Here is a 72,089-nt window from a genome sequence, read left to right on the forward strand (position 1 = left end):
TGCAGTGGCTCATGCCTGTAATCCAAGCACTTTGGGAGGCCAAGGTAGGTAGATCACGAAGTCAGAAGTTTGAGACCAGCCTGACCAACATGGTAAAACTCCGTCTCTACTAAAAAATACAAAAATTATCCAGGTGTGGTGGCAGGGTGTAATCCCAGCTACTTGGGAGGCTGAGGTAAGAGAATTACTGGAACCCAGGAGGAGGAGGTTGCAGTGAGCTGAGATGGCGCCACTGCATTCCAGCCTGGATAACAGAGTGACACTCCATCTCAAAAACAAAAACAAAACAACAAAAAAACACCTCAATCTATGGTACATGTCAAGCAATGCAGCTTTTGTTGGCAATGCCATGACTTCTCTGCTTCTTGGAAGCACTTCTAGCATCACTAGCGGAACTTTGTATGTGTTCAATGTTGTTATGCAAGGTTTAAAGTATTGCACTAAACAAAATAAAAAATACACGAGAAACAAGAGATTACTTTTTACTGCAATTTATTAGAGGAATGAACTGCTCATGCAGAAATGATTAGTGTCACAAAGTGTTTTAAATGGATACTTGCAACACTTGAGCTCACTGTAATAACAACAGGAAGTGGCTATGAATTGATTGTTGTTGTATGGTGTGTATTATAGTTAATTTTATGCAGTCATGATTTAATACTACATCTTTACATTTGTTTACATTTCTCTCCACCATGGATGGTGCCAGGTACAGTTTGTATTTGGGTGCATGTTTCAATATATTTTGACTTTTTATAGTGGATTCATGTGTATTTTATGATAGTAGATGATAAAATAGAGTAATATCTACATAGATTTTATGCGTTAATGCATACTTACCTTTATCTTTTTTTTTTATTTCTAGGCTAATGTGGTTTGTCTGCAAGTTCTTTCAAATTGTTGCAAATCTCCAAAAAAAATCCATATATCTTATATTACATAAAACATATAAAATATAAAACATATTATATACAATATATTTACATTTATGTATTAAATTTATGTATATAAATTTATATATTTACTGAAAAAAACTCATGTGCAAGTTGACCTGCACAGTTCAAAACCAAGTTGTTCAGGAATCAACTGTACAATACTATCAGAATTCTGAGATATATTACATACATTTGTAGCTATGAAAATATTGATCAAATACAAAATTGCTGATTTACCCTACTTAAAAAATCTGTATTTATACTAGCGTAATTATTAAATAATTGACAATATGGCAGGTACTCAGAGGCATAAGAAAAAGATAAAACTAAAGGAAGAGAAGGGACAGAAAAGAATCTCATATATATATATATTTTGGTGGCTTATTAAAAATGAGTAGTGAAAATGATAATAGTGATAGAAAATATTTATCAAGTGCTTATTGTATTACAGTCATTGTGTTGTGCTTTAAATATAGTCTCATTTAATCCCTACAACACCTCAATGAAATAAGTATTTTTATTTTTTCCATTTACATATGAAGAAAAATATTTGCAATTATAAAGAGATAAGCATTTCAAAAGAAACTAACAGAACATATAAAGAAATAGTGTATTGCTTTCAAAGTTGTCACTTTGGAAAGAATGTATTGAATTTTGTATTTAATATTTCAATAATATTGTCAGTCTTATGAACATTTTCAGATTGCATTCAGGGTCATTTTTTCAGTCAAATATTTGCTGTGTGCACCTGAATATGCATCTAACCAAACTGTTAAGCATGTGACTCATTGATGGAGAATTTCATTCTTCAGTTGCTATATGGTTTATAGAAACACATTTCTGCTCTCTTTTATCTGACAAAGACTTCCATTTTATTGTCAGTACAAGGACAAATTCAAAATACCCATGAAGTTTCCCAAAACATCTTAAAAATAGTACAGAAACTTGTATCTATGAGATTATATTCAAATTATATTCAGCATTCATTTTAAATTTTCATTAACATTCTTACCTGTGGCCAGACCTTAAAACCAAAGTATCTTGGGGTTAGGAAGTATCTATATGGAGAAGGAGTCAGTTCTGTGAGAGTACTGCCACACACTCTCTGGAGCAAACACGAATGCAATGGAGGCTTTTTGTTTGTTTGTTTCACTTGGAGAAGACTAAACAATATTGGAGAGGAACTATCGGAAAGACAATAGTGTTCCATTCTGGAAAGCCATATATTAATTAGTGATACTTTGCGTTCAGTTAAGGAGAGGACAAGAGGGTTAAATTCAAGCAGGAGGGTTTATGTTGCACATTTTGAAGATGAAGGACATCTTGACTATAAAGGCTAAGAGAGGTTAAAATACATTTTCAAGGGAATTGGAGTGTGAAAAGTTACTTTTCTTTAATATGTCAATGTATTGGCATTTATTTCTGATTATCATTGTGTCTTTGCTACTGAAGTTATTTTTGAATGAAAATCATTAATTCGTGCCATGTCCCTTCCACATAGAATTTTTAGGTGTAAAAATTAATTTAAAATTTATAGTATTTAACCAAGGATAAATAAAACTCAATTCTACAATATTTATTAATATAAAGACCATGATCCTAATTATCTATGGAAGTCAGAGAAGGCCTAAAGAGACCCTTGTGGATATTATAGATTTATTTTGGGAACTCAGGTGTCTGCCTTTTCTCCTCACGTTTTAAGTAGAGTTGTCAGATTTAGTAAATATAAATATAGGATTCCCAGTTAAATATGAATTTCAGATAAGCAATGAATAGTATTTTAGTATAAATCTGTCCCAAAGACTATATTCTTATAATAAAAAAGTTACTTGTTGTTTACCTAAAGTTCAAATTTAACTCTACCGAGTTAAATCTGTATTTAATCTGGCAACATCAGTTATAAGGACAGCATAGGTGGATGAATCCTGAAACTAATGAAGCTTAAGTTTTCAGGGCTCCTCACTGGCAGGCTTTTGTTTAAATCTAATGTTGCCTTTGTAATTTTCCCAGTCTTTTCTTTAAGAGCCTTCTTCCCAATTATACAAACCTGAGGCTCCACGAAATTTAGATGTGGCCCTGCAGGGAAAGTAATATGAGAAGACAATCGACAAGGTGACTGAAGAAGTAAATTTAACAGGCTCCAGGAGATTGTTGATGCCCTTGTCACATTCAGAAATTATTTTCCAGGAGATAATTAAATAATCACTGGGCCTCGAGGCATCTTTGTAGTTGAAACTTGACTGCCATTCTATAGGTAAGAGACAGGCATAAGATTTCCACTGTGCTGCTATAGCCTAAGAGTGAAAAATTCAGTACTCTAAGAAATTCAGTAATTTTTTTTCTCATGTATCCAATTGTATCCCATTGTATCCAATTAGCAAATGAAGACTCAACAATTTTGTTTCTACTTACCAAATTCAACTCTTCAACAAATTTAAATGCCTAGAGGAAGTTATAAAACAAAAAATGAGAATGGCAAAGAAGTGTCCCCCAGAAAAGCAGATCTGGCTTTATTCTAAGGGTCATTCACAAAAAGGCAAAGCTAAATGTTTGTCTCCCTTCTTGATGCAGTGCCCTGCTTTGTGTACAGAAGTGAGACAGCTCTTAGGCATTTAATAGAGACTATGAGGGTGACAATCTCTTTTTAATCACTCGAGACACTGCCTGATTCTTAGAGCCTACAGTTTTGGGAGTGCTATTGATGGGAGTGCTATTGAAGTGCTATTGATTAGGTTTTCAGATTAAATCTTTTGTGGCTTCAAAAAGCACAAAAACGATGTTGAGAAGTTCCACCTAGGTGCCTGATAGGGATTAGGGGAACTTCTCTTCATTCAAGAAATTAATTCAGCAAATTATTTGCTGTGCATCACCTAAGTGCCAGACATTTTGCTAGGGATTGCTTTGGGTTTTCAATATTTAACTGTAAATTAATTGTTTGAGCAAATGCTTTTAAAGCACATAGCTGTTTAGATTCTACAAATGAGCAATACATATTTGGCATAATAGAGCCTGCCTTATATGGTACGCAATATGATACTGGATAATTTTTCTCAAGTTTTTACACCTTTTCCCCATTGACAAGGCTTCTACTAGTGTATGTGAAATATGTGCCACTGCCCAGTGGACATTGGGTTTGACCACATGACTTCCCTTGACCCCTGGAATGGCAGTGTGCATGGTGTAGTAGAGACTTGGGTGTTTGTGTGCTTTGGCTTATCTTCTGGTACTACCGTGACACACCATGGAAAGAACATGCACCTGACAGTCACCAGCCATAGGAAAATGATAAACACAGTAAAAGAAGAAAAATCAGTGGTTCTGGTTGTAAGCCATTTATATTTGGGGTGGCGTTCCATGCAGCATTATGATGGCAATAGCTGGTTAGCATAGGCAGCATGACAAGTATACAAATAAATGTAAGTTACGGTAAATTGAGATGTGTTTGTAGATGCAAAATGCAATACAATTTTCAGTGGTAGGAAAGCATACATTTGATATGGGAAAATATTGGAGAGAAACAAAATTTGAGGTAAGCCTTGAACAATTTCAGCAGGCATGGGAATTAATGAACAGTCCAAGTAATCTGAAGCTTTCTGGGTGATACAGAATTGGTTCATCTTTCAAAAGCCTTTCTATGTTGGGAAACTGAATATGGTATTGACTTCCAACAGGGGCATTAAATTGTACCTGAGTGTGTTGTGAGTGTCCTAATTGACTCAGTCCAGTACCCTCTGGACTTTCTGAAACCATCTCAGAATCTTTCCATGATCTTCCCATCCATGGATGGGGACTGGTGGTAGACGCCCAATGGCCTGATGCTATTTGCGGATACTCTCCAGCATTCTGTTGTTAACTAATACAGCAGCCAAAGGCTTTCATCTGCTCTACCTGGAGAATCTTAGATCCTTTTAGATCCCTTTTATATTTAACAGTTATTTATTACAAGCTTCTTATATGCAGTTTCTTTTCCATATATTTTCTCTCTTAATCTCCACAGAAACCTTTTGATGTAGTGTTACCATCCCCATTTTATTTACAATAGATCTGAGGACCAGAGAGGTTAAAAGAAATGCTCAGGTCATGTAACTCCCTACTAAATGCCTAGGCCAGGACCTTGACTTGAACATCAGGCACCTGATCTACAATAGGAACCTGGTCTTATTAAAATTCTTTATGGAACTTTTCTATAAGCAATTCCAATCTATACAGAATGTTATTGAACACTTTTATGTATAAAGTAATAATTATAAACATCTAGGTTTCTTCGGTAAACCTAACTTTTCTGGAGGAGGCTCCAGAAAGTTGCAGAGTAAGACTATCCAGAGCCAATCTGTTCTCGCTGGCTTTACTTCAAGCTATTTTAGAGTACACACATCCCTCAATCCATGTATGAAGTTATTGAAACTGGGCTTGAGATTTGAAGCTTGGCTTTGAGAGTCTCAAAGCATTTTTACAATTAGAGAGTAGAGAAAATTATTCAATGATTGACCTGATGAATCATTTTCTTCCTGGGGTTTTCAGTCCTCTCTTACTTGCTTCTAGGAGTTTTATTCATTTTATTCATTATATTCAAAAAGCTTTCACTTTTCTTTGCATCACAAATAATGTCTTTCCCTATGCAGACTGTTATAAGTGTTATCTGTTAAAGCATACCTGGTAGGAACCTAAAATTGGAATTCAGTGCCTGGAAGCAGGGGGTCCTTTATAGATAGCTGAGGACTTTGAAATTAGATTTTCCTTGAGATTCAACAGGTCTTGAATGTTGTGACCTTGATTTAATATTTATTGAGCTTCCACAAAGTGCTAAGCCTTCAAGATACAGAACAAATCCCATTTTTTCGATTAAGTTTTTACCTGATTTAATTTGTCTTATTTATATTTATTAAAGTCCCAGCAATGTTGTTACAGATGTACTCATATATATGTTGTTACATGTGTACTCATGCACATATAGCATGGTCAAATAATGAGGAAAAAAAGAAAACAAACACATACTCTTTCACACAAATTATGAATGTTTTGTAGAAACAATAACTCATTCATTGATTTCATGAAACCTATGGCTTGCCTTTTTCCTTGCACTAGTGAGATTATAGAGACTGACACTGCTTTGGTTTCCAATTTTCTTTTAGAAGGTTAATAATGATATTTGAGACTATACCATCTTATTATGCTAATCAACAAAGCCAAGTCTATTTTGAAAATGAACCTTCTTTTCCATTACAAAAAAAGTAATAATAGTCTCAATTTTCCCACTCAGATTTATCATCTTAATGTTGAGTCATAACAACTTTTAATTTGAGGACAAATTATAGAGAGATTTATAAACAGCAGTTATTGTCTTCTTAAAGGTCTTTCTCTTTATAAATAAGTTACAGCTAACTACCATCAGTAGCTCTTCTGAGGAAATGTCTTGAGGGTCCCAGGGCTGCATTTAATGTCAGAGGAACAACAGGCCATATTTAAAGTCAGTAGAACTGAGCATATCCTGTTCAACAATGTGGAACTGAAGATCATTAATGGATTGAAAAATTACAAAACAAAGTTTCTAAAGATATTTGGAACACTGAGAATTCTGCATAATAATCCATAATGGGACTAGCAGTCAGTGTTCCATAGAATATCTGTTTTAAAATTAACTGGTGGTACTTTATTTTTAGAACCTGATTCTTTATTCAGTGTGGTTTGGGACAGGCCAGATGTTAGTTCAATATCTAGCTCTTTCTCATTAAAGCTATAGATGCCATAAAAAGAGAACTCCATAGCCTGAAAAGAAGGAAAAAGAAAAAAAGTACTCATTGAAATGGTGCTATGTACCTTAGAAAATACAAAGAAGGTAGAAGCATTAATAGGAAAAGGATAAAAGTTAAAGTTCTATTATTTTTCTCAACTGTTAGAATTCTTCTCAGTATCCCAGTATATCATCTTGAAAACCCCTTACATCAATATATCCTATTTTAGAGGCTACTGCTTTAAATCTACTAGCTCGACTTTTTAGTATTTTAGATAATCTGGAGAGATACCAGAACTTGTATTTGATATAACTATATAGCTAAGTACAGGTGTGTAATAATTCTTTTTGTTCCTAGAAGATGACTGTGACAGAAACTTAAATGTAACACTTACATGTAAAAAGAAAATAAGTAACTGTCTCTTCTTAGGGTACAATTATTGTTAATTTTGCCAAATTTTTGGCTTTGACTTTATTCACATGATCAGGATTACTGTGATCCATTAATAATAGATGTTTCCAAAATTGAGCAAAAGACTTGAAACCGTCTTGGACCATTAAAAGATGCTGAAGGCAAACTAGATTTCAGTTTATCTTTACTTTCTTTACCTTCTAGTTGCACAATGTTTTACATGAATAGTCAGCCACAGAGATGGAGAGCCAAGGGTGCAGTGGGCCTGAGAGTGGAAATTTATGGACACATGATTTCTTCCCCGTCTGACTGGGTTGATAACTGGGAAAGGCCTAGGTATTATGTAACTATGAAAGGAGATCATGCATTGGGGAATGTGAATGATGTTTTCCTTGAGCTCTGCAGTCTTGCATCTGGCTCTCCAGATGTGATTTTGATGAGATATTTTCCTCTTTAAGAACACTACATTAAGAGGAATGTTTCCCTATTAATATGCCTTTAGTTACAAGTAATGTTAATAGGTGTTAAGTGAGCAAGTATTTCTGTAGCCACGTGCATTTGGAAAAGAACTTGTTATTCAAAGTTTAACAGTCCTTCATAGGCTATTCTACACAGTGCTCTCTGATGAAGGAATGTGCATTAATTTCTCTTACAAAGTCAACTCTTACTGGGTTTCAGAATTGCTATCTGCTTAGATCTTACCAGAATAATGTTCCATGAAACATACTTTGAGAAATGCTGGTCCACAGGGATCATGTTTCCAGGACAGGCCTCCTGAGGATGAGGCTCTCACAGAACCATTCTCAGTTTTGGTATTTCAGTTTTATGCAGCAGTTAGAAGGTATATTAAAACAAAACAACAAAACAACTGAGTTGAGATCAGGCACTTAACACCCACAGATTTTATTTCTTCATCAAGCATTTACTTAGTGCTCACTTGGTTTGTTTATCTCTATCTCACTGGATTCAAAGATGATTGAGGCATAAGATCTTTCCTGCATAAACATTCAAAAATGACAGGAGAAAGTGAGAAAGTGAGACACAGGAGAAAGTGAGAGAGAAAGATAGTCTTCTATCTACTTCTAAATGGAACAAAATGATATCTCAGTACCCTTAACTTTGAAACTGAAACAGAGCTTCTAAATCATCTCAAGATTTTGCAGCTTTGAAGAAAGCAAGCTGTAGGACTTACGGCGTAGTGAGCAGCATTTTTGCCTTGAACATCTGCACTAGGAAAAAATGGAGACTGACCTCTCAAATGGCTCCTTGGGCCATGAATCATGGCTCAGGGGATGGGAGGAGTCACTTCTAGGAGGGCCTATCTGTGAGCTCAAGTGAGATGCCCTTGAAGGCACTATGGAGAAGGTGGGCCAGAGTCAGCGATGGGATTTGAATAGTGAAGGGAGTAATAAGCCAATGAAATCTGGATTGCTCAACTTAATATGAGAACATAAGTACTGTGTGAGGAAAAACAAACTGCAGAGAAAACAGATTTTCCTCTGCTCTCATCCCACAATAATGAACACAGAAGACTTCTGTGACCAAATGTAGGTCTTCCCCTGCCACCCCACACACCAAGTAAGCAATCAGTTCTGCAGAGGATATCAGCATTGGGTGTCTTCCACTTTAATCCTGACACCATCTACCTGGAGATAACATTAAATACCGCAGGTTGGGGGCTCAGTCCCACGAGACTGCCCTTGATTTCTGATGTTAATCACAAGCCCCAGATTGTTTTATTTGTGCTTCTGATTGACTGGCTGTAAATTGAGATTCCCACAGTTCCCTTCTCCTGTTCAATTAATTTGCTAGAGTGACTCACAGAACTTGTTACAGGTAGATAGACAGGCATGAGTGGGGCAGGAGAGGGTTCTCTCCCACCTACTAGCAATGTTGGGTAATGGTTTGGAAATTATCACATTGCCTCTCTAAAAGTGATAAGTTGGCAGCTGGTGCCAAGGGAAGGCCATTTCCTCATGGTATACACCTGTTGCACTAAAGTGTTAATTGAATGCAGATACCAAGGGGAAGCAAATCTCTGGCCATACACATTAAAAGACAAAATGGCTGAGTATGACCTTCCGGGGTCACTCCACCAGAAAAGGGAAGAAAAGCCTCAGATGGGCATGTGTATAACTTCCTAAACATACTGCATGTGCTCACCTCTCAAGCATAAGGAGGGCCCTGTGCCCACCCTAAGGGAAGAATCACTGGAAAGGGGCCAGCCTATAAAGTACTAGGATCAAGGTTAAAGGCCACACTTGTTCTTCAAGTTACCTGCTTGGGTATTTTTCTTTCTTTTCTGTTCTAAAGCCTTTTAAAATAACTCCTGGTCTGCAACTTGCCTTGGTCTCTTTTTCTGCCTTTGCCCCTCAGTTGAATTCTTCCGTCTGAGGAGGCAAGAATCGAAGTTCCTATAGACCGGTATGAAGTCACTGCTGGTAACTCGGATACCTTCCCCTGGTAACAAAGTCAGGGAAACACTTAAGTTTACAGGTTTATTGTAAAGAATGTAATAAAGGTTACAGATAAAGACACGGGGAGGGCGAGGTATAGGGGAAGGTGAATGGAGCTTCCGTGCCTTCTCTGGGCATGCCACCTTTCAGGGTCCTCCATGTGTTCATTTGTCCAGAAGCTCTGTGAACCCTGTCCCTTTGGGTTGTTATGTAGGCTTCATTACAGAATGATTGATCAAACCATTGGCCATTGGTGATCAACTCAACCTTTAACCCTTCTCCATTCCCTGGAGGTTGAGAGGTGGGACTGAAAGTCCCAACCCTCTAATCCTGCCATAGACTTTCCAGCGACCAGGCCCCATACTGAAGCTACTTAGGAGCTGCCAGCCATCAGTCAATTCATTAGCATATAAAAAGATATCACTTTGGATATTCTAAGGATTTTAGGAGTTATATGTGAGAAACTGGGGAAGAAGACTAAATATTTATTTTTTAATATCACAAGTACTCATCTGGTACGATATAGAAAAACCAAATCTCTTAGACCAGTAATCTCAAGGAAAGATTATAAAGGGTCCTTATATTTTTTAAAAATTAATTTTACCATAGCTAAAAAAATTTGGGGGACAAGAACAAATTTCTGAATTTCACAGAGAGGCTTAGCCTTGACACATGCTGGCCGTGTTACTCAACATGTTACACTAAGTTCTCTATGTATGAACGCTTTTTTAAAAAAATTTGTTATAAAGGTCTAAGACCTATCCTCATATCTGTTGTGGAGATTAAATGAGATACTGCACATAAAAGTAACAAACATATAGTAGATATTCAGTGACCTTTGGTTTCCTTCTTCAGACACTGATTAAAGTGATCATAAGTGATTGCTTGATGTGAGAGAAATAGTAGGCTTTCTTTTAAAGATGAGAGAAACTTTAGAAGGATCAGCCGGTATGTAGCAAGGGGCCACATTAAGGTTGGAGGAGAATTACAAGGGCAGGGGAGGTGGGATGGGGCTGTGAATTACACCCACCCACCAAGGGTCAAAGCATAGTCATTTCTTTCTTAGGAATTTGTAATCAGAACTGAGAGAGATCAGTCTCTGACATGGTAGCAGAAAATACAATATCTAAACTTAGAACTATTTGGGTCATTTTCTCTACCTGGGTGACTAGATAAACAAAGGAGGCCATTCTAAAGAAAGAGAGGGAAGAATTAGATAGGCAAAAAAAGAGTCCAGATATGGGAAGCCAGCCTAAGTCCCTGCTTCTATTTGTTTCTGGGGATCAGATGTGTTCTCTCTTTAGGTTGTGTAATCAAATCTCATACTTTTATACCAAATTTCAACTTTAAAGCATAAGCTATTTTGAATGGACTTCTAGTACTTCCTACCTAAAGGCCACAGAAGAGGAAATTAATCAGCTTCCATAGTTTATGGCACTTTGAAGATGGTAGGAGGTAACTCATACTCTGGATCCTGACCTTGTGAAGAAGGTGATATGGTTTGGATGTGTTTCCCTTCCAAATCTCATGTTGAAATATGATCCCGAATGTTGGAGGTGGGGCCTACTGGGAGATGTTTGGGTCATGGGGGCGGATCCCTCGTGGCTCAGTGCTGTCCTCGAAATAATGAGTGAGTTCTTGCTCTGAGTTCATGTGAGATCTGATTGTTCAAAACACTGTGGCACTTTCCCCGGCCCCCTGCTCCCTCTGTCCTGCTCCCACTCTCACCATGTGACATGCCTGCTCCCCCTTCACATTCTGCCATGATTGGAAGCTTGCTGAGGCCCTCACCAGCAGCAGATGCCAGTGCCATGCTTCCTGTACAGCCTAGAGAACCATGAGCCAAAATACACCACTCTTCTTTATAAATTTCCCAGCCTCAGGTAGTTCATTATAGCAAAGCAAAAATAGACTAACAGAGGGGAGAATTTTAACACGGGCAGAATTTTAACAAGATGTATAATGGACTTCCCAGCACAGTCAATAATTTTAGCTCTTAAGTTCTGTGAGTAAAGAATTGGTTATACCTTAATGTATGAATGATTCTTTAGATTCCTGCTTCTAATGGAGGAGATTCAGTTTAATCAGAGATTTTCTGGACTTGAAATCACTGGAACAGAATTGTAATTGTCATAATAGCTCTATTATTCCTGCTGTTGAAAATCCTTAAGGCGTTCTTCCTTACCAAAACACAGTGACGTCGGAGGTGACCTTCCTTAATAAAACACCCTGCTTACTTTCTTTTCCATCTGGCAATGGTTGTTTTGGGGACAGGACTCAACAGGGCCAGTGAGAATATGCAGCAGCTTTTGCTTAGTCATAATTTACTTGATTGGATCTAAAATGTAGAATAAAAAGTTTGTACAATCAATTTCAGTTGACTCTTAACCTTTACTCACTTCTTGGTTTTCTTGAAACTTCCCTTTCAAAGGAAGGGAAAAGCAAAAACTTTCAGTGGTCACAGAGGTCAGGCCTCTCCTCTTCCCACTGCCCAGCACTGCAAGTGGCCAGTTCACCCTGGGTAGTCTGATCAAAGGCAGTTTAGAGAGCTCCTCTAAGCCTCACCTGCTGCCCTGTGCTTTAGGGTCAAACCTGGTGTCATGGCACTTTCACCGCCTAGCCAACTCAGGGCAGAAGTCGCCTGCCATCTGGTCTAGATGCTCCTGATGCCCCCACATTTCCCTGTGCAAGCACTAGCTTTAACCTTTTAGCAAAATAAAATCAGCCATTGAACAGTGTCATCAGAGGATGAGAGAAAAAGTCGAATTAGAGCAAAACCAAAAGGATTTTAAAAGAGAAAGAGAAAAAAATTAACTTCCTTGGCTAAGCCATTTTCAACTGAATCTAGAAAGACAGCTTAAATATTCTTACTTACCTGCTTTAAAAGAATTGATGGAGGAGGTAAGGGATACTTTTTGATATTTCCTGATGAGGACTGAGCCCACCTCTTAGTTCAAGGTCTTCTCTTTAATTGCCTGTGGCAGTTCTTTCGGAAATGTGGTTACTACAAGATGATTTTGTCAGAGGCCATATGTTTTCATTTTGTGATTTCTTCTTTAAGCCTTCAAACCATTCTGGAATTAACAGAATATTAATCTAGTAGTTCCTCTGAGCTACTTTAGGGAATAGTCTTAATGTTTTCTATATTTTGTTTTTGGGATACATTTTTAAAAATTCATTTATTAAGTTCATATCTTGTGAGAGGCGCTTTTCTAGAATCTGGGGATAAAGCAGTGAACAAATATAGGCATTATATTTGTTCTCTAATGCTTAAATTCTGGAACAGGCAAACAAGCATATAATAAAAAAGTAGATGTTAAATGTTTTTTGCAGAATTATGATTAATCAGTGTGATAAAGTGATTGCATGGCTGAATTAGATTATTATCCTTCTCAGAATAGGTGACATAAATAAAGATCTGAAAGACGAGATGGAACTAGCCACACAAAGACCTTGAATGAAGGCATTCCAGGCAGAGGGAGCAGCTAGTGCAAGGCACTGAAACAGGAATAAACTGGCTGGAGCCAGAAGAAGGTGGAGCACAGTGGGTGAGAGAGAAGCTCGAGCAAGATGAGACAGACTGGTAGGCAGGGAGCAGGTTGTACAGAGTTTACCAACCAGATTAAGAAACTTGGATTTTATTCAGGTGCAATGGGAATGACTTGGAAGGTTTTAAATAGAATAATACTATTTGAATTATGTAATTTTATTTTTAAAATAATTCTGCTTCTTTGGTGGATGGATTATAGGAAAGCAAGCAGGGAAACATAGAAACCAGTTAGGAGGTCTTTTAATGGTTCACCCTATAGGTAATAATGGCCTGAATGTGATGTTTATGGGAAATGTGGAGTTTGTATATAGGCTGCGAATATGCTTTTGAGGTTGAATTGATAGCATTTGACAATGTATTACACGGCATGTGTGTGTGTGAATGTGCATATGTGATAACATACACATTTTGGGATGGATAGAGTTAAGAGATGAACAAAGATACTTTCTGGACATTTTGCTTGAACACTTGGGAGACTTTTGGCACTATTTACTGAAATGGAAAAGTTGAGAAAAAAAATAAGCTTGGTGGATGCAGATGGTAAGAAATCAAGATTTTGTTTCTGAGACATGCCTATTACCTATCTAATTTAGAATAAAATGAGTATGGAATTATAGGAGAGAAAAATGTAGGACTCATTAGGATCAAGATGGTGTTCCAAACCATGAGACTAAAAAAGAAAACAGAAATAATGGGTCTAGGAAAGAGTATTGGGCACTGACATACATACATACATACATACATACATACATACATACATGTATTTAATTTTCTTGAAACCAAAGGTTTCCAATCAGGTTGCCTGACTGGTCTTCATTTATATGTAATGCCAGATTTATTTTTTCCTCATTTGTACAAATTTGAGGACAAGTGCAATTGTGTTACATGCATGTATTGCATACTGGTGAACTTTGGGCTTTCAATGTATTCATGACTCAAATGTGCATGTACATTGCACCCTTTAGGTAATTTCTCATTACTCATCTTCCTTCCATCCGCCCACCCTCCTGAGTCTCCAATGTCTGTTATTCCATACTTGATGTCTATGTGTTTACACTATTTAGCTCCCACTTATTAGTGAAAATATGCATTTTTAACTTTCTGTTTCTGAGTTATTTCACCTAGGGTAATGGCTTCTATTTCCATCCAAGCTGCTACAAAAGACAGGAGTTCATTCTTTCATATGGCCAAGTAGTATTTCATAGTATACAGATATACAACATTTGGTTTACTCAATCATCCACTGATGAAACTTGGATGCTTAGGTTGATTCCATGTCTTTGTGATTGTGAAAAGGGCACTGACATTTAGAAGTCAGTCAGAAGTGAACTGAGACTCAGCAAAGGAGACAGAAAAGGCATAGTCAGTGAAGTCAGCAGAAAGCCAGGAAAAACCAGCCTTACACAATCCAAAAAGAAAAGTGTACCAAAAAAGGGAGTCAAATATATCCAAATCCATAAAGGTCAAAAAACTACAAAGAAAAATTAGTATTGGATTTATACTAAACAGTGGATTGCTGGATCATCTGGTAGTTCTATTTGTAGTTTTCTGAGGAAGCTCCATGCTGTTTTCCATAGTGGCTATACTACTTTACATTCCTATCAGCTGTGGATGAATTTTCCCCATTCTCCACATCCTCACCAGCATTTGTTATTTTTATTAAAGCCACTGTAACTGGGGTCAGATGATGTCTTACTGTGGTTTCGATTTGCATTTCCTTAATGATTAGTGATTAATTGTATATTTGAATATGAGATGCAAACAGAGGCTACCACAAGGTATATTGAAATTTACCCAAAAAGCACTCCAAAAAACAAGACAGGAAATAATGGCACAACACCAACTAAAACAATAGTAGGTACTGAGTCAATGGAGATGGAAATAGAGTTCTTGGTTAGTGGAGCTGTTGTTTTCAAAACCAAGAAAGGTAGTGCAGCTTGACATGAGCCATTCAAGGCTTGGTGAGTGTCTCTGGAGAGGATCAACTCATGAAGACTTCGCTTTTCTTAAAATTATTCAGAGAGGGTTCTTGATTCCAGTAGAGTAGCTAATCTGAAGACTTTCTCCCCACTTTCTTGCTGATTATATCAAATTCATTAAGATGCCTTGATTGTAGGACAAAGCACTCAATTTATCAGTTAATAAGAAAGAGTGATGCATGCTAATTAAGCAATGACACAATGTTTTATTTTCAAAGTGAAAATTATGTTGTTTACTCATTAAAGAGTTCTTTTAGACTAATTTGTTCATGGAATTAAAAACAAATCACTCTTGTGTATTCCTAAAACCAACAATTACATATAAAGAGAATTGGTTAAATATTTTTAAAACATCTTTACACTTGGAAACTAACTCTTTTTATTACTTTTCAACTCAGCAAAGTCATCCATATTGTTGCACATGATATTATAACCTATGCCATTAAGAGCATTATAGCATTTTTAAAAGCATTTTGAAGTTTTCTTCCAAGTTACTAACTTAACGAATTTTGAAGCTGATGTTTTTATATTTGACTAATTTATAGCTTTATTTAACCTCACTGAATCATGCATCACTGAATATTAAACAGCTTCTGTTCAAAATCAGCATTAAATTTCTGACGAACTGATGTTTTCTGTCTTAATGATAGTTTTACATGATTAATAGATATATCAGTCAGCCCCTTGTTGTTATGAAATTTCTTTCATTGACTTTGAGGAATTTTTCACTTTCTCTTGCCTTCAGGTGCATTGCTTGGCATGCAGTACCAACAGTGAATAATTCATTTGAATGCATGATGATATATACTACTGTGACCAAGTTTGCATATGCATGCACAGGCAATGACAATTTATAATGACTTACATCTGGCCTGCAACAATTATAAACTCCATTGGTTTCAGAAGTGTTAAAATGTGGAAATAAATGTATATTTTAAAATCAATATAGCATGCATTTACTACTGGTATTCTGGGTCCTTTTGTATAAGAAAGTTACACAGGAAATAACATATTGTTTTATAATGAATTTTTGCCTTATTTATCAATAATGTACTAGCTAATTTATATAACAGAAACACACATTGACATTTTTTAAAAAATAAAAACTAAATCAAAAAGAAAAAAGAAACACAAATAGAAAATAAGAATGTACGGAATTTCTGGCTTATCTTATACCTAGGGAATAGCTACATGACAGTTTTGTCCACTGACATGTAAATTGATTTCTCCTGGATTTCTTCGGAAAGGTTTTACATTCCAAAGGGACATATGAAGCTGATACAACCACTCACCCCACTATCTGACTTTGAACATAGACATGTTTTCTGGAGATGTAGAGTCATCTTGCAACCATTGGGCAACACCCATGTGAATGGGAGCCAACATGAGATGGCAGAACAGAATGATAATACACTAGGTTAAGAGTAGTTTAACTGGGAGGCGAGCAGATCACCTGAGGTCAGGAGTTCAAGATCAGCCTGGCCAACATGGTGAAACCCTATCTCTACTTAAAAAAAAAAAAAATATATATATATATATATATATATATATATATATAAATTAGCTGGGCATGATGATGTCCACCTGTAATCTCAGCTAGTCTAGAGGCTGAGGCAGGAGAATGAGAATTGCTTGAACTCAGGAGGTGGAGGCTGCAGTGAACAGAGTAGTTTCAATGAACAGATAAAGTAGTTCCAGCAACTGCCTATCTCTAGACTTTTTATATGAGGAAAAGAAACTCTTATTTGTTTAAGCCTCTGTTAGTTGGAATATGTGTAATCTGCAGCCAAATGTTTTGCTAATACAACTTATATTGGCATCCTTCAAAGGTTAGGTTTCTGCATTGGGTTTTCACTCTTAAATATAACCAGGTACTGTGTTTACTTCATTCTTTGTTCTGGGAACTTCTGAGTTACTCTTATTGGTTCTCTTTTTAGGGATGTTTTCCTATACCAACTTACTGTTATCAGACTCTCCAGGTTTTGTCTGCCCCTGTCATCCAATTAAGAATTGGCTACCAATTCAATTTTCTGTCATACTGATCCACACACCTAATTGAAAGCAGTCAAGTTAATAATTTCCAGAGTCGTTTTTTTATACCTCTTAAATTCATTACATATTGTTTCACTTACAAGTAATAATCTTCCATAAAGGTGACCTCAGTCTGAATACCAGTTTATATAAGAATCTGACTGAAACCATTTGCCTTTTCTGGAATACTGAGTGCTGTGGTGTGAATGTGTCCTCCAAATTCCATGTGTTAGAAATCTAATCCTAAAATTCACATGTTGATTGGAGATAGGACTTTTGAGAGATAATTAGGATCAGATAAGGCTCTCACCAGATGCTGGTGCCATGCTCTTGGACTTCTCTGCCTCCAGAACAGTAAGATAAATAGATCTCTATTCTTTATATTTATTAATAAATTACCCAGTCTGTGGTATTCACTTATAGCTAGGACACTGAATGATCAAAATGCCTCCAAATGTGATTTTAATGGTGAGTCTGAGGTTCAATACAGAAAAGAACTATTACAGATAGAGTCAAGATGAGAATCTACAAAGTAGAAAAAGTGGATAGCTATTTTCAGGTGAAGAATCATAAAGTAGAGTTCAAGTTTCTACTGATAAGCAAAATAAATGTCATTGCCTTTAGGTTAGAACAAATCAATATTCATGGAAGCTTTCATTGCTGATCTATAACCCAGGAACAAATTATTGGTGTGTAACTCTTCTAACTATAGTTCTCAAGAAATAGATAAAGGCATAATGATATCTGCTTAAATCTGTTGACTAAAATTAGAATTTTGCAGGTTTCCATTCATTTTCACATAACTTAGATTGAAATACTTCAGTTTGTTAAGAAAACATCAGCAACAAGTTTATTTGACATTTTTCTAAATTTTTTTATTGATAAAGATAAAAAATTGGGAGATAATCTAACTCCTAGAGTCTTAAATTATTCACCTCTCTGATTGGATCTAGATAATAGACTACATTAATAATAATAAAGTTTTAAGAAATTTAAATTTCAGTAAAAAATTTAAAGAACACAATAAATGGAAAAATAGTGCTATGTTTGGGTATAAACTGAACTTGCCAATGTGGAAATGCTCTGGGCTGCTAGAATATGTGAGCAAAGTGAACATATGTAAAATACTAAGAGTCTTAGGGTTTCTTAATTTGCATAGCAACTTGAGAAACTTTGGAGTTCTAGAATGACCAGGGATAATCCTATTTGGTCTGAGACCTCTTTGGTAAGAGAATGCACATAACTGTGGGATTCCTTGTTGGGTTTGGGGACACAGATTAAAATACTTGAATCATGAGTTTAAATAATGACTGCCTAATGATACAGACAGGGGGTACTCATAGAGCTGTCCCAAATGAGGACTTGACATGTCCAGGCTCCATTCAAAATTTGTAAGTAGCAGTGTGAGAACCTGATAAGGACTAATCAACTCCATTCTAAACCGGCTCCAGATGATTCCCATCATAAGTGGCTACAAAAAAAAATGAAAAGATAAACAGTATCCTTTGAATATCTAAAGACTATCTTGGGTCTGTGGTGGAAGGAACATGTCTCAATCTTAATTAGTAGAAAGAAATGAATGTTAGTACTGATAGAGCAGCAAAAAAAAAAAAAAAAGGTTACTAGAATATAGTAGATTAGCCAACAGGCTCCTTCCTGAGGAAGGAAAAGTCCTTGCAAAGTTTGAAAAGATCCGCTTGAATTTGGGCAAGAAATCAAAACGTTTCAAATTAAGGACATTATAGCTCCATTTCTACATTATCTGATGAATTGTTAACAGCTTTTAACTTTTTATTGCAATAAAGTATATCTGTATATCTATCTATCTATCTATCTATCTATCTATCTATCTATCTATCTATCTATATTTTTGAGACAGAGTCTCACTTTATCACCCAGGCTGGAATGCAGTGGTGTGATTTCAACTCACTGAACACTCCCTCCTCCCAGGTTCAAGCAATTCTCTGCCTCAGCCTCCCAAGCAGCTGAGATTATAGGCGCTGCCACTACACCTGGCTAATTTTTGTATTTTTAGTGGAGACAGGGTTTCACCATCTTGGCCAGGCTGGTCTTGATCTCCTTATGATCCACCCACTTACGCCTCCGAAAGTGCTGGGATTTTTCTAAATTTTTTAGATGAGCCACCATGCCTGTTCACAATAAAGTATATTTCTAAGAGAGTGTTTCTCTCTCTTTAAAAATATTTCTATTATATATATATATTTTATATTACTATTTTAATAATATTGGTCAATAATTTATTAACTTTTTTTGTTTTTAAAAGGAGAAAAAGAATCCTTAGTGTATGAAAGATAGTCCATTTAAGAGCTTGCCTTTTAAAATACCTTCTGCCTCCTGAAGAGATCCTTTTAGCCTTTGAAGCACATTACCTCTGATGGTATTGAATTTCTCCAAGAGAAGGAGTAAAGGGGGATCGTATGGAAAAGTAAATACAAAAATCCCCAACTCAACTTACTGTCTGAGGTTACTGACATATTATTAAAAAGGAGTTGAATTTTAAGAAGTAAATTCTTTATTTTCCAAGGGTTTAAACATTTTCCATATTTAGTTTTCCAGCAAAACAATTTTGATAAAGGCAAAGATAGAATAACCTCATTAATACATTAATATCACAGGCTGAACTTCTGATCTTTCTGAAATGCATAATAGTTTTTTTTTCTGTTAATACTTCTTGTCAATGTAAAAAATATATATATATATATATATATATATATCTTTTTTCCCCCACCTCTCTCTTAGAAAGGTTAATTTTGGTCCTTCAGCCCTATGGCACCTGTGAAGGTAGTTTCACAGCATTCAGCAGCTTTCGTTTTAGTAGCTACCTTAATAATAGCTAACAATAAGGAACTTGGATTTTCATAGTGCACTTTTTACAAAGTACATTAGTAACTTTGAGCTCAAACATTATTTCCATATGGATTATTTCTCTGGAACACTATTTGAACTAAAAGAAAAAAATGTATACTCTCTGACTCTATCATCACCACCTATTAGTGTGAAATTAAAAGCTACAAATTAAGCCAAGGGAAAATACTCTTAAATAGTCAACTAGAACATTATAAGATAAATATTTCAGACTAGGTGGCAAGCGTTCATTCCACTCTTCAATTTAATTTTCCACTCAATATTAATTTGCTAGAGTTTGGTCATACATATAACTGAAAAAAATGAAATTATATGAATATAAAGGTTAAAATTGGAGCAAATATCTCTTCAGTTCTGTAAGTAACTTCATGATGTGTACATTTTATTGTACTTCAATTATTGCATATTTTATAAAATGATGAATATTAAGAGATTTTGCCTTTACCTCCTCTCCACTTAAAGGGACTAGGAGGCTAGATATCCTATCTCTCATTTTTGTAAAGATGATCAGAAAAGAAAAGTAGTGTGAAAATTACTTAGACACCTCTCCACCCTCCTCTTTTTTTTAAAATCAGAAATTCTAATAAATCTATCAAAAGGCTATAGAATGAATGATCACAGTTAATGAAGATTAAAGGTGTAAGGACATTGTTCTTACTGTGGAGTTTGTACGACAGATATCAAATTAGTCCATATTGATTCCTGGCAAGTTGCTTGCACATCTTTGTAAGTCCTTAACAATTTCCCTAAATTTTGTAGATATTAAGTTTTTCCATCCTATTTTTTGCAATGCTGTCTTTTTTAAATGCTGTAATGCTGTCTTTTTTAAACTCTTGAAAAATCGTGCCAAACTTCAAAGTGCTATGAAATCTTAATATTGATGTGAGAAGTGAGCACAAATACTTGCAAACTCTCATAGTTAATTCCACAAAAATTTCTTTAGATAAGCTCTAGGCAAAAGTCGTCATGTATTTTTAAATGGAAAATCTGTTTCTCCAAATTTCAACTTAACACTTTTGAGTTGATTTTTCTCAAACTTTCTTTGTGCACCTCTTATATGATTTTGAAAAACTGTGTATTTTCACATACAATATTAAACTTTCATTTAAGATGCAATATCATGTTGTGTATGTTTACATTTTTAAACAAAACTGTCAAATTACCTTTTTAAAAGTTTTCAATGGAAAATAAATGCCAGAGCAATTTGATACTCATCATCAGCTGTTTAAAAAATACACATGAATATTCTTCAACAGTTAAAAATTTTACTTCATTTTTCCCTGTTATCTTACTTTTATTCTTCTAACTCCACAGAATGTTACATTAATGAAAAATATGTTTTTGCTTGACAGATCAGAGTAATATATTTTATTCAACAAAACTATATATATAAATTAAAATGTTATTTCTTGTGATCAGTAAGGGTCTAAGTGGTTAACATCTTCATTGAGTTATCATTATAATTATTATCAGATCAAAATGACCATAAGAACAGAAACCTAAGATTTTTCATAATTAAATAATCAACATTTATATGTATATGATTTTAAAAATTAATTGATGTATCTAAATATTACCTTACTCTGAGAACGAGAGAATTCAGCACTACTTCTATGCTATTTTTCCTTTTTATTAAGTGCTGAAAACCACTTAATAAAAAAGAAAAATAGATACAAGTAAGTTACTTTGAAATCCTACCTTATTTGTTAAAAATCACAGACTGAACTGTCATCAAAAATTATGTTTGATCTCTAGCAGTTGATTGCTTTAGGCCATTTTTGTTTTAAGCAAATAATTGGTAATTACCTGTCTTGGAAATGGATTTGTTTCCCAGTTACTAATGCCTTTTGCCTTTTCAGCATCCTCTATTGAAATTACCCTTTGCTGCTTTGGTGGTTTTCAGAGCTTGGGGCAATTCACCACAACAAATTTCTGGATTTAGGAAATACTTGTCTTTTTTTTTTTTTTTTTTTTGTAAAGTGGGAGAAGAACAACTGGGACAGAAGAACCAGCGTGATAAGTTATTTAGCTTATCAAATGTTTGAAAAATAAAAATAAAAAAAGATACTTGATACTCCGGAAATTGATACTCATAACTTTTCTGTATTACATGCCTCTTCAAAAGTTTCTAACTATAGACCAAGAACCCCCATTCAATATTCATTGCTTTGGAAACTGTCAAAAGTCTGTGACTTCTTTATTATAGAGTCACTTAGGTTTAATTTTCTTAAAAAAAGGAGTATATTATCTCATTTAGCCAGAACTCTTTGCTATGAGATTTTAAGCCAAAAATACTTCGAGATCATGTAAATATACTCTTCCTCACTAAACTCCTACCTATTAGCTTTGAAAACCATAGGTGATTTTCTAATTTCTACAATCGTTCTATGTTTATTAGTTAGCATTTTACTTTCTGTCTATGTATTTAAATATCTATGGACTTGCAGATTCTTATTTTATTCCATAAATTATAACCCATTATATCATTATCTCTCTGCTGAAATTTTCCTAGATTTGCCCTATAGTTGAAAATAATTGAGAGTGTAGAGATAGATAAGGGAGTGGTTATGGCAATTTAAAAAGATTCATCATTATGAGAATGCAAAAAGGAACATAGAGATTAAATATGAGAAAAGCAATCAAAATGAATGAAAATAAATATAACTTAAAATGATTAGAGATATAATATCTAGGGAGAGAGACAAAGGAGGTCTAACATACACTTAGTGGAAACTCCTATACAGTAAATCAGAACAAATATTCTAGAGGATACTGGAGAAATGCCTCTAAAATTTTCAAGAAAAGAAAGTATGACCCAAGTATCTTATATCATCTAAATTTTCATTCAAATATTAAAACAATCAATAATTTTTAATGTTCATGAACTCTGAAGATACTAGGAAAATATTTTCAGTTCATATCACAAAATGCCAACTTTTATGTATCTATAAGGATCAGATATTTAAGATATTTTAATATGAAGAATCTTATATAAAAAACTCTAGATAGGCCAGTAATCCAAAGGATAAATGAGCAAAGATGATGACTAGTTTACATAAAAGGAAATATAAATGGCTCTAAAATATATATGGAAAGGTAAAAATATCATTCATAATGAGAAATACAAATGAAAGCTATAATGAAATATGGTTGACCCATCAAATTGGAAAAGATTATAAAGTTTGGTAACATTGTGCATTAGTGAGTGTGTGTGAAAGAGGCATTTTTAAAGATTAGTAAATCTCTATGTAAGGTAATTTAGCAACATTTATCAAAGTCACAAACACACAGACTCTTAGAATTAATACCTCTAGGAATTTATCTTAGAGATTGCTTACCTATGTACAAAATGACATATGTATAATACAAATCATTGCAGCATTATTTGAAATAGCAAAAGACTGAAAACAAATTAAATGTCTGTCAACATAGAGCTAGTCAAATAAATTATGATGCATTCATTAAGTAGAATACTATCTACTGAGAAAAGAAAGTACATTTATTACTTTTAGGGGATAAGTTCCAAGGAATAGTTTAGTGGAAAAAATAAGCTTCCAAGTAAATAGAATATTATTATTTGTGTAAAAGGAAGAACAACTTACATGTATATATTTGCTCATATATGCCTTTAGCATTGTATATGACATGGTTATTAGTTGCCTCTGAAGAGGAGGATAGGAATTAAAGAGAATAATTACTGTATTCTCTTGTACTTTTGGAATTTTGAAGCATGTGAATGCACTACCTTTTTTTTTTTTTTTTTTGAGACGGAGTTTCGCTCTTGATACCCAGGCTGGAGTGCAATGGCGCGATCTCGGCTCACCGCAACCTCCGCCTCCTGGGTTCAGGCAATTCTCCTGCCTCAGCCTCCTGAGTAGCTGGGATTACAGGCACGTGCCACTGTGCCCAGCTAATTTTTTGTATTAGTAGAGACGGGGTTTCACCATGTTGACCAGGATGGTCTCGATCTCTTGACCTCGTGATCCACCCACCTCGGCCTCCCAGTGCACTACCTTTTAATCAATCAGTCAATAAGCAAGCAAAACAAGTGTCATGGTTAAAGAGGTGGACTTTTTTGTAATACTAGAATTTCTAATATTTCCTAAGTCTAAAAACCAGTGGTTAAGAGCACTTGATTATGTAAGGCAAAGTCAATGCAGATCATCCTTATTTAGGCCTCAGTATTTCATATATTCATAGTCATTATCACTTAACACTTAAGAATGACATTTTCTTTTACACATTTTTCTTTCTTTCTTTCTTTCTTTCTTTTTTTTTTTTTTTTACTTTAGGTGAATACTGTATCTGGCATTTCTCCCCATGTTATCCATCCCTCCCCACCCTCCCCTCCCTCCCCATCCCTCATTGTCTCTCCCCTACCCCTCTCCAACTGTCCCCTGTGTGTGATGCTCCTCTCCCTGAGTCCACGTGTTCTCGTTGTTCAACACCCACCTATGAGTGAGAACATACGGTGCTTGGCTTTTTGTTCTTGGGTCAGTTTGCTGAGAATGATGGTTTCCAGAATCATCCAAGTCCCTACAAAGGACACAAACTCATCGTTTTTTATGGCTGCTTAGTATTCCATGGTGTATATGTACCACATTTTCTTTGTCCAGTCTATCATTGATGGGCATTTGGGTTGGTTCCAGGTCTTTGCTATTGTACACAGGGCTGCAATGAACATACGTGTGCATGTGTCTGTTTGTAGTAATCTCTGATGGTAGTTTGTATTCCTGTGGGATCATGGTGATATCCCCTTTATCATTTTTTTATTGCATTTATTTGATTCTTCTCCCTTTTCTTTTTTATTAATCTGGCTAGCGGTCTGTCTATTTTGTTGATCTTTTCAAAAAACCAACTCTGGATTTATTGATTTTTTGAAGGGTTTTTTGTGTCTCTATCTCCTTCAGTTCTGCTATGATCTTAGTTATCTCTTGTCTTCTGCTAGTTTTTGAGTTTTTTTGATCTTGCTCCTCTAGTTCTTTCAATTTTGATGATAGGGTGTTGATTTTAGATCTTTCCTTTCTTCTCTGGTGGGCATTTATTGCTATAAATTTCCCTCTTGATACTGCTTTAAAGGTGTCCCAGAGATTCTAGTAAATTGTGTCTTAATTCTGGTTGGTTTCAAAGAACATCTTTATTTCTGCCTTCATTTCATTGTTTATCCAGTTAACATTCAGAAGCAAGTTGTTCAGTTTCCAAGTGGTTGTGTGGGTTTGAGTGTGTTTCTTCATCCTGAGTTCTAGTCTGATTGCGCTGTGGTCTGATAGACTGTTTGTTATGATTTCTGTTCTTTTGCATTTGCTGAGGAGTGATTTGCTTCCAATGATGTGGTCAGTTTTAGAGTAAGTGCAATATGGTGCTGAGAAAAATGTATATTCTGTGGATTTGGAGTGGAGCATTCTGTATATGTCTATTAGATCCGCTTGGTCCAGCTCTGCATTCAAGTCCTGAATATCCTTGTTAATTTTCTGTCTCATTGATCTGTCTAATATTGACTGTGGAATATTGAAGTCTCCCACTGTTATTGTGTAGGAGTCTAAATCTTGTTTTAGGTCATTAAGAACTTGCTTTATGTATCTGGGTGCTCCTGTGTTGGGGGCGTATATATTTAGGATAGTTAGCTCTTCCTGTTGGATTGATCCTTTTACCATTATGTAATGCCCTTCTTTGTCTCTTTTGATCTTTGTTGGTTTGAAGTCCATTTTATTAGAGACTAGGATTGCAACCCTGCTTCTTTTGTTCTCCATTTGCTTGGTAAATCTTCTTCCATCACTTTCTTTTGAGTCTATGTGTGTCTTTGTATGTGAGATGAGTTTCTTGAATACAGCACACCAATGGGTTCTGACTTTTTATCCAGTTTGCCAGTCTGTGTCTTTTGATTGGGGCGTTTAGGCCATTTACATTCAAAGTTAATATTGTTATGAGTGAATTCGATCCTGCCATTTTGTTACTGGCTGGTTTTCTTTCTCATTAGTTGACTCATTTTCTTCATTGCATTTTTGGTCTTTTACACATTTTTCTTCACCAAAATAGTCTAAGTTCTTTTATGCTATTCTACTTCCAATTGCTGTGTGTAAGGTTGTTGTTCTGGGCTATCATTCCTGAGCTGTCTACTGCGATGATAAATTACTCAAATTGTGATTAACGAGATTCTTTAAATCATTTGTTTACCAGTTTTCCCACTGTGGTTACTAGTGCATCTCTTTTTTCAACCATACACTCATGGTACAGGCAGGTTCTGTCTAAAAGAAATGCATTATCAGGGCTGCTGGGTGGGTCATATTTTAGGGCCTCAGTCATCATTACCAGTTTTTAAGAGAGTTATTAATACAACTTGTCAGCAGAATCAGAATAGATCAATCTATAATCATCTAAGCTGATATACCCATTAAAGAGAATTTTGAATGATTCTTGTTTGAACTTTATAGATTGTGATCTGAAACTATCTTGACTAAAAGTAATACAATTTTGAAAAAGTCAGTGTTTGCCATCAGAGGACAGTTTGTAATCTAGAACATTTATTAAATAAAAATTATGGTGATATATATAAATCAATTAAATTTATAAATATCAATTTAAAATATACTATTCCATTTATTAAATAAAAATGGTGGTGACTGTGACTGTAAATTTTGTAACCATTTTGCCTAGTGCATGGCGTGGTGCTCACTAATTATTCACCAAGGAGAAAAATAAAGGAATTAGTCCTACATTTGAGCAGCTTTTAGCTTTGTCATTGCAAAGAAAATGATTACTGTGTTAAAGATATTATGCTGAATTTTAAAGAGCACACTAACGAAAATATGAAGTACAAAATAAAATGTTGGTAATTTAGCAATAGAAAGTAACTTTTGTTTGAAATTAATAAAGCTTTGTAATAACTGCAAAAGTAGGTACTTTTCAATTTTGCAGTTTAAAATTATTTTAATTTATTTTAATCTTTTGGTAATTTTGGTAGGAAACAGGTTTAACAATATGTAACAAGATTTTCTTCTTTGGAAATTGCAATCTTTGCTTAAAAGCAACATAACAAAAAGATTTCTGGGAGGTTGGGCAAAACACCACACAGTTACTGAAGTTTTAATATTTAAAATGTATTAATATATTATTTTCAATGCTTGTCTTAAACAAAATTGAGGAAATCAGTTATTTCAATTATATAATTTATTGCCATTTTTGTGAATTCACTTGTATTTCATAAAACCAGAATATTAAATTTGCCTTGTAAATAAATACAATGTTAATAAAGATGATATTTATAATATACTATTTTATTACATGATTGCAATGGTCTGAATGTTTGTGTCCTCCTCAAATTCATATGTTGAAACTTAATCACTGACATGATGGTGTTAGCGGGTAGAATGTTTGGGAGATAATTAGATCACAAGGGTGGAACCCTCATTAATGGGTTCACTGCTCTATAAAACAGGCTCTAGAGAGCTGCCTTTTTCCTTTTACTTTGTTAAGACACAGCTAGAATCAGGACCTCACAAGGTACTGAACCTGCCAGTGCCTGAATTTTGGACTTTCCAGCTTCCAGAACAGTGAGAAATACATTACTGTTTCTTATATGCTACCCAATCTAAGGTATTTGGTTATAGCAGCCCAAATGAACTAAAACAATGACATTAAAAATTTTTTGGTTGTTTTTATGACCAAATTGTTAAGTTTGGATTTCTGACTTATTTAGATAGTGCAACCTTTTGATAAAGTGGATGGATGGTTTACAGAGAACAAAATTTTCTTCACCTCTACTCCACCTCACTTCTGTATAAATAGAATAACAGCATTAAAAGTAAGAAAGTAACGTTTTAGACATTTTTTCAATAAAGATTTGTTGAAAGCCTCCTGAGTTAGCCAACCTTGTCATATTTTAATTCTGTGCCAATCTTGTTTGTCTCATGTGTACTATAGGATATTACTATATGAAATTAAATTTTAGTATTATGGTCCTCCAACCCCACCTCAAGGGTGCAGTGCAATCTGGGACTTACTTGAAGGTAGACTCTAATTGCTTGAGACCCTATCTTTTTGTATTCTGATACGTTACCTCTGGCTTTAGATAGGTAATTAAGGTTTGAAGATAAACCATTTTTTTTCTTTGCTTAACCATACTCTGCATTGATGGCTTCCCTGACGTGATAGTTAATAGTAAGTGTCAACTTGATTGGATTGAAGGATGCAAAGCATTGTTCCTGGATGTGTCTGTGAGGGTGTTGCCAAAGGAGATTACCATTTGGGTCAGTAGACTAAGAAAGGCAGACCCACCCTAAATCTAGGTGGGTAACATCCCCTCTTTTGCTAGAAGAAGGTGGAATGAGCAGATTTGCTGATTCTTCTGGCCTTCATCTTTCTCCTGTGATGGATGCTTCCTGCCCTTGAGTATCAGACTCCAAGTTCTTTGTCTTTGGACTCTTGGACTTACACCAGTTGTTTGCCAGGGACTCTCAGGCCTTTGGCTACAGACTGAAGGCTGCACTGTCAGCTTCTCTACTTTTGAGGTTTTGGGACTTGGACTGATTCACTACTGACTTCCTTGCTTCCTAATTTGCAGACGGCCCATCATGGGACTTTACCTTGTGATTATCTGACTCAATTCTCCTTAATAAACTCCTCTTCATATATACATATGTACTATTAGTTCTGTCCCTCTAGAGAACCCTGACTAATACACCTGATTTTTACCATGTTCAGAGCATATAGCAATAGTCAAGCATATGCACTTACTGTTTGGCCACTGCACCAAGTTCTCTGGAAAATTCCATGCACGTAGCAGTACTGGAGAACAAGGGAGGCAGAATTAGTACAAGTGAACAAATATGTATATAACAATTGCAGTTGTGCAGAGATTATTTTCCTGGATCCAAATGGTTTTGAGTGTTTAGAATAGATGACCTTGAAGCTTGTTAGAATATGTTAAGAAAAGTTTCATAAAAGGGCAAATAAAAACTTTAATCAAGTTGTTAATAAAACAAACCAAGAATAGTAATGGATAAACTCAGCACATAAATTAATACTCATTATTAAATCAATTAATGACACAGATTTGCTTGATACTAGTGAAGGCTACAAAACTACATAAACACACTTAAGTAAAAGCAGTGCAAGTTGGGGAGAGCAAAACTTATAGGTAAATGATGATTGAAAGTAAAATGAATTACTTGACATGGAATGATCATATCAAGAGCACTTAGAGAAAGTGACTTTTGTGATTGTTGTGTTGATGTGTAGAGGACAGTTCTTTTGGATACATCAGGGACTGTGGAGTTGGACAGACCTTGGTCCACATCCTAGCTAAGCCATTTTAATAGCTAAAGAATTATGGAGGAGGGCAGGTGAGAAGGGGTGACAAATTCTGTGTTTTAGTATCTTAATCAATTAAATAGAGGGTAATGTGTACTTTTTAGGGTGAGGTTTGGAATTTGAAACATTACTTTGATGCCATCCGAATCATAGCTATTTTATGATTAAAAGCAGGTCAGCTCATGATTCATTTTGTAGCTTCCAAAATGATAAAAAACAAAGATGTAAAAAGCTTATGAACAGTGAAAGTGACTAAAAAATATTTATGACATATGTATCATCTTGTGTAAATGGAGTAACCCTGTAACAGTAAGCATATTGGGAAGTTAAAACAAAGGTTTTGATGCTAAAACAATGGTTTAAGTTTCATAGACTATGGTTTGTGGATACCAGGACATATGATATGGGAGATATGTAGAATCAGAAGCCATTTAATTAATATATAAAATGAAACAGAGTTGGTCCTAGAGGCTCCAAGGGCAAGAATATGTATGGTGAAATCATTGAGAGAGAGAGAGAGAGAGAGAATGATTTGGTCCTCCATTATGTTAGGATGTCTTAAATTCTCTTTCAAGTGTTCCTGATATTTAAGGTATATTAGGTCTCTGAGTTTTAAATGATTTGTATAATTTTTGACCTTTTTCACAATCAGTTGCTATCATCTAGAGACTTTTTCCTACATGAAACAAATTAAAAATTTGAAACGTCAAATTAGCAAGAGGTTCATGATTTCTAAAATTACCCATAGTAAAATTCACAGTTTCATCAGATCTAGAAGAGTCTATCAACATGTCAATCAAGTCTTCATGAAAAACATCAAGACATCAAGGCTAAAAATACTCATTATAAATGTCCTATGAAAAGCAAATAGCAATGAGAGTTTTTAGAATTAACTCATAATAATTGTACATATTTACATGGTAAAGTGTGATATTTTAATCCATGAATATATTGTGTAAAGATAAAATCAGGGTATTTACTGATTTTATCCATCACTTCATGCACTTAATACTTCTTTGTGGTGACAACATTCAATAACTCTGATATGGTTTGGCTGTGTCCCCACCCAAATCTCATCTTGAATTGTATTTTCTATAAACCTCATGTGTGGTGGGAGGGCCTGGCGAGAGGTAATTGAATTATGAGGGTGGTTTCCCCCATGCTGTTCTCATGATAGTGGGTGAGTTCTCATGAGATCTAATGGTTTTATAAGGGGCTTTCCCCTTTATTCAGTTCTCATTATCTCTCACCATGTGAAAAAGGTATGTTTGCTTCCCTTTCCACCCTGATTGTAAGTTTCCTGAGGCATCCCCAGTACTGCTACACTGTGAGTCAATTAAAGCTCTTTCCTTAATTAATTACCCAGTCTTAGGTACGTCTTTATTAGCAGTGTGGGAACAAACTAATACAATCTCTTTTCTAGCTATTTTGAAATATGTAATACAGTATCATTAATCATGGTGACCCTGCTGTGCAATTGAAAACCAGCATTTTTTCTTTCTCACTATAACTTTGTACTCGTTGACTAATCTCTCCCTATCACCTTTCCTCCCTTTCCTCCTCTGCCTCTAGTAACTACTATTCTACTCTCTACTTCTATGAAATCAACTTCTTAGATTCCACATTTGAGTGAGATCATTATTTTTCTGTACCTGGCTTATTTCACTTAACATAATGTCCTCCAGGTTCATCCATGTTGTTATAAGTGACAGGATTGCGTTCTTTTTAAAATGCTGAATAATACTCCATTGTAAATACAGACTACATTTTCTGTATTCGTTCATCTGCTGATGGGCACTTAGATTGATTCCATATCTTGGCTATTGTAAATTGGCCTTAAATAAATGTGGGAGTACAGATCTCTTTGACATACTGATTTTATATCCTCTGGATATATACCTAATACTGGGATTACTGGATCATATGGTAGTTTTACTTTTTAAATTTTTTGAAGAACCTCGTTCTGTTCTCCATAATGGCTGTACCAATGTATTCTCTCAATGAAATACTAAGTTCCCCTTTACTCCACACACTCACAATTACTTGTTATCTCTGTCTTTTTTATAATCAGCATCGTAACAGATGTGAGGTGATATCTCATTGAGGTTTCAATTTGCATTTCCCTGATGGTTAGTGATGTTGAACACTTCTTTTCATACACCTGTTGTGCATTTGTATGTCTTCTCTTGAGAAATGTCTATTAAGGTATTTTGCCCATTTTATATCAATTGATAATAATAATGATTTGCTATTGAGTTGTTTGAGTTTCTTATGTGTTCTGAATAATAACCCTGTATCAAATGCATAGTGTGCAAATCTTTTCTTTCATTCTATAGATTGTTTCTTCACTCCATTGATGGTTTCCTTTGTTGTGCAGAGTTTTGTAGTTTGAGGTAGTCCCATTCGTTTGTTTTTGCTTTTGTTGCCTGTACTTTTGAGGTTATATGAAAAAAATCCTTGGTCATACCTATGCCAGGGCACATTTCCCTTATGTTTTCTTCTAGTAGTTTTATCCTTTCAAGTGTTACATGCAAGTGTTTATTCCATTTTCAGGTGATTTTTATATAGTAAGAGATAAGGGTTTAGCTTGAATTTTCTGCCTGTAGGTATCCAGTTATCCCAGTACCATTTTTTTAAAGAGGCTGTCCTTTCCTTAATTTGTGTTCTTATCACCTTTGTCAAAAATCAGTTGAATGTAAGTGCATGAATTTATTTCTGGATTCTCTATTCTGTTCCATTGGTCTATGTATCTGTTTTTATGACAGTATTGTACTATTTTGGTTATCCTATATTTGTAGTTTATTTTGAAGTCAGGTAATATGTTGGCTCTTTGGGATCTTTTGTTGTTTCTTATGCATTTTAGAATTTTTTTTTTCTATTTCTGTGAAGAGTATCACTGGTATTTTAATTGGGATTACAGTTATCCTGTAGATTACTTTGGGTAGTAGGAACATTTTAAGAATATTAATTCCTCCAATCCATGAACACTGGATATCCTTCCATTTTTGTGTGTGTCTTCAATATTTTTCATTAACATTTTATAGTTTTCATTGTAGATATCTTTCATTTTCTTGGTTAAATTTATGCCTAGGACTTTAATTTTTTGTAGTTATTGTAAATGGGATTAATTTCTTGATTTCTGTTTTTGATAGTTCACTATTGGTATAAAGAAACACTACTAATTTTTGTATGTTGATTTTGTACCCTACACCTTTATTGAATTTATTAGTTCTAACAGTTTTTTTTTTTTTGGTAGGATCTTTGGGGTTTTCTAGGTAGAAGATCATATTTTCTGCAGAGATGAATAATTTGACTTCTCCTTTTCCTATTTAGATGTCCGATGCCCTTTATTTCTTTCTCTTGCCTAATTGCTCTGGCGAAGACTTCTAGTACATGTTGAATAAAAGTGGTAAGAGTGGAAATCCTTGTCTTATTCCAGTTCTTAGAGAAAAGCTTTCATCTGTTTGCCATTCAATATGATGTTAGCTGTGGGTTTGTCATATATGACCTTTACTGTGTTGAAGTATGTTCTTTCGATTCCTAGTTTGTTGAGAGTTATCATGAAGAGATGTTCATTTTATTAAGTGTTTTTTCTGCACTATTGAAATTATCATTTTTTTTGTCCTTGATCCTGTTAATGTAATATATCACATTTCTTGATTTGATAATGTTGAAACATCCTTTCATCTCTGGTATTAATTCCATTTGAATATGGTAAACAATCTTTTTACTGTGTTGTTAAATTTGATTTGCTAGTATTTTGTTGAGGAATTTTGCATTGATGTTTATCAGAAAGACTGGCCTATAATCTCTTTTGTTGTTGTTGTTGTGTAACTGTGTGGTTTTGGCATCAGGGTAATGCTGAATTTCCTGCATTCAAACTATGCATACTATGTACATATAAATGCAGACTATAGTTTACAGATACAAGGAAATATAAGATAGAAGATAGATAGATTCAGAAATTATTTCATTAATATATATGAAACTGAAACACAGTTGATTTTAGAGGCCTTTAAGGGCAAGAGAATGTGTAGTAAAATCATTGGAAATGAATAGGTTCACTATTACATGCATACATCTCCAAAACTTGTTCAAGTGTTCAGAGAGTCTTCATATAAGTTTCCATGTTATTTTTTTCATTTTGCATTTATTTAACATTTAAGATATATTGGATATATAAGTTATGAATGACTTGTATAATTAACATGAGTTTTGTTTTATGTATTTCTCACACTTAAATATTTTCCTGAACTGTCTTGACAAAATGAATTTTTGCTTAGGTTGAAGGTGTGCTGTTTTGCTTGTTCAATGGATTCCCTTATCTCTTCTGCTGAAGCTAAGAATCAGTACCCATAGAAATCATTGAACATTTTCAACATTTTAAAATTAAGCTAGAAACCAGGGAAGTACTTATTGAATAACAGTGACTAATGTGATTAGATATCTAATTCACTAACAACAGTTACTTAATTTCCACACTGGCAGGAATAATAAACATGTGATGGGACATCACAAACTTTGTGAAATTTTCAAAATAAAATACAGCAAAATGTGTAATTAGTGAAATATTTAAAAACTTGTTTAGTAAAACAAATGAGCAAAAATACAAGACTTTTTTAAAGAAGGAATAATAAAACGGGATTTATTTTATTTTGTATTAACATAAACTTTTTTTAATTGTACTTTAGGTTCTGGGGTACATGTGCAGATCATGCAGGATTGTTGCATAGGTACATACATGGCAAGGTAGTTTGCTGCCTCCAAACCACCGGCACCTATATCTGTTATCTCTCCCCAACCTCCCCACCCCGCTGCTGTCCCTCCCTTAGCCCCCCACTAACAGATCCCAGTGTGTGATGTTCCCCTCCCTGTGCTCATGTGTTCTCTTTGTTCGACACCCGACTATGAGTGAGAACATGTGGTATTTGGTTTTCTGTTCTTGTGTCAGTTTGCTGAGAATGATGTTTTCCAGTTTCATCCATGTCCCTAAAAAGGACATGAACTCATCATTTTTTTATGGCTGCATAGTATTCCATGGTGTATATATGTATTAACATAAACTATTTAAAAGATAAAACAAATACAGTACTAAAATGTTGGCATGAGAGCAACTAGATTAATAGAATTTAATGCAAAACTTATATATAGGCTCCAAAGGTAAATACTAATAAAATGTTGTATTCCAAAAGGTAAATTTTAATCACAGAGTTCATTTTCATATGTTAATTAGACATTTTAATTTTTTATGTGCATTGCTCATATTTTATTAGATTGTTTTTAATCTAACTTGTCTCCCTTTCTCCCTCTCTCTTCTACTTTCTTTACCTACCTCTCTCTCTTTTCTTTAGCTCTCTCATTCTCTTTTTTTCCTCTTTCTTCAACATGTATAGAAATGTTAATTGAAAGGAATGATTCAAGTAAGAGGGAGAGTGAAAATAATTTGTAGTGTATGCTTCCTGTGTTTTAGACTTTGAACAAAAATAGAACATAGTTAAGCTGTATGAACTTAATATAGAATTTTGGTTACTGAGACATAGAAAATCTACATTTTATCACTTCTGTGAAAATCCTTATCAATAGAGTAACTTTCTGAAAAATAGGATTGCTTTTTATATATATATATCGTATTTGATCATCTGAATAACACTGAAAAAATGAATTTGATATCATCCAACATCTATTCCTGGAAAAACTCTATGCCAATTAGGAGTAGAAGGGTGTTTTTAATGTGATAAAGGGCATCTATGAAAGACCTACAGCTGACATCATCTCTAATGATGAAAGACTGAATATTTTTTCCATAAGATCAGGAACAAAATAAGGATATCCACTTATATTACTTGTATTTGACATTACACTGGAGTTTCTAGACAGTGAATAGGCAAGAAAAAAATCATTCACTTTGAAAAGGAAAAAATTATATGATCTTCATTTACTGATGACATGATCACATGTATCAGAAAGCCTAATGGAATTTACAAATAGCTGCTGAAACTAATGCATAATTTTAGCAACCTTTTAGAGTATAAGATCAATGTAGAAAAGTTAATTATATTTCTATATACTACTAATGAACAACTGGAAATTATAAATAAACAAATAATCTGTTTTACCACATCATCAAAGTTATGAAGTACTTTGAGATAAATCTGACAAAAGATGTGCAAGACACATACACTGAAAACTGTAAAACATTGCTATGAGAAAATACAGTAGATCGAAATTAATATAGCAACATCCATTATGGTTGACTGGGGAAGGAGAGTGTTGCAGGAAGGCCAGTCAGTAATCTTCTGGGGGTGATTGACCTGTTCTTTATTTGACTGCGAGGACAGTTTCATGGATTTTATATACATGTCTAAACATCAAATTATATATTCAAATATATATAGTTTATCACATGACAGTTATATTTTAATTACCTTTTTATTAGTAGTATATTTTCTTAAAATTCTCACCAGATTTCATTATTGAAAGACTTGCCTTTAAGCACTAGAACCCTGACTTCAAAATGCTGTAATATTCACTCTTCACTACCAGCTTCTGAGACATTACTGAGACTCTTTTGAAGCAGTATTTCTTTTGGTGGTGTGAGTGGTAAACTCAGTTGGGCATGATTGACATCTTATTCTTGTGACCATTTTGAGGATTAATCTTTTGTCTGTTATATAAGTTGCAAATATTTTCTCCTAGAGCAGAGGTTGACAAATATTTCAGAGTTTGCTGGCCATATGGAGTCTGTCACAGTAATCCAGCCATCCCCAGAGTATGAAAACAACCACAGACAATATGTAAATGATTGGGTATGAGTGTGCACCAATAAAACTTTACTCACAAAAACTAGCAGCCAGTCTATGGGCCACCATTTTCAACCTGATCTAGAATATTACCTGTCTTTTAACTTTATTGATGGTCAATTTTATTATACAGTTGTTTAAAACTTGTAGTCGAATCTGTCCAATGTTTTAGTTATTCTTAGGTTTCATATATCTCCTTCAATAATGTTATATGAATATTTTTCTATAAGTTTTCCAGTATTTTGTATAATTTTACATTGAAAAGTTTGATCCAACTATAATTTACATGAGTGCATGATGTGAGGTAAAGCTCTAGTTTAATTTTTCCTAAGGGATTTCCAAATGATCCAACACTGTTTATTAAAAATCCCATTTGCCCACATTGACCTGAAATTTCACCTTTGTTGTATACTGTATTTGTTACAGTAGGTAGCTAGTTGGGTATGAGCAAGGCAGGAAAGAGCTCCTTCACCCACACATACAGCAGGAGAGTCTAGCAACCATCAAGTGATGGTCACGTGGTTGTTAAGTGATGGTCCAGTGGATATCAGGTGGTCTCTAAAATAATTGGTCACAGCCAGCGCTAGGAAAAGGTAGTCTCCTAATAAATACATAGAAAAAAACCTGACACTGATGATCGCCAGCTTCCAAATAAAATCTCAGGACTTGGGAGAAGTAATTCAAGACCACCAAAGTATACCAGTGTATAAAATCCCAAGTCAAAAGGTCAAGCCATGCACTTGATCTCTGAAGGTGACTGCTTGGTCCTCTTCCAAGTGTATTTTTCTTATTTTCCTTCCTTTCATTACTGCTCTAAAGCTTTTTAATAAACTTGCTCTAAAAATTGCCTTGTTATCTCCTTCTGCCCTGTGTCCCTCAGTCGAATTCCTTCCTCTGAGAAGGGAAGAACTGAGGTTGCTGCAGACCTGTCTGGATTTGCCACATATTATCTTATAGATATGATTTATTTTGGAATCTCTGTTTTATTTCATTGATCTATTTATTCATTCTGAGCTAACACAATCCTCCTTTATTTACTGGACTTTTATGATATATTTTTCTTCTAGGAAAAAAGGACTCAATCTGTATTACTATTTTCTCTTTTCCAGAAACTATTATTTTTCAACATTTGTGGGTTTTTATTGCTATTGTGAATTTTTTTCTCATTACATATATTGATTATTTTTTGTGTTTAGAAAACTATTAAACTTTTTCTCTCATTTTTTTGTCTTGTTAATATCCTAACTTAGCAGTTATAATAGTGTTTCAGATGATTGTCTTAGATTTCATAGCAAAACAATCATAACACATACAAACAGTGAGATACTTGATTCTTTATTTCCATAGTTTATTTCTCGCTTTTTTCCTTATCTTCTTGCAATGGCTAGGAGGGACAATAGAATATTGGATAGTAGTAGATACAGGCATTTTTTTTTTCTTGTTGATGTCTAAACTTCATTTTTAGTAATTTGAAATACAGAAGCCAACATCAGTTTTCTGTTTCAGAAGTATTCTGTTCATTCTGATTCATGGTTTTTGTTCTGTTTTCTGTTCATTTTGATACATTTGTTATAGTAAGTAGCTAGTTGGGTATGAGCAGGGCAGGAGAGAGCCCTTTCACCTCACACATACAACAGGAGAGTCCAGCAACCATAACGTGATGGTCAAGTGGTTGTTAAGTGGTGGTTAAGTGGTCTCTAAAATAACTGGTCACAGCTAGCGCTAGGAAAAGGTAGTCTCCCAATAAATATATATGTAAACGTGTGTGTGTATTTGTGGGTATATATGTATAATAAGTTTTAGTTTTATTAAATGAAGTACTTTAAAAATTCTCTATAAGTTATTTTGATGAGAATTATAATCCTTAAAATATTGTATACTTCCATTCAGGAATAATGCATGTTTATCTATTATTTTTCTTACATTGCTAAGTAAAGTTTTCTTTCATATTTCTTATTAAAGATATTGTAAACAATTTTATGTGTGAAGTCATTATGATATTATTATTACTTTGTGATTGACTCTATATTTCAATGAACTATTTGAGGTATATGGAAAAGCTACTGATTTCTATATATTATCTCAAAATTCAGAAAGTTTAAACATTCAGAAGTTTAATTGATTATTCAATCATTTTGGGGATTGATAATAGTATTATCTACAAGTAATGAAAATTTTGCCTTCTTTTTAGATATTTATATCTTCTATTACACTTCCCTATTTTTATTTATTGCTTTGGCTAGAAACATTTTAATAACAGTGTTACTGTTTGGCAATCTTGCTTTATTCTATTTATTATAATTTCTTTAACATTTCTTTGTAAAGACTACTTTTGTATTTGGGCCAGATATATATCATAATTCTAAGGAAATTTCCTTCTCTTTCTATTTTATTAAGGATTTAAATATAATCAGGTCTGATATTAAACTTTGTCAATTTATTTATTAATATTTATTGAGAGAATTATGTGTTTTTAGAAACTTTTAACCTATTGATAACATGTGTTTTTTGAACTGATTTCCTAATTTTGAGGCATCTGTTCATCTTTTCAAACCACGTATTTGCTCTGGTATTTTATCTATTTAATAAACTGCCAGATTTGATTTGCATGATATTTTATCTGGCACTTGTAGCTGTATTTTCTAATGAAATTTCTTCAGTTTTTTTTTCTTGTGCTATATTTGCCAAGTTTGAATATCAAAGCTATGTTAGCTTTATTACATCATTTGGGAAGTTTTCCATTTTTTTATTATTGACCAAAATAACTTTTGTACATTCTGAGATTCTGCCTCTGGGTAGCATGTATATATCAAAGACAGTCTTTTTTTTTTACCCCCAAGGTGAAGATGAATTATTTAGACACTGGGATAAAAGTCTGTTTGACTTGGAGAATTCTCAAAGGCTTAACATTTTACCTAGAATTTTGTTTTCTATTTTTTTCTACTATAATTTTTGGTTGTGAAAAGTAATTGCCATATTTCTTTTTTTTTTTTTTTTTTTTTTTTTTTTTGAGACGGAGTTTCGCTCTTGATACTCAGGCTGGAGCGCAATGGCGCGATCTCGGCTCACCGCAATCTCCGCCTCCTGGGTTCAGGCAATTCTCCTGTCTCAGCCTCCTGAGTAGCTGGGATTACAGGCACGCGCCACCGTGCCCAGCTAATTTTTTGTATTAGTAGAGACGGGGTTTCACCATGTTGACCAAGATGGTCTCGATCTCTTGACCTCGTGATCCACCCGCCTCGGCCTCCCAAAGTGCTGGGATTACAGGCTTGAGCCACCGCGCCCGGCCTGTAATTGCCATATTTCTTAAAAGTTTTAGTGTTTAAGAGTGAGGCAAGGGGTTGAATATTTGTTGAAATCTTTTTCTACCACTAGTATGTGGGAATCCATAGTCTAAATGAAACACACAGGTGTTGGTTCAATTTGGCTTTGTCATTTTACCTAAACCACTTTAAAATGCTGATTTTTTGACTCAATTTAGAAATAAAGCATCTAATGTTCTGTTTGAAATTGGCATTAGTTTATTGGAAGGTCTGATGTACCCATAGATGTTATATATGTGTTAATCTTTTGACCTATGCGGTTAAGTTGTGCTTTGGGATATACAAAAACAAAAACAAAACTTAAAAAGCCAAAACACGAACTGCAACTCTTTTTTTTTTTTTTTTTTTTATTTATTGCATTTTAGGTTTTGGGGTACATGTGAAAAACATGCAAGGTTGTTGCATAGGTGCATACGTGGCAGTATGATTTGCTGCCTCCCTCCCCTTCACCTATATCTGGCATTTCTCCCCATGCTATCCCTCCCCAACTCCCCACCCCCCTGCTATCCCCCCTCCCCCCCTACAGACCCCCGTATATAGTGCTCCCCTTGTCCATGTGTTCTCCTTGTTCAACACCCGCCTATGAGTGAGAACATGTGGTGTTTGATTTTGTGTTCTTGTGTCAGTTTGCTGAGAATAATGGTTTCCAGGTTCATCCATGTCCCTACAAAGGTCGTGAACTCCTCGTTTTTTATGGCTGCATAATATTCCATGGTGTATATGTGCCACATTTTCCCTGTCCAGTCTATCATCGATGGGCATTTGGGTTGTTTCCAGGACTTTGCTATTGTAAACTGTGCTGCAATGAACATTCGTGTGCATGTGTCCTTATAGTAGAACGATTTATAATCCTTTGGATATATGCCCAGTAATGGGATTGCTGGGTCAAATGGAATTTCTATTTCTAGGTCCTTGAGGAATCGCCACACTGTTTTTCACAGTGGTTGAACTAATTTACACTCCCACCAACAGTGTAAAAGTGTTCCTATTTCTCCACATCCTCTCCAGCATCTGTTTTCTCCAGATTTTTTAATGATCGCCATTCTAACTGGCGTGAGATGGTATCTCAATGTAGTTTTGATTTGCATTTCTCTAATGACCAGTGATGATGAGCATTTTTTCATATGTTTGTTGGCCTCTTGTATGCAACTATTTTAGTCTCATCTCACAAGAAAAAAATCAACCTGTTAACTGTGACATAAGATTGTTGTGAGATATGAGAAATAAATTAATAAAATTAAAATTATAATATACATATATAAAATAAATTACATAATGCAAAGAATCTATATCAATTTTCCCTATCATAAATTCTATACATATAAGAAATAATAAAAACTTCTTTATCAAAGGACAAACTTTTAATATCTTCATACTTTTAAAACAAACTTTATTTATGATTTTACAGGTTCACTTATCAATATTTGCAAATAAATATTGCTTGAAATGAAAAATGGGTTGAAAGGTAAATATTTTAGTATATTTCTGTAGCTTCTTTTACTTTCTTGTGGTTCCTGAAAAGAAACCAGCAGGAATTGACCCAAGTCTTAGATTTTTAGATATGAATGTTATCACAGAGTTATTGGCTTTCAATAGTTATTGTTGGGTTTGTGCTGTTCAATGAAAAATTTCAGAATAAAATAGCTTTCTCCTGAAGTAACTGAGAGTTCCGTTTTGGTGCCAATTCCCAGTCCTTATCTCCAATGTTTGCCAAAGCATAAATAGCTCCAAAACATCAGCATTGGTTCTAAACATTTTGCTACACAATAACTCTATCATCACTTTACAGTAACAATTGACAAATGATTCATTACTGTCAGAGAGAAGGTTTTAAAATCACTTCTTAACGACATTTATTAAAGATTTTGAAGGTAATCAGTGGAGATATATTTTTTCTAGTGTATTTATTTTTCATCTTCAGTCTTTAGGGATGTGCCAATTATAATTTAACTACTACCTGTTGTGAAACCTGGATAACAAGATAATATAAGTAATTAACAAGGGTTGTAGACTACAGAAAGCTATTATGTTTCCTGACATGTTTAACAGAGTGAAATTATATTGATAGTATTCTATTTCTTTTGCATCCCTGAGGACAATAAGTATTTTTTCTCAATCCTATTTAGATAAGGATAAAGTTTACAGATATATTATGCCATGCATTTAGAAGCAAAAATATTCTGAATCAAGTGGATATTAGTTTGGGCTAGTTCTCCAAAAATCAACAGTTTAGGTTTTCTGATAGAGAAGAATTTTGTGAGGAAAGTATCTCCATCTCTACCAAATCTTTTTCTTAATTCCTTTCTCCTTTTTCTTCAGTATAATTGCTTTCTTCCCTCTGCTCAACAATCTAACTAGAATAGAATTAATAAGGTTTTACTCTATATTATCCACGTCTTTTAAACTAAAGCAAGATTGAATGTGTACCTTATAGACCCTGTAAAAGCATCAATGAATTTTTTTTCATTTCCTCGTTTCTATGAATCTAAATCTAGAATAGATTTTTGTTCATCTTAAGAGGAACAGTTGGTTTTTAAAGACTAGCAGAAGCAATATTAAAATTTGTTAAATAAAATCTAAGCAGTCAAAATAGTATTTAAGATGACTCTATGCTTCAATGTATCTGGAGTGAAAGGCAATGTTCAGAATAAGTTGTGGTATGCAGGGAGCCTGAGTTCTCTGTAGTCATCCAGGGCGGTAGGGCCAATGCTTCCCTTTCTGGTATAAATTCAATGTCCTTTCCTCTGGCCCTGGCCTAATATCACATCAGCTATGGATTTATTTTGCTTTCTCTTTCACAAGATTGGCATTAAAAAAGCAAAACTATGAAAAGTAACCTGCTAATATTTTTTATCCTCTTAGTTTCTCTAAAAAATTCTACTTCATGCAAAGAAATGACGCCCAGGTCTGCTTACCAGTGTGACCTCAAATTTGAAGGAAACGAAGAATTTTTTTTTTTTTAATTAGAAAGGAAGCTAACCAAATAGCATCCTAAGATGAAACTAATTTATATCTTCACCACTTTTGGATTATTGGATATTCCACATCAACACTTTCTTCACTCAACTTTCTTCCCTTGTAGTTTTTTTTAATGGAGATTTTGATTTTTTTTACTATTGATATGTTTTAGCTGTGCCCCACCCAAATCTCATTTTGAATTGTAGTTCCCATAATCCACACACGTTGTGGGAATAAACCAGTGGGATGTAATTAAATCATGGGGGATGTTACCCCATGCTGCTGTTCTCATGATAGTGAGTGAGTTCTCACAAGATCTGATGATTTCATAAGGGGATTTTCCTCCTTTTGCTTGGCACTTCTCTCTTGCCTGCCACCATGTAAGATATCCCTTTCTTCTTCCTTTGTCTTCTGCCATGATAGTGAGGCCTCCCCAGACACGTGGAACTGTGAATCCATTAAACCTCTTTCCCTTATAAATTATCCAGTCTTGGGTATGTCTTTGTTAGCAACATGAGAATTGAGTAATATGGTAAATTAGTACTGGCAGAATGGGGTGCTGCTGTAAAGATACCCAAAAATGTGTAAGCGACTTTGGAACTGTGTAACAGGCAGCCCTAGAGATTTGTGGAACTTTGAACTTGAGAGAGAGTATCTGACATAAGAAATTTCTAAGTGGCAAAGTGTTCAAGAGGAAGTAGAGCATAAAAGTTTGAAAAATTTGCAGCCTGATTATGGAGTAGAAAAGAAAAACCCATTTTCTCAGGAGAAATACAAGCCAGCTGTAGAAATTTGCATAAGTAACGAGCCGAATGTGAATCGACAAGACAATGGGGAAAATGTCTCCAGGTCATTTCAGAGATCTTTGTGGTAGCCCCTCTCATCACAAGCCCAGAGAGGCCTAGGAGGGAAAAATGGTTTCCTGGGCTGGGTCTGGGGCCTCCCGCTGCACGTAGCCTTGGGATTTCGTGCCCTGTGTCTTAGCTGCTCTAGCTGTTGCTAAAATGGGCCAAGGTACAGTGTGGGCCATAGCTTCTAGGGGTGCAAGTCCCAAGCTTTGGCAGTTCCCATGTGGTTGAGCCTGCAGGTACAAAGATGTCAAGAATTGAGGTTCAGGAACCTCTGCCTTAATTTCAGAGGATGTATGGAAACACCTGGATGTCTAGGCAGAAATTTGCTTCAGGTGTGGGGCCCTCATGGAGAACCTGTGCTAGGGCAGTGCAGAAGGGAAATGTGGGGTTGAAGCTCCCACACAGAATCCGTACTAGGGCACTACCTAATGGAACTGTGAGAAGAGGGCCACCATCCTCCAGACACGACAATGGTATATCCACCAACAGCTTGCACTGTGCACCTGGAAAAACTGCAGACATTCAGCACCGGCCCATGAAAGCAGCTGAGAGAGAGGCTGTACCCTGCAAAGTCACAGGGGCAAAACTGCCCAAGGTTGTGGGAGCCCATCCATCTTCCACCATGATTTTGAGGCCTCCCAGCCATGCAGAACTGTGAGTCCATTAAACATTTTTCCTTTATGAATTATTCAATCTTTGCTATGTCTTTATTAGCAACTTGAAAACTAATACTATGTGTGTGTGTGTGTGTGTGTGTATATATATATATATGCTGGTAATATATCACTTGAGTGATTTCAATGTATGCTTTCAAAGAAAAGAAAAAGTCACCCTGCAAATAGTTATTTCTATATAAAAATGCTGTTTTCTAGATTTTCAAAAGCTTCATATTAAAAACTGACTCAATCCTCAATTGCCATTGAGTTGTGAACTTGATGCAGTGGCTTCTTTATAAGTTGACAAAAGTCTAGAGAGATTTAGTTGAGTTTTACAAATTCATACTGCATGAATTTCTGTTGGTTTATTAGTAGCTTATTTGATAGAGATTAAACATGTGAACAAACATCCTAGTTTTCTTGTTTTGAATATAATGTAGAAACAATCTCTCAGGTATCAATGAGGCATTAATTTATCTGTTTGGTAAGCCCAAACCCACTTCAAAAAAATTTGTCCATAAGATAAGGAGTCATTTTTTGCTTGACATAATTAATGTTAACAATACGTTAATAGAATAAACTGTCAAAAACTCACTACTATTAATTTCTTTTTACCAACATTTTTTTCTTCCAAAGGTAAATTGCTATACACACAGACACACACATATGTGTTCTCATGCATGTGAACACACACATACACAGGCTTGTTATTTTATTTGTTATATTATTTTCATATTACTATTGTAAGTTAGTGATCTTATATTTCAGTTAATTGCTATACTCAAATGCCTTTGTTCTAGAACTTCGAAAAATAATCAACATTTGAATGGAACTAAAATCTTGAAATCTCAACATAGCAAGATATGTTGAGGTAGAGAATAAAATGAAGATCACTCAAAAGAATTTGATAATGTCAGTATTTTCATTCTTTTGTAGTCATTACTTGGGGCATAGATGACAATAGCAACTGACCAAGAGAGCCTTTTTTTTCTCTCATCTGCGTCAAACTTTAGACAGGACCCTGGCCTTTTCTTAGAGCATTTACCCTAGAAAAGTGTGTAATTATAAATTATTTCTCTATTTCTTCGAGATATAGTTGAGCCTTGAACAATGCAGGAGATAGAAGTGCTGACCCTTGTGCAGTAAAAAATCTATTTATAACATTTGACTACCTCAAAACTTAATGCCTGATAGCCTACATTAACCAAAAGACTTAGTGATAACATAAATAGCCAATTAGCACATATTTTATGTGTTACATGTATTGTATGCTGTGTTCTTACAATGAAGCTACCTAGAGAAAAAATGTTATTAAGAAAACCATAAGGAAGAGAAAATACATTTACAGTATTATACTGTATTTATCAATACTGTAAATTTACATCATCTGTTTACAAAATGAATTGTCCATCTGAAATCATGGGCAACCAGTGCTGCAGATCCCAATCTATGGTACTTATTAAGCAGTTCAATTTTTTCTTGTAATGCCATGGCTTTTCTCTGCTACTTGGCAGCACTTCCAATATCACTAGCAGCACTTTGTATGGCTCCCATGGTGTTATTTATGACTTATAGTATCACATTTAGCATGATGGAAATATGCAAGAACTGAGAGATATTACTGTTTGTGATACACAATTTACTGGAGAGATGAACTTACATGGAGATGATAATGTCACACAGCATTTGAAGCAGATACAACATTTCAGCTTACTGCAATAGCAACAGGAGGTAGCTATGAAATTATTACAGTGATACAGTATACACTGTAGTTAATTTTATGCAGTTGTGATTCAACACTGCACCTTTATGTTTGCTTATATTTCTCTCCACTGTGAGTGGCACCAGGTACAACCTGTGTGCATGTAAGTTTTAATAAATTTTAACTTATTTTAAGGGATTTATGTATGTTTTATGGTATTAAATAATAAAAATAGACGTATCTATGTATATTTTATGCATTATGACAAATCTAACTTTTTCCCTCTTTTGATAAATCTGGGCTACATAGTTAATCTGTGAGTTGTTTCAAATTGTTGCAAATCCCCAAAAGTATTTCTGATATATTTATTGAAAAGAAGAATCTGTCTAAGTGTGCCCATGCAGTTTGAACCTTTGTTGTTCAAGGGTCAACTGCATATGTCCATTTTTTAAAAGCCTCTTGCTAGTTTTCCAACCCAGGAATGTGTTTCTCAAGGACCTGGGAGCCATGTCTTTGAAATGTATTCATTGAGGAAGAAAGCACTCTTACCTCAATGGCTCTGTTTAGTTGGAGTCAATTAGCAAACACAGCTGGCCTAATCACTGAGAAAAACATTTGGAAACTCAGGAAAAGCTTCATGTGCTCAACACATCCCATTGATCAACCTCCACACTAAAGTCTTCAGTACTTTTTTTACTAGCTACTCCGACCAGCACTTACAAACCCTTCTACCTTTTGTTTGTTATCAGAGTTAACCACAGCCTGACTTCCAGCTTCTCTCCCCTATTGCAATAGCTTGAAATAAAGTCTTCTTTATCAATTTAACTTTGTCCAGTAAATTTTTGCTTTGATTCAACCAACTGGCAGGACAGAGGAGTTTATGCGTGAAAGTAATTCTTCACGTTCTACTCTTGGTGTTGTTACCAACCACGAGTTCTTAGGCTTCCATGCAATATAAACTGAGAGGAGGCCAGGCAAACTTTTCCCAGGTAGGGTTTATTAAGACTTATGCCTGGACAGACTGGGCATAATGGAGACAGCACCGAGGATGAGTTCTGCAGCTGGTTCCCTGAGGAAAGGTTCTTGTGGTGTTTTGAGGGGGTGACATGAAAAACTCATGAGGTAAGAAAGCATCATTACATGTGTGAGGTGGAGTGCTGATGCACAGGCATAGTAAGAGATCATGCAAACACATACATCATGTGATCAGAAAATGGTGGATACCCCTTTCCTGGGCTTGGATTTTAGCATTGAAATGAGACAAGTGGTAAAGATTGCTCACCCTTCCTGTCTTGTGTGCATGCAGGTGACAGAATTAACTCCCTTGAGTAAGATTTAAAGTATAATGCTGGTTAGTTTAGTTTCTTCAAGGCCCTGCAATCAGGGAGTGTGGCGTCCTTGGAGCTGATACCATCTCTACTCTGTGTCAGTGTCACACTGGGATGGGAGTATGCAAACGAAAGGAATGTATTATGCTTTTCTTGGGCATTTTCTATTCTCCATAGGTAGGGCAAATCTTGAGTAAAGTTACAAAGAAAAGAATTTTCCTTTGTTCCCTTCCATCTGCCTTCTGTAGTTCCATACTTCTCATGTATTTACTCCAGAAGGAAGAAGGTGAAAAATCAAGGAAGGCTTTCTGGAAGTAGTGCTATTTGATTGTACTAACAGTGAGAGAGCTGGATATGTCAGATGGGTAGCAGCTAGTGGATAATAACAGCTAATGTAAGGTAGATGGGTGAATGAACAATGATAACAACAATAACGAATAGTTACAATGTTTATTTAATGCCAATGATGTGCCAGCCTCCGTTCTGAATTTTTAGTGTTTATTAGTACATTTAAACATCATAGCAACCCTATGAAGCAGATACTATAATTATCATCATTTTATACACAGAGAAATTAAGGTGCAAAGAGGTTGACAGACTCACTTGAGTTCTCAAAATTAGTGAATGACAGAGCTGGGATCCAAATCCAGGTATCATTGTGCCAGCACCCATGCTTTTAACCTTACAATAGTACTGTCACTGAATATTTGTCATCTCTCTAGGGATATATATATATGTATATGTTTGTGTGTGTGTGTGTGTGTGTGTGTGTGTGTGTATGTATGTATAACTGGGTAATGGCTTCTCTTAGTGGGATTTTGACCATGAGTTCAAGCTGAAAAGCAAAACTGTTTTTGATTGTAACGGGGTGGTTTGGAGCACTCTTCCAAAATTACCTCTCCAATTATAGAATGTTGTTACTACTTGTTACTTTTGAAAGTAAACAACAGAGTTTATAATAAAATACATTATATTTATATAGAGTTTTATAGGCCACCAAACTGCTCTCATCTATACATTTTCTTAAGATTTTATCAATGACTATATAGTAAGGTTAAGAATATTACCATGACCTTTGAAGAAGTTTTGTAACTTTCCAAAGATACACAGCTAATTAGGAAATTATTCAAGATTTAAACATAGTCTGATGCCTCAGTTCTTATACTTTTCACTAACTAATTTCAACAGAGACTGAATACAAGTTTGATTTGAAAACTGAGATGTGAAAGTTAGAAGAAAACAGTTAAAGTTACACAAATATATATACCTAATACCTTGAAAATAAAGTATTATTACTCAACAGTATAAGAAGTAATAGTTAACAATATTATACAGCTATACAAAATTAGATAGGCAATAGAATAACAATAGTGAAACAAGATAATTCTTACTTCAGTCAACGAATTTATGTATACCAACTGAATAGAAAAACACAAGTATAATTGCTAATACAGGGATACTCCAGGGAAAGGCTCAACCACATGTAATTTAATTAGGGACAGTCATCATGAAATCAAAGAAAAGAGATCATAGCCAACATTTGAAGAAAGCACATTCAAGAAGTAAGAAAACAGTGATAAACTGACTCCCACATTTTCAAAGCCCTGTAGAGACTGCTGGCTGAACTGTTCTCCCTTGATACTGATAAAGTCTTTTCTAGCTAAAACTCTTCCTTTCTTTGAAAATTAAGAGATTAGAAATACCTCAATTGAAACTTTCAATTATAGGAAGCAATTTATAATGGGTGGCCTTTTTGATTGCAGAACTGAATATTCAGCTAGTGTGAGACTCCAGTTTAGTACAGTTGAGAAATGCAAAGCAGAAGAAATTTTCTCCCTTCCACTTTGCATAGTAAAGACCTGAAGGAAAAAAATGTACTGTTTATTGATAAAGTGTGTAGGGCAAGAAGGTTAAACTCACTGTGGACAGCATCAAAGTAGTTCTGAAACATACACGGCTAGAATATTTGGGGTCTTGAAAAGATAACAAAATATAGATTATGACAAATACAGGATATATAGGTGTTAAAAAAGCACATTTTGGGGGAAATATATAATATTTAAGAGAAGGCAAACACAATGCACTCAGAATCTGGAGTCTTTTTGTATTCTAAAATACTGCAGTCTGATTCTGATCCTATTAAACCATAGAATATGAAAATAACAGAACATATAGAAAAATACACAAGTCAGTTTCTCTGTATCTCCTTTCCCCTCTAATTCTCTTTCTTGCTTTTCCATTTGATTCTCCCTCTCCTTCACTCTTTCTGTGTGTATCAGAGTAAAGAGAATCTCAGGTAATTTTTTCTTTTTTTTTTTTTTTTTTCCTGAGACAGAGTTTCACTCTTGTTGCCCAGGCTGGAGTGCAATGGCATGACCTTGGCTCACTGCAACCTTGGCCTCCTGGATTCAAGGAATTCTCCTGTTTCGGCCTCCCAAGTAGCTGGGATTATAGGCACATGCCATCATGCCCAGATAATTTTTGTATTTTTAATAGAGATGGGTTTCATCATATTGGTCAGTCTGGTCTTGAAATCCTGACCTCAGGTGATCCACCCACCTCAGCCTCCCAAAGTACTGGGATTACAGGTGTGAGCCACCACACCTGGCTCAGGTAACATTTTCTAAACCAGAACTAATGAAGGCTTTGGTGTGTTTATTGTCAGGGACAGATGACAGATGTTGAGAGAATGATACAATACAGAGTTAGTCCACGTGTTCACCAGCAATGGTGCCACAAAAGGCTTTAGGGTTTTTGGGGTAATCACCTGTCCCACCACTAACAGCCATTCAAAATAAAATATAAATAAAGAGTATACTTGCTGAAAAATTGCAGCTTCAATATACATCTCCAGACCACCTCCCAACCAGAATAGCCATCTCTAAGACATTTCCAGTAGAATAATTCTGGAACTTTCACTTGGTGTTCGTGTGTGTGTGTGTGTGTGTGTGTGTGTATAAAGGAAAAATGTATTTATATATATCTAGCTGTACACTCTCTTATAGAGCAGTGGTTCTCAATCTTTACTGTACCCGAATCAACATCAACAGGAGAACTTACAAGTTTCCCAGTCCAAGCTCCAGGCTAGTTCTATCAGAATCTGTAGGGGTGGCTACCAGACATCCCATGATTACGAGAAGCACCTAATGTTGAGAAAACACTGCTATCGAGTAACTGTACCCAGTCATCCTCCATCCCTTTCCCGTTTAAGAATTATTTAACTGGGAGAGCATGGGAGGGCTAGAGGAGAATCCAGATTCTTTCTCAATAGGATCTAGCCCTTTAATAAATAGTAGTAAAGATTCTTGCATTTATTCTTCTCAGTGACTGTTGGAAATCTATATCTCTCTAGAAAAATCTTCAGTGACAAGACAACAACTGTATGTGTGTGTGTGTGTGTGTTTTACTAATTACACCAGTTATCTGCTTTAAAAAACTCTTCTCTTCTGTTTACATAGGATCATACTCTAAACATATTGTCTTTCTATAGCTTCCTTTAACAGAAAAACTATTTCTAGTCCCACATATTTGCTTTAAGGCTCTACTTATAACTCAACTTACACATCTCCAAAACCACAGAATTATTTTACTGTATTTCTCTTTAAGATTTAGCTGAGTATATATTTATGTCACTACCTCAACAAAGAATCACAAGACTTTTGTGAGTAGGTAAGAATCATAAATTCAGAAATATTGACAAAGTTGATAAATATCATTTATACATATTTTTGAATGTTTATTAATCTTTTTGAAATCATGATTTGAGATATCTATAGCCTTTCATATTACATATGTGCCGTGTCTTTTAATGCTGATATGGAGTATACCACTATTTATAAGTAAAATGTATGTTTCTCAGTGTTTACTTGCTTAAAGCATTTAATGCGTTTTCCATATTTACTCACTTAACAAACGTTTGAAAATGTTATGAAGTATAAAAATTGTGGAGCCAATTACAAGAATTTGGAGAAATCACTGAAGAATATACAAGTAAAATGGAGGGCAGAGGTCAAATAGATTTTAATACCATATTGGAACACAAACACAGTTATAAAACCTTGAAAAAGAAAAAAAAAACGGTTAGAAATGAAAAGAAGAATGAAATGGTTTTATACCAAAAGTGTGACATGTGAACAATGAATAAGCTGTGATAAATTTGGAAATGCATTACCTAAAAAATATATGTTACAGTTGTTGGTGCTACGCACAGAATAAATATTATGTTTATAAAAGCCCTCAATGTCTGCTTGAATGAAATGTGTCTCATCAGGACAAATTTTTTGTAAGAATTCATTCCCTTGTACTCATTTCATTTTCTGCAAGGGTTACTGACTTTGTGATGTGAAGTTGCTGCCATTCTCTCTGTTCTAAACATGGACATCATCTTGATTTTTAGGTAGTTCTTTATTAGGCTCATTTTCTAGCCTCTCGGTCTCTGCTGGCTACCCTATTGTTTACCACTTATTTCTCTTTTTCCTCGATTTGGGAAAAGTTTATAACGTTATAAACTTATTGCACTTCTTTTTTTTTTTTTTCTCTTTGGGGAAAGTTATAGTTTGCTTCAGTGGCACATTACTGGATTTGACTGGAGTTCCAAATTCCTATGTTTCCTGGAGACAAGTGTCTACTCAGAAAGTGTTCTCCTCTTTTTTTAATGAGAAAAATTTTGACTCTTGTAGATATTCTTCAGTTGATGATAGTATAACCCTGACTTTATGAAAAGCCAAACCAACATTCTTATTGGATATACAATGCATGCTAAACATAGATATGCCTATAGATGAGAGTAGAGGAGAGGGTTATAGAGTTACAAAAATGGATGAAGCTAGTTTTAGTCTACCAGTTTATTTTTAGAGCATCCAATGCTGTTCTTACATTTCCTCCACTAATAATGTTTGAAAATATGTGATATTTTGTGGATGAATTTGGAAAGCAAGTTATTTTTAAAAACAATAAATTACTGTTTACTACCTACGCCTGGTAACGTGACAGTATCTCAAAGAAAACAGACAATCTTAAGGACAGAATGTTATGAACATTAGATTTAGAAAGGTTTGCAGTAACATGGATGAAACTTGAGGACATTATGTTAGGTGAAGTGAGCCAGGCACAGAGAGTTAAACAGTGCCTCTTCTCACCCATATGTGAAAGCTAAAAAAAAAAGTTGATCTCATGAAAATAAAAAGTAGAACAGAGAATAACAGAGGTGGAAAAAGGCAGGGAAAGAAAGGGATAGAGAGAGATTTGTTAAAGAATACAAAACTATAGCTAGGTAGGAGGAATAAGTTGTAGGGTTCCATATCACTTCTAGATGACTATGGTCAAGAATATTATTTAATGTAGCTTCAAGTAGCCAAAAGAAAGATATTGAATATTTCCAATACAAAGAAATGATAAATTCTTGACATGATAAATATGCTGATTACCCTGATCTGATCACCATACATTAAATATATTGAAATTTCGCTATGTACTCTGTAAATATGTATAATTATTATTTGTTAATCAAAAGGATAAATAAATATATTTAGAAAGGACAGGTATTTATACATTTAAGTCATAATTCATTTATACAACCATTAATGGATTCAAAGTTATCAAAGGCAACTATAGTACTTTATGATGTTACAAATAGTATAACTACGTTGATTTAAATTATAAAATAGAGTATTTCTTTAAAACCTGGATTGCATATATGTAAGTTTTCTACTGGCTGTTGACCATTCAGGCCATAAAACAAGTGTCATCAAGCTAAAAAAGATTGAAATAATACAAAATACGTTCTCTAACATGCCTGGAATAAAATAAAAAATCAATAGCAGAAGCAAATTTGGCAAATTCAGAAATAAGTGGAAATTAAACAACATATTAGTACATAACAATTTATTGTTCAAAGAGGAAATCACCAGGGAAATTAAAAAACACCTTAAGATAAAGGAAACAAATAAACATAATATACCAAAACTTATGAGATGCACAAAAGCAGTGATCAGAGGGAAATTTTATTGCTGTAAACCTCTAAGTCAAAAAAAGAAAAAGGGTTTCAAATCAATAATCTAACATTTCACATTAAAAAACAAGAAACAAAAAAGACCAAGCCTAATCCAGAAAAATAGAAGGAAAAATTAATAAAGATTAGAGGAAAAATAAATCAATAGAAAAATAGTAGAGAAAATCAACAAAATCAAAACTTGATTACCTGAAAAAACCTACAGTATTGACAAACTGTAATCACTGGTGAATTTGGAGCCACAAAATAAGAGATTCCAATAACTGAAATCAGAAATAAAAGATAATATATCACTGGCTAATCAAAAAACAAAATGGATTATTAGGGAAAGTGATGAATAAAAACATTAAAACTCCAGTGCAGTACCACCTTACATCCACTAGGATAGCTATAAGCAAAAGCAGACTATTACAAATAGGTGAATGGCAATAACATTACATCACAAATCAGTAACCCTTGTAGAAAATGTAAAGAATACAAGGGAATGAATTCTTACAAAAAAAAAAAATTGTCCTGATGAGATATACTTAATTCCAGAAGACACTGATAGTTTTTATTAATAAAATATTAATAAGCTGGAATCCTCACAAATTCCAAATGTGGATGTAAAATGGTACAATGGTTTGGAAAACAGTTTGGCAATTTCTCAAAAGGTTAAACATAGAGTTTAATTTATGACAGTGCTTCTCTTATGTATATACCAAGCTAAACTATATCATATAGCCATACAAAATTTGTATATGTGTTAACAATAGCATCATTTATCATAAGCAAAATATGGAAACAGTTCAAATGTTCATTGTGTCAGTCCATTTTCATGCTGCTGATTAAAGACATATCCAGTACTGGGTATTTTATCAAGTAAAAGAGGTTTAATGGACTCACAGTTCCATGTGGCTGGGTGGGCCTCAAAATCATGGTAAAAGGTAAAAGGCATGTTTTACATGGTAGCATGAAAGAGAGAATCAGAACCAAGTGAAAGGAGAAACTCCTTATAAAAGCATCAGATCTCATGAGCCGTATTCACTACCATGAGAATAGTATAGGTAAAACCACCTCTATTATTTAATTATCTCCCACTGGGTCCCTCCCACAACATGTGGATATTGAGGGAGCTACAATTCAAGATGATATTTGGGTGTAGACACAGTCAAATCATATCATTCCACCCTGGCCCCTCCCAAATCTCATGTCCTCACATTTCAAAACCAATCATGTCTTTCCAACAGTCTCTCAAAGTGTTAACTTACTTCAGCATTAACTCAAAAGTCCATAGTCCAAAGTCTCATTTGAGACAAGGCAAGTCCATTTTGTCTATGAGCTGGTAAAATCAAAAGCATATTAGTTACTTCCTAGATAAGGTGAAGGTATAGACATTGGTTAAATACACTCATTCCAAATGGGAGAAATTGGCCAAAACAAAGGGGCTAAAGTTCCATGCAAGTCTGAAATCTTAAAGCTCCAAAATGATCTCCTTTGACTCCATGTCTGATATCCAGGTCACACAAATGCAAGAGGTGGGTTCTTAGGGTCTTGGACAGCTCCAGCCCTGTGACTTTGCAAGATACAGTTTCCTTCCAGACTGCTTTCATGGGCTGGCATTGAGTGTCTGCATCCTTTACAGGCACACAGTGCAGGCTGTCTGTAGATATGCCATTCTGGGATCTGGAGGATGGTGGCCCTCTTTTCATAGCTCAACTAGGCAGTGCTCAAGTGGGGACTCTGGCGGGGGGACTTCAATGCCACATTTTCCTTCTGCACTGCCCTAGCAGAGGTTCTTCATGAGAGCCTCACTCTTGCAATAAACTTCTACCTGGACATCTAGGAATTTCCATACATCCTCTGAAATCTAGGCAAAGGTTTCCAAACCTCAATTGTTGATTTCTGTGTACCCACAGGCTAAACATGATATGGAATCTGCCAAGGCTTAGAGCTTGCACCCTCTGAAGCCATGGCCCAAGTTGTACCTTGGCCCCTTTTAGCCATGGGTACAGCAGCTGGGACTCAGGGCACCAAGTACCTAGGCTGCACACAGCAGTGGGGCACTGGGCCCAGCCCACAACACCATTTTTTCCTCCCAGGCCTGTGGGCCTGTCATGGGAAGTGCTCCCATAAAGTTCTCTGAAATACTCTGGAGACATTTTTCCCATTGTCTTAGTGATTAACATTTGGCTCCTCATTACTATGCAAATGTTCCAGTTCTCAACAAGTTTCTTATCTCCATCTGAGACCACCTCAGCCTGGATTTTATTGTCCATATTACTATCAGCATTTTGGTCAAAGCCATTCAACAAGTCTCTAGGAAGTTCCAAACTTTCCCACATTTTTCTGTCTTCTCCTGAACCTTCTAAACTGTTTTAACTTCTGCCTGTTACCCAGTTCCAAAGTTGCTTCCACATTTCAGGTGTCTTTTCAGCAATGCCCCACTCTACAGATAACAATTTACTGTATTAGTCTATTTTCATGCTGTTGGTAAAGACATACCTGAGACTGGATAATTTATAAAGAAAAAGAGATTTAATGGATTCTTTAAAGAGTTCCACATGGCTGAGGAGGCTTCACAATCATGGTGGAAGTAAGATGCATGTCTTAGGTAGTGGCACGCAAGAGAGAATCAGAGCCAAGCAAAAGGGGAAACTCCTTATACAAACATCGGATTGCATGAGACTTATTCACTACTGTGAGAACAGTATTGGGGAAACTGCCCCCAGTGATTCAGTTATCTCCCATCAGGTCCCTTCCACAACATGTGGGAATTATGGTAGCTACAATTCAAGATGAGATTGGGGTGGGGTTGAAGCCAAACCATATCATCCATCAACTGTTGAATGGATAAACAAATTGTGCTATATTCACATAAAGAATATTATTCAGCAATTGAATTAATTATTGATGTATGATACAAAATGAATGAACCCTGAAAACATTACACTCAGTGAAGGAAGCCAATTATTAAAAACCATACATTGTATGATTCCTTTATATGAAATGTTCAGAACAGGCAAATTCTTAGGCAGTAAATAGATAATGGTGTCTAGGGTGGAGAGGATATCAGGACTGTCTGTAATGGGTACATGATTTTTATAGGAGGGTTGAATATATGTTTTAAACTTAGATTGTGGTTGCATAATTCTGTTAATATACTAAAATCATTTAATGGTATACTTTAAATGGGTGAATTTTATAATATGTGAATTATATCTAAAGAAGTATGTTAAAATGTCCCTACTTTATACATTCCTCAATATTTAAGTTTTCATTCCTCTTAATCCCAAGAAAATGCTATTTTAAAAATAAATTTTTAAAAATGATTTTACTATGGGCAAAATTTAAAGGTAGTATTCTTACATAATCATCTTGCAAAGTATAACTACTTGGATTATATATTTTCTCCAAACATCTTTATGTCTGATTTTTTTTTTTTTTTTACTTTTTTGCTAGTTCAGTAGGAGGAATTTGGCAATGTAAATATATCATGGATGAGAGTTATGGAAATGACTATTTTGAAATATAGTAAAAAAGTATACTTTTGCAGGATGCTATTCGTTTTCATGCATAAATATCTTCCTGATAGCTTCCATGAATAGCTTTTTAAAGAATTTTCAAACCAGGATATTTGAATCAAATAATCTATCTACATTTGTTTAAAACATGATTTTTGTTTTAGGTATTTATTTAAAACATATTTATTTAAAAACATGATTTTTGATAATATATAATGAAAGCTCTATTGATATAGATTAATATAATTATGTCAGCTTTGTAGTTCTATTAAAGCATATGTATAAAATATTTTTTTCTGTTTTCTTAACTATTAATCACTTGAGCAAGTGAGTATGGTGAAAAAAATGAAGACTGGAAAAATAGATCTGGGAGGTTTTATGATGAAAGTGTCAAGTTAAAAGCTTCATTTCTCATTCACAGAAATGACTGCAAGTTATGATGCAAACAAAAATTAATTTTTGCATCTTGGGAAAATGCTTACAATTACATGGCTAAACATAACAGTAATTGACAATTGAAAGAATGTGAGCCATGGAAGGGATTAGTAAAAGTATTGAAGGCTGATAGAGAAATATAACTGGAAGGTTAAATTGTACATATAAAGGTTTAAGGATGGATTTCACTCAATTTTGAAAAATGTTATTATCAATGAAATTAACATTTAAATTAACGTTTAAAAATGTGTGTGTCAGATGTCTTAGCAGAACATCCACAATTCTCTTCAATTTTATCTCTTTTTTCCTATATTAACAGCAACAACCATGATGAGAGCTTCAACCATGACAACTTGCAATAGTACGATACTTTCCACATGCCGAAAACAGTGTAAAACTCTATAAAATGACATATTTTATTCAATCTTTATCCAAAAATCTGAGGTGAATACCATTGTTATCCTCATTTTCAAAATGAGTGAAATAGAAGTGTTGGAAGATTAAGTGACCTGACCAAAATTACCAAGGCAGTAAATGTTGGAGCTGTATTCAAATCCAGCTTTTCTGACACCAAAGTCTGCAGCGTCTAAGGCTTTCCAAGTACATGGACCTATTTACAGTTCTTTGAACAAGTTTCATTATTTCATACCTTGCACAAACTTTCATTCTGCCTGTAATTTTCTTTCTTACTGTTCCCTTGATAGACTAAGACTTTCATCCTGCAAGAACAAATCTCTTGTGTGTTCTCCTCTGTTAAGCTTTCCCTGTCTCAAACAAGCAGAATTGATGACACTTTCCTTTGTACTCCCATTGGTTCTGGTTCAAACTGCTAATCTTAACCCATGATAGTGCAATTATTTATAGTCACATCCATCTGGAACGTAATGAGCATACAACATATGCTATTAAATGAACGAAGGGATGAAAGAATGAGTGCCCTGCAACCATAAAACATCATGCTATTGTGACTAGAAATAGGAAATTACTACAATACTCAATGAAAGTTGCTAATTTTAACTATCAGGTTTTAGGGCACATTATGATTACTTGACAGAAGTCATTACAGAAAAGAGTCATGGAAAGAATTTATTCACATTAGTGGGGCTGACTTATTCGCATTTTTTCCTTTTACTGTGTTTTGTTACACATATTCTCTCTGTCACCTTGTCAGACTTCTTCCCTCCTTTCAACTTAGGTTACTTATTGATTAGGAACATAGAGTAAAGACAAGAACATTTTCAAATGGAGGAGAAAAAGAACATAACCTTTTATGTATTTGTACATAGTAAAAAAGTTCTTAGTTTGAGACTAACCTTTGCCCATTTAGGATTAATACATATGTGAGCTTGACTAGAAGAATGCATGAGCTGGCCAAAATGGAGCCTTCTTGAAAAATATCACCCAGTTGGAAGAAAGGGTGAGACTTCGACATGTGACAGTTACTCCAACTGCTATGTTGAGTATTCACAAGAGAGAGACAGCCATAATAACAACACTGGCACTTCGACTGGTCCTAATAAACCCCTCTGTGGTCTTATATGTGAATCCTAGGGAGAGTGAAAATGGTAAATGCAACCTGAAAAGGCTCTTTCACTAAAATATTCTAATCACTACTTAAAATATATTGCATACATTTCTTAAGAGCCAAACAATGCAGTAACTTAAAGGCAAGGAAGAGGCTAAGCTTCCTTCCTCTTTGGTAGGAAGTACACAGGGCTTTTGATTTTTTTATTTTAAGGCTCGTAGTGTGATCACACTATGTTGAAACAGCCAACATGTTATTGTAAGAATACACCAAACCTTCAGCAGAGGAGTTAATAGCAGTCTTAGGGCATTTTGTTGGACTTAGTGGATTTCAAGGATGTTGTGGGCATCGAGGTTTCATTATTTGTGGGAGTTAAAGCCAGTAGAGTGCATGAAATTCTAGGTTTTATGTGGAAGATGACCAAGGTCCTTGGTCTTTGACAATGGTGGGCATCATAGAATTCAAACAGGAAAGGGGAAAATGATGTGTTTTTGCCATCCCCATTTGAGAATGTCTCTCAAGAAAAGCCTACAGAAAACAAGGTGCTACATGGAAGCAGGGTGAATCTGTTTATGTGGGCAAATTGTGTGAGGGATGGTGGGGAGATGAAAGCCACCATGTGAATAATTTAGTGGTTCTTACCAGAGGCAGATGACTATTGATGATACCATTAATTGTGATAACATTAAAGTGGACTGAAGAAACACTATTGATACATTGCCTTTCTCCTTACTCTGCATGTATTATTTATTATTTAACTTCAGAAAGAGGTTGTATACCTGGGTATTTTAATGCAATCTGTGAAATGAAGGAGCACCACAGATTTACAGATGTAATAATAATTATAAGACTTTGCCATGACTTACATCTATTTTACTATTTATTACTTATATCACTGGCTTTCTTTTAAAGATGAATTTTTATTGAAATCCTCCCCCCACCCATGTTATCTCCCTCCATGCATTCCTTTTCTGCAACGGAATGAAGTGAAATGCTCAGATTAAGGTGTGAAAAGTTACTGTAATAGCTTTAGGAGGTAGCCAACCACTTCACCATTTCATTCCAGTGTTCAGTTTCTTCTCTGATGGTACATTAAGCTCCAAAGTAAGCATTATTATCTTTTCAGGCTTCAGGATCCTAACCTTACTAAATTTATTGGTTACTTGAGGGTAATGATACAAGTCAAGTAATAAATAGAGATGACAAGAGACAAACATCTCAAATTATTTTTGTCCTATCATTTTAGACAATCAGATATACAATAAATAATAAAACTTGGATAAAAATAAATAAATAAATGCACAACATGTTCTTAAGAGGTTATATTGAAGATCAAGGGCTTTCAAGTTACTTAAAGCCTAATGATTTATTCAGTGGTTTGTTCTGGCTTGAAAGCATCTAAAATTTGTGAGTACTACATTCACATCTTGGATTATCTATTCCCTTTGGAAGAGCCTAATCTATTTTTATTAGCCTTTTTTTCCTTTTCTTTTTTTGATAGGGACTTTAAAAAAGGAATAAGGATAATGTTAAGTGGATAAGAATTTCTGCATCTTTAATTTTAAAATTTGCCAAAGATACAAGAAAAATGTAATGGGAAAAAATAATGATAAATGGTGTAATATTTTAAGTTAATATTACCTTTTTTTTTTTTGAGACAGAGTCTTGCTCTATTGCCAGGCACCAGGCTGGAGTGTACTTATTAATAGCTATATTCAATATCTTAGTTGTAAAATGATTATAACAAACAAATTATAACATTACTAAACTCTGTGCAGCCAACACTCTTCTTTTAGTATAGAAAAAAATAGTTAAAATAATTTATAAGGGATGATAACTATTCAACTTTTCATAATTTCATTTGGCAAGGACTTTCAAAATTTAAATAATACCTTATAACCTTCCTGTATGATCTGCCACCCTCAAGACAGCAAAGAAATGAACAGGGAATGTGATTAGTTTACAAAGACCTTAGAATAAAATTTATGGGTGTCACAGTTTGATCGTTATTAACAAGGTAGCCCCTTTGCCTGGTGGGGTGTTTGTTTTCCCTGACAAGTCTATTATTTAAATATTGTTTGATATTTGCTGGGTGTAATGTATCTTCAGGCCCAGCCTGGGATGGGGGTTGTATTATTTTGCATTTGGTTTGCTTATTTGTCATTTTACTTTAGAACAAGATTGCATATCTAACAAGATATTTCAGTTTATGTAATCAGTTATTAATTCTCTATAATTAGGAAAGGCAAAGGGTATAATCTCAACTCAGCATGAGAAATTCCGTGCACAAAAGAGCCTTTAGAACCAGAAAGAACCAAAGTATTTTGCCCTGAGATAAAAGCAACTATGTCTCAACATTTTTAATTGGTTATGTTTCTATTATATAAAGAAAACATATTTGATACATTTTGTTATAAAATTTTAAAGTAAAATATAATTGAAATGATGTAATTATCTTACACACAAATTTTCAGCCAGTGAAACTTGATGTTGTCTAAGGAAGATGTGAAACTTTGAAACTTCTGCTAGCACTTAGATGAAAAATAATCATTTTTATATTTGTCTAATTTTAACCAGTTTATTTTGTGTAGCATATTATTGATGATCTAGTATTGATGAAGTATACTATTGATAATCAAGAATAGGGCTTGTTTTATAAATATGTTTTAAAGTCCCAATGTATACTAGGCATTATTATAATTCCTAGGATAGATAAACAAGTGAAGTATAATATTTGACCTTAAAAGTGTCATACATTCTAAAATCTGATAAAAACCTTCACTTCAAATTCTGATTTAACCACCTACAAACCATATATTTTTCGATTGTTCTGATTCTTAGTTTCCTATAAAATGGAGATACTAATCATATCTACTTTAGGGATTGTAATAATAATTAAAAGAGATAATTCATGTTAAACACTTTCCAAACTTCTTGAAATGTAATAGGTACTCAATAGATATCCGGTTTTTATTTGCATTTCCCTAATGATTAGTTATAAGAGCACCTTTTCATATACCTTTTGACAATATCTATGTCTGCTTTGGAAAACTATTTGGGCCTTTTGCCCATTTTAAAATCAGGTTATTTGTTTTTTGGTTATTGAGTTTTGTGAGTTCCTTGTATAATATATTTTGGATATTAGCCCCTTTTTAGAAATGTGTTCTGTAAATATTTTTTCTCAATCCAGAGGGACTTTTTATTTTGCTGTTTTCTTTGCTGTGCAGTAGTTGTTTTTGGTTTGATATAGGCCAGCTTGTTTATTTTTGCTTTTGTTGCCTGAGCTTTTGGTGTCATATCCAAAAGGACATTGCCAAGGCTAATGTAAAGGAGATTTTCACCTATATTTTTATGGCTACGAGTTTTATAAGTTTTGGATCTTACATTTAAGTCTTTAATTGATTTTGAGTTGATATTTGTGTATGGTGAAATATAAGGAATATAAATTTGTGTATGGTGAAATATAAATAATATCAATTTTTTTGCACAGTGATGTCTAGTTTCCCCAGCACCATTTGCTTAAGAAACTGTCCTTTCTCCAGTGTGTATTCTTACCACTCTTGTGAAAATTAGTTGACCATATATGCTTGAATTTATTTGTAAACTCTGTTGCGTTCCATTGGACTATGTGTCTGTTTCGTTCCATTGGACTATGTGTCTGTTTCTATGCTAGCATCATACTGTTTTGAATACTATAGCTTTGAAATTAGAAACTTTATTCTTCATTCTAAAGATTACCTTGACTATTTGGGGTTTTTAAACTTCCATATAAATTTTAGAATTGTTTTCTTCTATTTCTGTAAAAAATGTCCTTGCAATTTTGACAGGAATTGTGTTGAATCTGTAAATCACTTTGGGTAGTGTGTGGACATATTAATAATACTCATTCTTCCAATCTATGACCATGGGTTCATGTTATATAACATCAAATGGATGTTATTCCATTTATTTGTGTCTTCTTCAATTTTTTTCATGAATGTTTTATAGTTTTCAAGTGTACAGATTTCTAACCTCCTTTGTTAAATTTGTTTCTAAGTATTTTATTCTTTTTGATGCTATCTTAAATGTAATTATTCTCTCGATTTAATTTTTAGCTAAATCATTGTTGGTATAAAGAAATGCTTCTGGCCGTTGTGACGATTCATACCAGTAATCTCAGCGCACTGTGAGGTGGAGACAGATCATTTGAGCTCAGGAGTTCAAGACCAAACAGGGGAACATGTTAAAACTCTGTCTCAATAAAAAAATACAAAAATTATCTGGCATGATGGCACATACGTATGTAATTCCAGCTACTCAGGAAGCCGAGGTGGGAGGGTTGGTTGAACCCTAGAATTCAAGGCTGCAGTAAGCCATGATTTCACCATTTCTCTCCAGCCTGGGTGAAGATTGAGACTCTATTTCACACAAAGAAAATGCTACTAATTTTTGTATGTTCATTTCGTATCTTACAATATTACTAAATTTGTTTATTAGTTGTAAGATTTTTTTGGTGAAATCTTTAGGGTTTTCTAGATGTACAAATATGTTATCTTCAAAAAAAGATAATTTTACGTCTTCCTTTCAAATTTAGATGCCTTTCATTGCTTTCTCTTGTCTGATTATTCTGGCTAGGACTTTCAGTATTATGTTGAATAGAAGTGTTGAGAATGAGCATCCTTGTCTTGTTCTGATTTTAGAGAAAAAGCTTTCAACTCCTCACCATTATGTATGATGTTACCTGTGGGATTTTCATAAATAGCCTTTGTTGTTTTGAGGAGTATTCTTCTATACCTATTTTGAGTTTTATCATGAATAGATGTTGAACTTTCTCAAATGCGTTTTCTGCCCCAGTTTGTAAGGAAAACAGAAGCAGTCTCAGAGAAAACAAGATCTACTAAATGTAGTTGGAGTTGGAGTAGGAATTGGGGCAGGAACTCAAGGTTTTCTTTCTTTTTTTAAATTTCTGAATGAGTGATATTTATTTCTTTTATTTCCTTTATATATATATATTATATATATATAATATATATAATTGCACTTTAGGTTCTGGGGTACATGTGCAGCTCATTCAGGATTGTTGCATAGGTATGGCAGTGTGGTTGCTGCCTCCATCCCCTGGTCACCCATATCTGGCATTTCTCCCCATGTTATCTCTCCCCAACCTCCCTACCCCCTGCTGTCCCTCCCCTATTCCCCCACAACAGACCCCAGTGTGTGATGCTCCCCTCCCTGTGTCCATGTATTCTCATTGTTCAACACCCGCCTATGAGTAAGAAAACACGGTGTTTGATTTTCTGTTCTTGTGTCAATTTGCTGAGAATGATAGTTTCCAGATTCATCCATGGCCCTACAAAGGACACGAACTCATCATTTTTTATGGCTGCATAGTATCCCATGGTGTATATGTGCCACATTTTCCTTGTCCAGTCTATCATCGATGGGCATTTGGGTTGCTTCCAGGTCTTTGCTATTGTAAACTGTGCTGCAATGAACACTCGTGTGCATGTGTCCTTATAGTAGAACGATTTATAATCCTTTGGATATATACCCAGTAATGGGATTGATGGGTCAAATGGAATTTCTATTTATAGGTCCTTGAGGAATCGCCACACTGCCTTCCACAATGGTTGAACTAATTTATACTCCCACCAACAGTGTAAAAGTGTTCCTATTTCTCCACAACCTCTCCAGCATCTGTTGTCTCCAGATTTTTTAATGATCGCCATTCTAACTGGCATAAGTTGCTATCTCAAGGTGGTTTTGATTTGCATTTCTCTAATGACCATGATGATGAGTGTTATTTCCTATGTTTGTTGGCTTCATAAATGTCTTCTTTTGAAAAGTGTCTGTTCATGTCCTTTGCCCACTTTTGAATGGGTTTATTTGTTTTTTTCTTGTGAATCTGTTTTAGTTCTTTGTAGATTCTGGATATTAACCCTTTGTCAGATGGGTAGATTGTAAAAATTTTCTCCGATTCTGTTGGTCAGTGGTTCACTCTAATGATTGTTTCTTTTGCTGTATGGAACCTCTGAAGTTTACCTAGATCCCATTTGTCTATTTTGGCTTTTGTTGCCAATGCTTTTGGTGTTTTAGTCATGAAGTCCTTGCCTATGCCTATGTCCTGAATGGTTTTGCCTAGGCTTTCTTCTAGGATTTTTATGGTGTTAGGTCTTATGTTTAAGTCTTTAATCCATCTGAAGTTAATTTTAGTGTAAGGTGTCAGGAAGGGGTCCAGTTTCTGCTTTCTGCACATGACTAGCCAGTTTTCCCAATACCATTTATTAAACAGAGAATCCTTTCTCATTGCTTGTTTTTGTCAGGTTTGTCAAAGATCAGATGACTGTAGATGTGTGGTGTTTCCCCCGAGGCCTCTGTTCTATTCCATTGGTCTATGACTGTTTTGGTACCAGTACCATGCTGTTTTTATTACTGTAGCCATGTAGTATAGTTTGAAGTCAGGTAGTGTGATGCCTCCAGCTTTGTTCTTTTTGCTTAGGATTGTCTTGGCTATGCAGGCTTTCTTTTGGTTCCATATGAAGTTTAAGGTGGTTTTTTCCAGTTCTGTGAAGACGGTCATTGGTAGCTTGATGGGGATAGCATTGAATCTATAAATTACTTTGGGCAGTATGGCCATTTTCACAATATTGATTCTTCCTAACCATGAGCATGGAATGTTTCTCCATCTGTTTGTGTCCTCTCTTATTTCATTGAGCAGTGGTTTGTAGTTCTACTTGAAGAGGTGTTTTACATCCTTTGTTAGTTGTATTCCTAGGTATTTTATTCTCTTTGTAGCAATTGTGAATGGGAGTTCACTTTTGATTTGGCTCTCTGTTTGTCTGTTATTGGTGTGTAGAAATGCTTGTGATTTCTGCACATTGATTTTGTATCCTGAGACTTTGCTGAAGTTGCTTATCAGTTTCAGGAGATTTTGGGCTGAGACAATGGGGTCTTCTAAATATACAATCATGTCATCTGCAAATAGAGACAATTTGACTTCCTCCTTTCCTAATTGAATATTCTTTATTTCTTTTTCTTGCCTGATTGCTCTGGCTAGAACTTCCAATACTATATTGAATAAGAGTGGTGAGAGAGGGTATCCTTGTCTAGTGCAAGATTTCAAAGGGAATGCTTCCAGTTTTTGCCCATTCAGTATGATATTGGCTGTGGGTTTGTTGTAAATAATTTTTATTATTTTGAGATACGTTCCATCGGTACCTAGTTTTTGAGAGTTTTTAGCATAAAGGGCTGTAGAATTTTGTTGAAGGCCTTCTCTGCATCTGTTGAGATAATCATGTGGTTTTTGTCTTTGGTTCTGTTTATGTGGTGGATTACGTTTATAGACTTGGGTATGTTGAACCAGCCTTGCATATTTGGGATGAAGCGTACTTTATTGTGATGGATAAGCTTTTTGTTGTGCTGTTGCAATCGGTTTGCCAGTATTTTATTGAAGATTTTTGTGTCAATGTTCATCCTGGGTATTGGCCTGAAGTTTTGTTTTTTTTGTTGAGTCTCTGCTGGGTATTGGTATCAGGATAATGTTGGTCTCATAAAATGATTTGGGAAGTATTCCCTCTTTTTGTATTGTTTGGAATAGTTTCAGAAGAGGTGGTACCATCTCCTCTTTTTAGAGGTGCCTTGAGCCCCCACTTGAGGCCAGGGCTCTTACCTAGTGCATTTGAAGTTCCCAGCCTTGAGAAGCGTTCTCAGAAGGGAGAATTCCACTGAAGGCAGGTTAAGTGGAAGAGGCATCTTTGAACATCTGTAGGATTGGGTGCTGGGCTGGGTGGGATGATAGCACATTCAAGTCCTTTCAAGTCCATTAGAGGCATTCAAGGCATGGCTTCACTGGGTCCCATCCTGGAGATCACAGTTGCCTGCAGCCAAGACCCCAGCAAGACCAGCCTGACTGGAGGGCCTGACTGACTCAGACGCTATGTCATTCCAGCCTGCTCCTACCACAGCTGCAGCCCTAGCCCCAAACACAGATGTGGCCTGGCCCCAGCCCCATGGTCTGCTGTCCAAGAGAAAGGGCAGGAAAGGGAGGCAGACAGTTAAGAATAGCCTCAAGACCCTAATTCATGTATCACTATCCTGCTTTAGAAATGGAAAAACTGAGGCTTGAAGACATAAGAAGGAATATGTTCAAACTCTCAAATGCTGCAATGTAGGCTCCAACAAAAGAATCTAGAAGGTTTTGGCTTTAAGGCTGGGACTTCAACTGCAGCCCTTGAAACCCGCTTCTTCCTCTGTGGTGGGGCCTGTTCCTTTGAGGGCAGGACTGAAGGTTGTTGACTGGCTCTCCTGAAGCCTGAAGCTTCTGGGATAGAGCTACAGTCCCCACACTCCCACCTCTGATAGACACCTGGGCAGGGTGTGTTCCCCTCAGAAATTCAGAGACAGGCTATGCCTCCTCTGTCTGGGTCACTGAGTAGGTGTGTTTAACAGCTTCCCATCCTTGCACACACTCACCCCCTCCTCCCCTGTGGACTAAAGGCTAGGGAGGGCAGGAGAGTGGAGAATGCAGGTCGGAAAGCTGGTGTGGAATTGAGTGGCATGTATCTAAAGGTGGTGAATTTTTGCTCAGCACTGCATACAGCTATCCCCTCCCCATCACAAGGAGTTAACCATGGAGAAGCCACACACTGTCCATGGAAAACATGGGCAACCTGAGGAGGAGTCCCGGGCCAGAAAAGAGGAGGGCCCTAAGATTTTTAGTGTTGCTGCACTCAAAATGTTAGTTTGCTGTTTCCAGTATCCTAGTCTATTGTGTCATAGTTCTAACCTAGTCCAAGTCAAGTGCCTCACATTGATAGAGTTGGCTAAAATCAAATTTGCAATTCTCAGTAAATTCTAGTCTTGCCATCTCTTAGAAACAGGGCCATAGTGCAGAAGAGATTGTGTTCTCTCTTATGCTGGTAAATAATAAACTAAATTTTGTTGTATCTACCAGGTTTTCTTGGTGATATTTGGTAAACCAGCACTTAGCAGTCTAAAGAAAATCTGTGTGTTGTATGAATAGGTGAGTCAATAGCAATAAGAGAAAAGAGAATATATCAGGATTCTAACTTTTGAGAACAAAATAGCCTTAAGCTGGAAAAATGATAACTATTACTATACATACGGTTCTGAAGAAAGCATATTTAAAATTTAATCACCTAAGAAGTTTATAGAGTAGGAAGATCTTATAGAGTAGGAAGATGTGGGATCAGAAAAAAAAAAGGATGTAATTTAAAAAAGGTACATTGGAGACACTCAGTAAAAACTTAGAATATGTTGGCTAATCTAAAATTCTGAATTAAAGTAAGATCTGAATTATGTTTACAAATTTTCTTCTCCCCCATAGCTTTTTTTTTTTTTTTGTATGTCATTCTTTCTCTTTGGATTATCTTTCTTTAGCTATTTACCTTTATGACCTATTTAAAATGTTAGACTTCTTTTTTTCAGAAGGAAAGCTTTCCTATACCTGCAAAATTCGTTTAGATCAAAATTCAGAAGATTTACACTTTGGGCATTTTAAAATAAAATTATAAATACCTCTATTCTCGATTGCCCAGGATAGAAGATAAAAGAAACAATATGGAAGATGCTAAATTGAAGGCTATGGTCAAGTGTAAAAGCCAAACGGACCAGCTAACTGGAGCCCACAATTAACCAGACTTATTCAGGGTCTCTCAACTTGTATGCTGTCTTATAGGATGGAGAAGCAGAGAAAACCTTGGTGTCTTCCAAGTGGAAAAAAGTAGATGAAGCTGAACTGAACATGTCATGTGTTCTTAAATTTATCAGTTAGGTTAAGTTACTCCTCCTTTCCTGAAGCAAAGGGATATGAGGCCAAAAGTTTTGGTAACTGATCTCCCTCCACTTGGATTGAAACAATGGGAATGTGGAAATGCATTCCATTATAGCAGACCTAATCATAGCACTACCTATTATGCAACTTTCTATTTACTTGTCTGTCCTATCATATCATAACCCCCCTGGAAGATACCTCATTCTCCATTATAAATGAGCACAAATCACAGTTCTTAGTACATAAGAGGTGCTCAGTAAATGTTTGCTGAAAAAGTAAATCCCAGATACTATATTACTCTTAATTACAATTTTACTTTCTCTATTTCCCCTTAGTCATAATAATTAAATATTTTAGAAAACCTCAAAATATCATATACTTCTCTTAAGGATATAAAAATGCAAGCAAAAATAGCCTAAATTTTGTTTCTCAATGGTTGAAAAAAAGGGAAAGAAACAGAAACAGAATCTATCAGAAAGCTTTTTACTTCAGAGGTTGTCAGTGAATGTTTATAGAGGTGAAGTGAGCTCTAGAAAAAAGCAACATAGAGTAGTAATGGAACATGATGGGAAAAAAGGCCTTTTTTTTTGCATCTCTCAGAAAAAAAGAGGTGGTGGAAAATTATTTGTCCCCAAAGTGTTATATTCATAGAAATACCAAACCCTACATTTGACTTCAGAAACCTGGGTCTTATACCATTCTTTGCTGAATGTCATGTCAACAGGCTTACCTCTACAGAGATACTCTCAATATAAGATAGACAGTCATTGTGGTGATGGGAATATTCTGGCCCAAGGCCACAACATACTCTATATATGAGTTTAGAAAGGTTTTAGTAAGCTGTCTTGGAAAACTATTTCTTTAGGGCAAGTGTATTCAATTTTAAACATTGACCTTTTAATTGCACTTTGAGAGCTTAATTATTTTATTAATTAGGGACTTGCTGTATCTTGATTTTTAATTGCTAGCTGGTTTTAATCTATTATTTTCTTCTTTTTCTCATTTCTATTATGAAAATTATTTTACAGTTTTAAAATATTTAAAAAATAACTTGCTCTAAAAACCTTAAAGACTTTCTGAATATTACCTTAAAGTGCAAATACATACTTCTTATAATTCAAGGACAATAATTTTTAAGGGAGGACATAATTGCCTTTCCTTGTCTGTTTTTCCTTTTGTACAGTGAATGATAGAACTTCTACCCAAACACCTTCTCTACACTTTGAGAACTCTTAAAACAATTATGCATCCTCCATAGACATTCCTTCTTTTGGTAGAGAGTCTCCAATATGGAGAAGACACAGCATTTATTGGATTATGTTTATTCGTAGGTGGATGTTATGACTTAAAGACTCAGTTCCATGTGCTCTCTATGCTGGCAGCTGATTAGATGGTGCCCACCCAGATTAAGTGTGGGTCTGCCTTTCCCAGCCCACTGACTCAAATGTTAATCTCCTTTGGCAACACCCTCACAGACACACCCGGGATCAATACTTCGTATCCTTCACTACAATCAGGTTGACACTCAGTACTAACCATCACATATATATTCAGATTGTTGGATCATATGGTAGTTCTACTTTTAACATTTTGAGAAACTTTCATACTGTTTTCCACAATGGCTTTGCTAATTTGCATTCCTAGCAACAGTATATAAAGATTTTCTTTGTTCCACAACCTTGTCAAGACATGTTATTTTTTGTGATGTGATATATCACTGTGGTTTTAATTTGCATTTCCCTAATAACTTACGATATTGATCATTTTTATATACCTGTTGTCCATTTATATGTCTTCTTTTGAGAAATGTCTGTTCAGGTCTTTGGCTCATTTTTAATTAGTTAATTTTTTATTTTAATTAATTAATCTATTTATAATTAAGCTGTTTGAGTTCCTGTATATTTTAGATAACAACCCCTTATCAGATGTATGGTTTGCATATATATTCTTTCATTCTATAGTTTATGTCTTCACTCTGTTGATTGTGTCCTTCACCGTGCAGAAGCTTTTTAGTTTGATGTAGTCTTATTTGTCTATTTTTGCTTTTGTTGTCTGTACTTTTGGGGTCATATCCACAAAATTATTGCCAGGCCTTTGTACCAGTCAGTCACTGGATACAGCTTCTTGAAAGAAGGCACATTCATGGGGAAGACAGCTCTCTTCAGTGGAGAACAATCTCCAGAGGATGACTCAGCTGTGAACTATACGCCACAGACACTACTAACAATGCTGAGTGAGAGGAATAAGTGTCTTGGTTCTGTAGGGGGAATTCTGACAATATATCACTTCATCCGCAACATTCACTCTACTGGAGCCTGACTGGTTATCCTGTCTCTTTGCTTCTAGTTTGGCTGGACAAGGCTTGCCATCTTTTCTAATTTCTTTAGTTGAATAGGTGGATTCTGATCTTGCTCCATAAACCTAGTGGTTTCTTGGTGTGTAGGGAAACTTGAGCATGAACAAGCAAAAATTTAGGGTGTAGGAAATATGATAGCTTACTTTAAATCTAAGTCATTTTCTTCAAGCTACCCTGTCCCAGAAAGCCTTGCATTAAGGATTATAGGCCAATTTCCAGGAACAATGTAGTCAATAATCTATTTCATATTTAAATAGTAATACTTGTGTGGCCTCTATGCTTTATCGGAGAGATCATTGACTTTTAATATCATTTTCATATAGTAACATGCAATTATAGTAATATTTTCATCAATGTTCCAATATTTTTAGGAAAAAGCATGGTGTTCAAAAATCATCAGTTGTGGAATTTTCACCTTGGTGCCTGAATTTTCACCTTGTTCTCTCCACTTAAAAGCAGTATGAACTTCGAATTTAGTTAATTATTAATAAATGTGCATAAAACAATGTCTATTTTTTAGGATGGTTTAGGGCAAAATGAGATCATTCATGTAAAATTGTTCCTGAAACAGAATTCCTGCTACATTGTTGCTCAACAGAACATATATTGGTTATTATTTATATTATCTTTGAATCCATTTGCTGTTACTATAATATAGTGACAAAACAACAAAAAAGTCTCAGGGGCATGTAACCCTAGGCATTTATTTCGCTCATACAGCTCTCATCTGGCTAGAGATCAGCTCGTCTAGGCTGGGCCTGACTGAGTGGCTCTGCTACTTGTGGACAGGTCTTCTCGAGAATTTGTGAATTGCTTCTGCTCCATGTGTTTTTCCATCTTCCTCCAGAAATCAGAGAGCTTACCTGCATGTGATCTTCTCATGACAGCAGAAGTGGATGAGAGCAAGTCCAACTGCCAAAGTGATTTTCAGGCCTTTGGTAACATTACATTTGCCAGTCCTTCATTGGTCAAGGCAGGTTGCATGGGTAAAACCAAAATCAAGACTGGTGAAATATACTCTGCCACTTTAATGGGGGAAAACTGATACTCCACATAATAAAGGGATTGGGTACAAAGAGTGTTAAAGAATTAGGGCAATTAAGACACTCACATATCTCCAGTTGCAACAACCTAAAACAGATTAGGCAAGTTGAACTCCCCTTACTTCATTCCTATTCAATGCAGTCTGTCCTTTGTCCATATCCACCGTTTGCGGTGCCTCTGTAACCCCCTTACACAATGCCATGTAGACCATCTGCTTGTATTAATAGTTATTTACAGCTTCCAACCAGTTCCTTTTACATGATTTCCTTTAACTGGGACTTGGTGTTACCCTAATGGTGCAAATACTTTATAACTTGTAGGCTCTTCCTTTGAACTCATTTGATAGCAATTGAAAGCAGTATACTCTTCCTATGTCTTTTCAAGCTAATTATTCTCTGGCCATGGCTCAATAGTTTTCTTGTGAGTGGACATCTTCCACTTCTGCTTATCTCTTTTCAACTTAGCATCTCTAATTCACCTTTTTTTGTCAGCAGCATCGGAGTTCCAAATCCATCCCTTACATTATGGCCCTTTTAG

This window comes from Aotus nancymaae, unplaced genomic scaffold (genome assembly GCF_030222135.1).
Source record: "Aotus nancymaae isolate 86718 unplaced genomic scaffold, 86718_ANA_hifiasm-v0.15.2.pri h1tg000088l, whole genome shotgun sequence".
NCBI classification, from domain to species: Eukaryota; Metazoa; Chordata; class Mammalia; order Primates; family Aotidae; genus Aotus; species Aotus nancymaae.